The sequence below is a fragment of the Silene latifolia genome, chromosome 1 (genome assembly GCF_048544455.1).
Source record: "Silene latifolia isolate original U9 population chromosome 1, ASM4854445v1, whole genome shotgun sequence".
NCBI classification, from domain to species: Eukaryota; Viridiplantae; Streptophyta; class Magnoliopsida; order Caryophyllales; family Caryophyllaceae; genus Silene; species Silene latifolia.
This window is the reverse complement of record NC_133526.1, coordinates 45,307,596-45,379,684: the sequence shown is the minus strand read 5'-3', so window position 1 is coordinate 45,379,684 and position 72,089 is coordinate 45,307,596. Positions and strand designations below refer to the sequence as shown.

The window sequence follows — 72,089 nt, the reverse complement described above, 5'->3', positions numbered from 1 at the left end:
GCAGGAGAGAGAAGGGCTGTGTCAGTACAATTTGCTATTACCCACTGTGCACACACAAACACATGCATAATCACTCAACAACCTTCCTCAACACATTTCTTAGACATACTCCACCAAAACACAATTTGAAAAAAAAAAACTCATCAGACTGGCGAAAATTGAGAGCAAATCCTACTTTCTTCATTTCCCATCTTCCTTTATCAGCTTCCTTGATCATCTTCCATTATTATCCTTGAGCATCTTCCATTATTATCCTCGAAGCTGAGAAACAAACAACAAGACCAACATCCAACGTAAAAAATGACGGATTTGCAAATGGTTCCATTTGGCCATGGTAATTATTGCATTATTTTTTTTTTTATTTTCTTCATGTTAGTTTATATATCATATTGTTATGAAAACATTAGGTTAGATATTAACAGTTCTTTAAATATGATGAGGAAGTGTATTTTAGGTTATTTTTGAAGCTTGTTTTTTATTATGTAAAATCTGTAAATCCACTGTTTTATCATGAACTCCATCATTATGGAGTTCAATATCAACTCTGTGAATAATAAGTTAAACTTCTCCATGATGGGAGTTAAACTCTGTGAATAATAAGTTCAACATCATAGTGTCAGGCTTGAAATTTATAACAGTGAATTCGATGAAATTGTAATTTTAACTGCAAAAGGTGTGAATGTAAGCAACCAAAGTATTATTGTAATTATTATGGTAGAATTGAATTTCAAAAGTGTAATATTTGTATCTTAAATTGAAATTGTCAATATCGTAAGTATAACTTATAAAACTGTAATTATATATGATAAAAGTATAATTTTAACAGGTAAAAGTGTTATTGTAAGAGACAAAATATGTCGGTTTTCAAATGTAATTGTAATAATTACAAGTATAATTGTAACATACAAAAGTGTAATTATAACAACCAAATGGTTTATTGTAATGAAAAGCAAGTTTTGAAACGTAATTGTAATAATAAAAAGCATAATTCTAACAGATTGATTTTGTAATTTTAACAGGCAAAAGTGTGATTGCAAAAGACAATTTCTGTAAGTTTTCAAACTGTAATTCTAATAGAAACAAGTATAATTGTAACACGGAAAAGTGTAATTTTAACAACCAAAGGGTTGATTGTATGTAAAAGTCTGCAAGTTTATAAACTATAATTGTAATAGTAGAAAGTATAATTCTAACAGGCAAAAGTGTAATTATAACTACGAAAAGTGTAATTTTAAGAAATATATAATTTGAACAAATATATGGGTTACTTTAAGTTGTTATGAAAACAATTGATAATTATTACGCTATTGTCAGATAATATTGAGCACAATGGAAAACAAAAGCCGAACGAAGAAGAATTTTGCAAAGATGTTGAAGCTAAGTTCACCCCTATGTTGGTCGGAATTCTGGAAATAGAGGAAGCAAAGTGACATTTTATAGAATTTATCTTTGTTGCTTGTGGTTTTGATGCGCGTAAGTACACGACTAAGAGATGGCGTGGAGGGGAGATCAAATCTAAACTGTTGGTTTGCAACCGGGAGGGGTTCAAACAGAAGGGACAATTGGAGTGTAGTGGCGGGCGGGACTCGGCAGTAGGAGACACAAAGTCGGGCGTGTTGGTTGCAAAGCGAGGATTAGGCTGTTCTTGATGAAGGGGGAATTACGAATTGACATATTCCACAAGAGGGCACAACCATGAACTCGTATCGGCCCGAGAGATAGAGAGTTCCAAAAGTTGGCATGCAACATAACAAGGCTATCACAAAATGATAATCCTTTATAATTCAAGGGTGAGTTAATTAAAATTACACTTGTCTTGATTGAAATTACACTTGTTTATGTTATAATTTCACTTTAATTTGTTAGAATTACACTTTTGTCAACTAAAATGACACTTTTTGCGTCTACAATTACATTTTTTCTTGTTAAAAGAACACTTTTCTTTTTTTGAACTTATACATTTATATCTGTTTTCTCTATCAGCAAGAGATAGAGAGTTTCAAAAGTTGTCATGCAACATAACAGACTATCACAAAATGATAATCCTTTATAATTCAAGGCTGAGTTGATTGGAATTACACTTTTCTTGATTAAAATTACACTTGTTTATGTTATAATTTCACTTTATTTTGTTAGAATTACACTTTTGTCATCTAAAATGACACTTTTTGAGTCTACAATTACATTTTCTATTGTTAAAACAACACTTTTCTTTTTTGAACCGATATATTTGTATCTGTTTTAATTATGTTTTTGATGATTAAAATCCGTACATCTAAAAGATTGTCATTAATCAACAAATTTGAAGATAGGAGCTACGAAGACTTACAAAATTCGAAGGAACATGTTAATGGGTTTGAAAACATCGGTGCTAGTTTGAATTCTTTTAAGAACTTTCACAGGGATGTGAAATGCTACATTCATGAACGGGACGGTCAGATGTTCGTGGACCACTTTAAGGAATTGGTCACATTACTAGACCAGGGTTCTTCTTTGACTATGATGTTGATTCTGACGGTAGCCTTAGTAAAGCTATATGGGCCGACGGGATCGCTAGAAGGAACTACTCGGTTTTTGGGGATGCAGTGTCGTTCGATCCGACGTATTCCACCAATAAGTATGACATGTCATTCACACCTTTCACGGGGGTTGATAATCATAAACGGTCGGTCACTTTCGTGGAGCGCTTGTTGCTCATGAAGATGCGAGACTCGTTTAAATGGGTGTTCACCCGTTTTTCGGGTGCGATGGGTGGCAAAGAGCCTAAGTACATTATCACCGATCAAGATCTTTGGTATTCTTAAAGCGGTGCCATTGGTGTTCAAGACAGCGCGCCACCGCTATTGTATGTCGCATATCATGAACAAGGTTCCAAGCAAGTATGGAATGGCGAGAGATGATTATTCAGTGTTTCTAAAGAAATTGAATGCCATAATATGGGATGAAGACATTGAACCGGCAGAGTTCGATGCAAAATGGGAAGAAATTGGCAGGGAACACAATGTTAATAACATTGATTGGTTCCAAGAAATGTACGTTAAAAGGAGGCGGTGGGTTATGGCTCATTGTAGGGACCTAGATATGGGAGGTGTTATGAGGACAACCCAAAGATCAGAGAGCGAAAATAGTTTTTTTAAGAGATTTGAGAGTAAGTCGGGAACATTAGTTGAGTTTACGATGCGCGTTTTGACATTGCGATGGACCAAAGCAAAGACACACACAAACAGTTGACAACCGTAATGAGATACGAGTTTCCCGAAATATCAACGCATCTAGCTATTGAAGTGCACGGGCGGAAGTGTACGATCATAAAGTATTCGAGGAATTTAAAGAAGAGGCCAAGTGCTCAATTGGTACTTGTAAAAGTAGAGGATTCACTGAGTGTGGCTCTTTAGAAGTGACCACTGTAAGAGATGCAAGCAGGGAGAGAAATTATGAGGTCACATACGCCAGGTATCATTCTCAGTAGCATTTGTTTACTAAAATTATACTTTTATCCGTTAAAATTATACTTTTGTTGATTAGATTTACACCTAGGGTTGTTAGAATTATACGTTGGGTTGTTAAAATAATACGTTGGGTTGCTAAAGTTATACTTTAATCCGTTAAAATTACACTTTTATTGATTAGTATTACACTTTGGGTAGTTAAAATTACAAATTGATTAAAGTTATACTTTTATCCGTTACAATCACACTTTTATTGATTAAAATGCTACTTTTGTGTATTACAAGAACACTTTCATCGATCGATTTAACTAACATATTACTTTATAATGTTGAACTAGATACACTGAAAGCCACTTGTAGTGCGCAGAGAATGCTTGAGAGGAAAGGCATTATTTGCCGGCATGTCATATGGATTTACTCATCAAACGGAGTGAAGATTATTCCAGAACAATGTATTGTTAAAAGATGGTGTAAAGATGCAAGGTTGTCTAAAATGTTCGATTGTAATGGTGAAGCAAGCGAGGACGTTGATATAATAGATGGAAAACAGATTGCGATGTCGTAATATGGTCGGAGATTCATCGGGCAGTTGGGTTGCTCATGGGAAAATTGAAGAATGATGTCGAGAACTTCTCTTGTCTAATTAGACAGTTTAAGGAGAAACTCTCACCATTAGGATCACCATTGAATAAACGACAACAGTTGGAGAAAATTCTTGGATGTTCTCCTAGTGAGGAGATAACCATTTTGCCGCCCAAGAAATCCAAGAACAAAGGGAGCGGAAAGAGAATGTTGTCGAAGAAGGAAAAAGCGATTTGCTTTGGCAAGGAAGCCAAAACGCATGTGTAAAAATTGCAAGCGATTAGCTAACCATGACAAAAGGGCGCCTAACCCATTCGCGAGCACCCGCCGATCTCGCAATCGTCAGAAACCTCGTCGGAAGAAGAAGAAGATGGAGAAGACGAAGAAGAAGGAGAAGAAGACGAAGAAGAAGAAGAAGAAGAAGGCATCTTAGAATAATCAATTTAAGACGTAATAAGTAGTACAATTTTTTGGGATGTCTACACAAAATACGAGGTACAACATGATGTTTCGTATTGTGTTTATACATCAAACTGCCAGGAAGACAACTGGTCGCCGTTGGTATTAGAATGTATTTTGATGAAGTATTCTTTATTAGACGACACAGTTATAATGTGCAAATTCAGAACGTTGAAATTTTCACTCTTGACTATTATGACAAATTATGTTCTTCAAAGTACACATAGTTATTATTGCAACATCTTTCAGATAGGTAAAACAACATTACTATCTTTTCATAAATAAAACTACTAAAATGACACTTTTGCCTTTTAAAATTACATTTATATTTTATGTAATGTAAGGTAAATCATCACCGATATGGCCTGTTAGAATTACACTTCGACGGTTAGAATTACACTTTTGTGTATTACGGTCACACTTTCTTCTCGATCGATTTAACTAACATATTACTCTATATTGTTGAAGTAGATACATTGAAAGACAGTTGTGGCTGCATCTTGCTTGAGAGGAAAAGGCATTCTTTTATAGAATGTCGTAAGATTATTTACACAAAAACTAACTGTCTACATTAAGTTTGCTAACATCTGCAAATAATACAAAGTATGAAATAAGTGTTTACATAGCCAAGGGAATATTCCCACAAAAACAGAACTACTAAATTAAGGTTGTTATTTTTTCACATTGGCACGGGTCATCTACGCTTCGTTGTAATACCTTCCACGGTTTGTCCTTCGTGCTAACAAAAGCTTTGACCTTCTCGAGCACACCTTCGCGCAAAATGTTCATATGCGCGAGAATGAGGGTAGCTACCACTGGATCACCAAATAGCGCCGTGATTTCTTCTTCTCGAGATCTTCATCTTTGAAAAGGAAGACCCTCGTATAAGAGCATCGCCATCATGGTGAAAGGACTCGACTCGGTTGGTTGAGAGTTGGTGACATCCATTTGAAAGGTATCGGCGCAACACATAATTAGGAATTTCCGTGCCCTAGTGTTCTTCTTTTCCTTATCCCGTGATTCTAAATAATCACTCACTGCGCTAGACTGAAAATGTACATAATTACCTTATAAAAGCGATTGAACAAAAAGATAGCATTCGGAAGAAAGCGATCGACAATAACTTACAATTAAACGCTTTTGCTTTGCCAAAACCGTGACTTCTTCAAGTCGAATGTCTTTGCCCGTCCAAAGCAAGTCGATCGTATTTGATTTGTGATTGATACATACACATGCAAAATGGTCGTCAATGCGAACGGGGACAAATAGCAAGTCTGTTTTCAAGTTAACGGTGCGGTCATCGTCGACGATGAAGGTGTCCCGGATCCGTACAGTCGTCATAGTTCTTTGTCGATTGTGTGCCTGGTTGCTCAAACGTCCGAGCATACGCAACGAAGAAATCCTTGAAAAGGCAATAGTGAACATGATTAATGTGTTTACATTGTCACCCAAAAGTACACTATTGTCCCTTAAAATTACACTTCACACGGTTAGAATGACACTTTTGTGGATTAAAAGAACTAAAGTGAAACATTCACATTAAAACACTGTAATTAAGAATAGTCTAATTCTAAGTAACAAAGGTGTAATAGAAGTGGACATAAATATTATGCAATGATAAATGGAATTACCATGTGACGTATACCAAAGAATGACATCCTCATTTGGTCGCCATATTCCTCCTTCTCCAAATGGTTCATCAAAATCGACCAGCACTCGATCACATTTAACGACATAAGGTTTTCAGGCATCAAGGACATAATGTCTTTTCTCCGAAGCGTTGTGTGACGGGTGTACTGGACATTGCATTCACTTTGCACTCCGTAATATTAAAGAAGTCGTTAATTAAAGTAAAATAAATGTCAAAAATAATCTGAGTATCCTTGAATAAAGAAGTAGTTAATTAAGCCGACTTGACAGACCGTTCGTCATAAGTGTGGTCATCTAACAAGCAATAGTCGGCAACATGCTTCCTCCTGTTTTTAATATCCTTGATTAACGCTTGATTGCCCGGAGCGACTTCGACACCACATTTGTGTTGAGACCACCTCTACCACAGTCGAGAGAGCAGCCCAACCCGTCCCCCTTTCCACGGGGATGGCTCTTAACAGAGGATAGCGCTTTACGGATGGAATGCGCATGGCAACAAAGCGTCACCTCCATAACGGGCTCTTCAAATTCGATTACGCGAGCACGTTTTGTGGACTCCACCCTATGTCACCATCTGTTTTCCTCTTAACAAACATTCAACTTTCTTGTCAACGGATGTCCAGCAATCGTTTTGAAAAAACCAACCCTCGTCGGGATATCTTCTCTCGACATCGTTAATGTCACGGAGGACGAGTGTTGCAGCAATCTCAGCATGGTACAAACTCATAGCATCCTCTTTCCCAAGGTCACATTGAAAAGGGCTTCCGCGGTAGAACATCATATGTAGCATCATGAAAACACCACAGTCATTTCTCGAATACCCTTGACCTTGCCAAATTTGAACTCAATGTTGACAATCTTGAACCCACCGACCTTTGCCCCCTTAGATGACCCTTTGGACACCAAATACTTCCCCATTATATTTGCCTGGACATGAAAAAACGTCAGTGAGTTAACGTAGTACGACCCACTAAAATTCGTTGACTTTTGGATATTGGACACTTACGGAAATACGCGCTATCCCTCCGTAAGGGAGCGTTTCTATTGGGTCATCGTACTTGCGGTTGTCGAGGTAGTCAATCTGCTCGGTGAGAAAGTTGATGCACACGCAGCTGTAGTGATCACCGTCGCCAGATAAAACGGGGAGAAAGATCTCGCTTGTGTGTCGCTAAGATCGAACAAGGAAAACTTAAAAACCATGAGACAAGATTACATGTTTTGTTACCTACCATGTGTATCAATTGTCGGAATGGTGCACGACGGAGTTTCACCAATTTTGCATCCCACCACCATAAATGTCTTCGTCTTTGTTCAACACTTTCCCAAGCTTTTGAGTGTCCCAAATATACCTTGCGGGGCACTGTAATTTGAAAAGTGTTAAATGCGTGAACAGATAATTAAAAGAGCTATTTTATAAAAATAAAGTGAACCTTTAACCAAAAAAAGTGTTAGAATAAACTCAGAAGGGAGATGGTAAAAGTGTTGGGAAATGTGTCCTCAACAATAGTGCGATCACATGATTTAAATATCATTATTAAATCTCATTTTAAGAATACAATTGGGAAGTAATATTGTTACTGTCAACTGGTCAACATATATCGGTAATGATTGGCTAACTAGAGTTTGACATTACTGTCGTGTGACGGTGGTGATCAGTTGACCCCCTAGGTCATACCTAAAGGGCAATACTCTTAATTGATTATTTAATTAATCGTATAATGTTGCGAGTTAATTAAATTACTTGAAAATTGACGGACGATTTTGGAAGTAAGATTTACGTATCAAATTGAAATGTGATTAAATGAGATACGGTCTGAGTAATTAAATTGTATAATTACTCGGATGAAATAAATTGTTTAATGTAACAATTAAATTTGAATGAATTGTTATAAATACAATCTGTTGTGATTTATAAATGGTAAAATATTTTGGCACAAGTAATTATGAAATTACTAAGTCGATTTTTGTATGTGACGTATTTTTATTAATACGTTGATTTTTAATATGTTAAAAATTACATAACATATTTATGTCACATATGACATGTGACATATTGACAATTGACAAAAATAATATGGGATCCATATTATGATAAGTGCCGAAATATTGGGGAGATTAAGCTAGTTAATTGTTTTAATTAGTTGTTAAAACACAATGATGAAAAAGCATGTCTAGGCATGCAAGCCTATTGTTCCTTGTGAAGAACAAAATTTTCATGCATTGGCTCCCCAATACTCCTCCTCTTACACGGTTTGGAGAAGAACAATGCCATCATTGTTTTTCCTATATTTTTCACCTAATAACACTAAAATGTTTTAGTGGGTATTCATTCTATTCCATCATCAAATATTGAGATTACTAGTGAGATAAAATCCTCTCTTCTTCTCTCTTGAAAAACCGAAAACACATAAGAGTATTATAAAGTTTTTGGTTCAATTTTCTCTTAGATTAATATTATACTAGTATTGTAATATTAATTAGATTAAGTGAAAGCCTTGGGTATAAAGCTTGGGGAGAGATCTTATACTTAGATCTTTGTTCTTCCATAAGGATAAGCTCAAGAACAAGAGAGAAAGGTGATCTCTCTTGTGCCCTTTAATCCGAAATTTATAATGTAAGGACATGATTTCTCCTCTTTTACATTATTGTTTGCATGCATAAAATCCGTTTTAATTTTATGATAAATTAATTTCGACATATATGAGTATGTTACAATGTATATAGATCTACATTTCCTTCAATCGGTATCAAGAGCCACGGTTGTTTGCATGCAAATTGGTTAAAAGTTTTTCCGAGTTATATGAATAACAAAATAAAACTTGTAAAATTTGTGTTATTATGATATATCACGAAATAATTACATGCATGTTAATATTTCTGGTCCTAAAGTGTTTTAGGATTTTTTGGTTAATTTTTCGGATTTTTATTGTTCATATTTAATAATAATGACATTTAAATGTGATTTTATGAGTAAAAATGTCATTTTTGGTCGAAAATAAGCTATACTTCGAATTTTCACTTGGTTTTTGGATATGTTGTTACATATATAATTTTGAGATAACCTGTAAATTTTCATAATTTTTGCACTTGTTATGCTCGAAAAATGAATTTTTCATTATTAAATGTGGATTTAAGAGAAAAATAGGTTAATATGAGTTAAATTTCGAATCTGGTCATAGAAAATTAATATGTTGTCACATGTAATTTTACAAGATGTGTGTAAAATAATTGGCTATAAAGAAGTCTTTTAGCATGATTTATGAATTTTTGAAGAAAAATGGCATAAATAGTGACATTATTAGTTGAAAATTAATAAAACATAACCTATGACTAAGGAAAAACGTCAAATGTTGCATTTTATTATATTTTTCCAGATCTAAAATGAAAAGTTAATGAAAATAATTTTTCCATGTTTTTATGATTATTTTATTAAATATCGATAAACCGCAACATTGTTTTTCCGGAAAATTTTCGAAATTTTTTTAACCTAAGATTTTGAACATTATGAGTGTCATGGAATTTTTCCAGAATGTTCATGAATTTAAATTTCAAATTTTGAATTTATTTGGAATTTTTGGATTTATTTGAAGTTTAATAGCTTAATTTTGTATTTTTGGCCCATTTATGAACAATTTTGTAAATAAAAGTTAATTATGGTCAAATTATTAGTGAAGACTATATTTTGAGTCCTAAGAGGTTAGGGTAATTAACTTATGCATAAATATGAGTTTATGTATTTTTGTGATTATAAAACGTTGAAATCACGCAAATCCGTAAAAACCGAGTAATATATGATATTGGCTATTTAAAGGCGATTTAGCATAAAAATTGAGCATGTTCATACATATTATAATGCTGCATTTTTCTTTATGATTGTCATAATTTTAATTTATGTAATTTTGAATTATGTAATTTTACTTAGTATGGCCTTAGATTTTAATTGGTATTTCCCGAAATGTATGGGAATATCGATTCGGTTGTAATTTTTATTGTGATCTCGTATCACCGTTTTGTAATTTAATAGATTTATTTTTATTTTAGTTACAAATGTATAATAGGAAATTATGTAATTTATTATGTAATTTTATTCATTCCGGAGTTCCAAAAGACGGATTTCTTCAAGAATGGCGATACATAAAGACGGTGTTACCTCGAGATGCGTGCCACAACCGAAGTTCAAGGGACCAATGGAGTTGGTTTCCGAAATGTAATAGTTAAATAGTTTTTCTATTTTAGGAAGGCCATACTAGGATTTATTTATTTTTATGCTTGCATTTTATTTTATGTCACATGCATTGCTAAATCGCCATAACTAAACATGCATTGTTATTTTATCGAGTTTATCGACCGTGTCAATTAGAATTATCGTAGTTCACCGCTTTAGTTCACTTAAAACGTGATAGATAATAAATTGACATGACCTCTCGCTAAAACAATTAATTGAGATATAGCCTTACCAAATAGTAGAAACCATGAAAACCTATTTCGCGAGGGAGTGCACTCGGCCCTACCGGGGTACAAACCTTGTTACGTAGGGGAAGTGGGTGATAAATGTTAATCCACCGAATTCATGTTGATAAGGGATGTATCGGCCCTACCGTGCCCAAGTTGATATGGATTTGGATCATGGACACATTTATTCGAAATTTGGATTGAACTCAACAAAAGTTTTTCGATAAGGGATGAATCGGCCCTACCGTGCCCTTGTCGGATGTGTTTTGGGCTATAGATAATTATTAGAGTAATTTTATCGACCAAGAGTTCTAAAAGTAGAATCGATTAAAGAGTTAATCCACCAAGTTATATTGATAAGGGATGAATCGGCCCTACCGTGCCCAAGTTAATATGAATTTGGATCTTGGAATCATTTATCATAGTTGGGTAGAGGTCACTATGTAAATGCTATACTTGTTTACAAGTATTAATAAAACGATAAATGTTAAGTTTTCCACTATTCCGTTATCATGTTGTTCTATTTCTTTACCACAGTTCATATACGATATCATTTCGTTTTTGATTCAAATCTCCATTAAAATATCGTAACTAAAGACAAATATGAGTTTGCTTCTAAAACCTCAAATGAACCATTGCTAAGGATCTCTTGTAAAGAGTATAGATTAAAGTTATTCATTATCAAACAGGTTTTTGATTCTTGACTAACACATCTACTTACAATGGATTGTTATTCATATACTTAAATGAATTAAGTACCTTGAAGCGATAAATTGTTTTGGTAATTAGTTTTGTCAGAATTCGTAATTGACCAAAATAGCGCAACCACTTCAATGAAAGTTTTAAGACTAAAACGAACAAATGAAGAGTGTTCTTCATGAATTCAATTTTGCTTCTCAAAGCAAAGACTCATTGAAATGAGTGGGAGCATTCTCTTAAACCGTTAAGATGAGAACGAGGTTCAAGAAGTAAAAGATAATAATCGAATTGATACAAGGTAATGTTAAAAGTAAAGTCATTGAGGAATGACGATACTAAACCTATCAATCCCAACCGATAAAGTATCCGTTGTCTTAAATGTTAGACACGAGAAAGGAAACTACCCCAAATTATTGAAGAATCAACAAGTTAGTTGTGGGACATCTAATGGGACCTTCTTCTTTAAATGTTTATTTGATTAAACATAAATTTTGCTAGTACTACTTCGTCAATATTAGAAACCAATGGAGGTTTTCATCATTGTACTTGATACATAGGATGATTAGAATATGACGACTAGCAACAATAATGTCGAGAGATAGAGTAATTGTGTACTCAATCTAGTTTTTGGATTTAAAGTTATACTTAATTGTGACTATTAAGTGCATAAACTCTAAATAAGAATATAAACTTGTTAAGATACAAAAGAGGTTTCACTTTCGTGACCCTTTACACCACGATTTGATATATGGCAAGCCCATTATCAAGGTGATTATATTCTAAACCAAACTAGAATGATATATCATGAAGATGATGTAAGATTCAAATTGGTAACCCAAGATTAAACCTTAAATTTTGGAATGATGAATGCAAAGAATTTTCGAGTACTCTTGAAACCATTAGATTGTTAATGGTATATGCGTATCTTGTATTCAAAGCAAGATGTCTCGTGCCTTTTGGTTGAAAAGGAGATCGAGGTAGTAAATCATCGATCCAAAATAGGTTGATCATTTTCTTTTACCAACGATTTAAGTTGACGCTAATATGTTCACTTAATAAGGTAAAAGGAGAAATCTTTGAAGAATTTCAAAGAGTTCAAGGAATCACGATTTAGTCGTGATGGGATTATCAAAGTGAAGACTTTGATATAAGCCAAAGGAAATGTGATATAGTATCACAAGTTAATCTCTCTTAGCACGCATTATGGAATAATGTGTGATTAGATAAGAAATCAAACGCTATTCGATATGGTTTGGATTTCAATCAAGTTACTTTGAGTTACTTGATCCTTTTGGGGATTTTATCATTTTTGTCTAAATTATTTTTTTCCACTAAATCGAATCATATGAGATATGAAATGGTAAGGGTACCATGGTTGTAAGTTTTCACAAGAAACAAATGCTCATTTTTCCCTTTCAATTTTCACGAGTACAACGGGTTTGCGGCTCATGAAGCTGTCTTTCTAAAATACAAGTTTATTTTTAGAAGACAGAGTGGGAGAAATTATTCAAAGAGCCACAAAGATGTTATGTCGCAAGAAACTGGTCTTTCTTGGCTACATGAGACGTTTTGTGTAAGACATTGTTTCTTCAAAACCTAGGAGGTTAAAATTCGTCACTTGTTAAAAAATGATGAATTCATGTTACTTCTAAGAAAGTAAAGAGCTTATAACTTACAAAGAAATTGTTTGATTCAAGATTGATTACTTCTGGAAAGTAATGAACATATGACTTACATAAGAGTGTTTAAGTCACAACTCAATACAAGGCTTAGAGCCATGAAAATCCGAAATAAAAGGCTTGATTAGTGACAAAGGGTTTTGCACTAATAAAGAGAGATTTCAAGGTTTGATTGGTTGCAAAGGGTTTTGCACCAATTGAAATGCTTAAGTCTATTTGGATCTTCTTAGGGATTGTGTTTCATTATTATGAAATACATAGCGAGTGAATCTAGAACCCACTTCTTCAATTAGAAGGAATGTATTCAATACATGTCTTGAGTTTTGAAGATTCTTGCAATCCTAAGATAATGTGAAACTTAAGAGAGGGTCTTAAGTAGGACATCAATGAGTTGGAATCAACATTTTTGGATCATGTGATAAAACACTTCAAGATAAGTCGAGAAGTTGTGTTTATACATGGAGTTTAGTGGGAGTTACGGAAATTTTAATTAGTCCGATATGTGGATGACATATTGATCATCGAGAATGATTTAAGACTTTTGGAGTAATATAATACATCTTTAATATCTAGATTTATGCAGATAAATCCACATGATATTAGCGTCAGTAAGAAGTCTTATGTTGATAAGATTCATGACTAGTTCAATTAAATTGAACATATTTGATTGATTCCATTTGCTTCCATTTGCCGAATCAATTAAAAAGAAATGATGTGCAACACTTCATATACTTTGAGTATGATGAATTGTTTTCAAAATCGAATTTAAGTAATCTTTGCCAAGTATGCCATAAAGATTACCCTTAAATGCATGCAGAAGCATTAAGGAAGTAAAGCAAAGTGTTTATGATGCAATTTTGTGTAAGTGTGTTACACAAGTGACAATTGACAATTGAGATTGCGCATGGTTTCCGACAAAACCATAATCAAAACACATTAGGATGGTTAAGATACCATTGTGGCAATGTTTATTAAGAAGTAGATTTTCTAGAATCGTTCTAGGCAATAAAGAACAATGAGAAATATTTATAACGGAAATTGAGTACACTTGCGATCATGAGATGTGCAAGAAGGATGAGTCCCGCACACTGTGAAAACAGTGGGAGCTATTCTTAGGCTAGAGGGTCTATGTCTTGATTGGATCTCGACACGTACTCAGAAAGTTTTGTAATGCAAATGTATACATTACAAAGGAAAACGAGTATGTAGTGAGGTTGAGTAAGGTACAAGAAATTGATAAAACCTACTAACCAAAGCCTTCTCAAAGGCTAAACATGATGAGTCATGTCATTTCAATTGAATTGAAATGAACAACTACGTACAAGATCAAATTAGATTATAGAATATGAAATAGTAATCAAGCATTGACCATTCATATGTGATAATCGCATTTGTCGTTCGAGTTTTATTTTTAAAAACTCTTTTATTATACTTTGTTACATCCAAACGGGTTGTAGTGACAATTGAACCCCGTTAAAGTGAACACGGATTAACATTGTATTCGCCCATAGTCACTTGTATGAGGTGACGTCTCGAAGTGACTAGAGTGTGATGCGATTGATGGCAAGTTCAAGTGCCATACGGTCATGTGAGATGACTAGTCGATCACATAGGCAAATGTTAGGAACACCTTGTCGGGCCAAATGACCGCTTATAGAGTTCTGGCAAATTTATATAGCCTGGTCGTGGCGAGAGCTGCTATAGTATTCTAATGAGTCGATTCTTTTGACTAAAGACTATTCACCTAAGATGGCACAGTTTCAGATTAACTTTGATTTGTGTTACTACGACCTTCGTAAATGGGGTCAAATGGGCATATTTTGGGTTATGATGGCTGTGGCTAGTCGAAGGGAATGAGTGCGATAGGAATTGTCCATCCCCTTGTCAGGGTTATAACAATATCTCAGGGCCACTCGAGGAGTAATGAACTGTAAATGCGTGGCCACGCTCGGAAGGTATCCAGAGTGGATAAATCCGGTCAATCAGTTATTCTCCAGATCGAGGAAACCACTCTCGATATGATCACTTGCAAGTACGACCCGAAAGACACCTTGCATTGAGTGGGAGATAGTAATAGGACAAGAGAATTGGTGACGCACACTTGTCGAGGACAAGTGGGAGATTGTTGGGAAATGTGTCCTCAACAATAGTGCGATCACATGATTTAAATATCATTATTAAATCTCATTTTAAGAATACAATTGGGAAGTAATATTATTCTTGTCAATGGTCAACATATATCGGTAATGATTGGCTAACTAGAGTTTGACATTATTGTCGTGTGACGGTGGTGATCGATTGACCCCTAGGTCATACCTAAAGGGCAATACTCTTAATTGATTATTTAATTAATCGTATAATGTTGCGAGTTAATTAAATTACTTGAAAATTGACGGACGATTTTGGAAGTAAGATTTACGTATCAAATTGAAATGTGATTAAATGAGATACGGTCTGAGTAATTAAATTGTATAATTACTCGGATGAAATAAATTGTTTAATGTAACAATTAAATTTGAATGAATTGTTATAAATACAATCTGTTGTGATTTATAAATGGTAAAATATTTTGGCACAAGTAATTATGAAATTACTAAGTCGATTTTTGTATGTGACGTATTTTTATTAATACGTTGATTTTTAATATGTTAAAAATTACATAACATATTTATGTCACATATGACATGTGACATATTGACAATTGACAAAAATAATATGGGATCCATATTATGATAAGTGCCGAAATATTGGGGAGATTAAGCTAGTTAATTGTTTTAATTAGTTGTTAAAACACAATGATGAAAAAGCATGTCTAGGCATGCAAGCCTATTGTTCCTTGTGAAGAACAAAATTTTCATGCATTGGCTCCCCAATACTCCTCCTCTTACACGGTTTGGAGAAGAACAATGCCATCATTGTTTTTCCTATATTTTTCACCTAATAACACTAAAATGTTTTAGTGGGTATTCATTCTATTCCATCATCAAATATTGAGATTACTAGTGAGATAAAATCCTCTCTTCTTCTCTCTTGAAAAACCGAAAACACATAAGAGTATTATAAAGTTTTTGGTTCAATTTTCTCTTAGATTAATATTATACTAGTATTGTAATATTAATTAGATTAAGTGAAAGCCTTGGGTATAAAGCTTGGGGAGAGATCTTATACTTAGATCTTTGTTCTTCCATAAGGATAAGCTCAAGAACAAGAGAGAAAGGTGATCTCTCTTGTGCCCTTTAATCCGAAATTTATAATGTAAGGACATGATTTCTCCTCTTTTACATTATTGTTTGCATGCATAAAATCCGTTTTAATTTTATGATAAATTAATTTCGACATATATGAGTATGTTACAATGTATATAGATCTACATTTCCTTCAAAAAGTATAATTTAAACAATCAAAAGTGTAATTCTAACGGCAAAAAGTATCATTTTAACGGACAAATGTGCAATTTTAACATACAAAACCAACTTTTTAACTTTAAAAAGTATAATTCTAACGGACAAATGTGTCATTTTAACACACAAAGGTAACATTTTAACTTACAGTGTGACTTAGTCCAAAGAAAGAACGGGATATGTCCGAAGGTTTCATGATGTGGTTGAGTAGCAAGCACCAACCATCAATAACACTGGTCATGATTTGCTCCCGAGGGTTCAAAGTTGCAATATCTTCCCGGGTAATGAAATAAAACTCGCTGAATTGGACCAATCGTTCCCTACAACAAAAAAAATGTAATTAGCCAACAAATATATATATATATATATAATTAGCAATGTTAAGAGCCTCTTGTAAAGAATAATACACTTACAACTCGTTAAACGCGTCCGACCGATTGAACGCATAGTCAATCACATATTTCTCATCCTTTGAACATTGGCACCAGGAGCTCTGATGAATGCTAGGTTTCTCGTCGCAAAGCACAAATCAGGATTAGGTGCCCCACAATCAAGAGAACACCCAAGGTTCTCAATGACATGATCCATGCATGGTAAGGGCTCACTCGAGTGAAGTAAAAAAGGATGGTAGCTCAGATCACTGTGAGGGACGTACGGACCGGGATAGGAATGTCAGCGTTCTCTGCCTCTGGTACTACGTCAGCTGTTACCTCTCTTCTCTCGATAGTCCCTTCCGAAGACTTCCCGGCAACATCCTCAACTGCCGCATCTGTAATAAAAATAGTGTTATTTCATCATCAGTAAGTAAGTGTAACTGTGGCAGAGAAGAAAGTATAATTTAGTAGACAAAATTATAATTCAAACAAAATAGAGTGTTATTTTATCACAAATAAGTGTAATTTTAACTAAAAATAGTCTAATTCTAGAAGACAAAAGTGTAATTGTAAGCTACAAAAGTATAATTTTAACTTAAAAAAGTGTAGTTTTAGTAGAGAAAATTGTAATTCTAACTGAATAAAGTGTGATTTTAACTAACAATTGTCTAATTGCAGCAGAGAAAAGTGTCATTCTAAGCCAAAAAAGTGTTACTGTAAATAACAAAAGTGTAACTTTAAAAGAGAAAAATGTAATTCTAACTAAATAACTTCATCCACGGCATTACCTCCGTGATCCTTGATCTTGAGCCCCATCCACCACCTTCTCTACCACTGCCCGAGAACTTATATCCAAATTTGGCTCATCATTATTCCAACCCTCCTCATTTACATCGGCACGAGATATTAAGTGCTCCTCGAATAGCGCGTTTACGTCCGCAGAAGAATATACTGATGACTTGTCCATTCTACGTCCATAAATTCCTTTGCTCGCAACGCATATACATATTCCGCATTTTGCTCGTTTTTCCTTTAACAACCGCTCGTCGGTGGTTGCGCCTCCGCCGTTTCGCACCTTCTTGATAATGTTGTTCGGCTGCGCGCTCGCATCACATATCTCGAAGAGAGAACAGGAAGGCGAGTGGGGGGGGAACACGTGTTCGAACTTCCGCCAAAGCATTATCCGCCTTCTCAGTCTCCCCGGCATCAGGCCCACTAAATTCCAAAGATTTAGAGTCCACTTGTACAGCATCGTCTAGTGTTGCAGAAACCACTATTGAACTTGAACATTGGAGACCAGGTTCAGCATTACCCTTCCCAATCTTGTCATCATCCTTGTCCGCCTCGGCATTCAGAACTTCACTCACATGCACAACCGCTCCCGTAGCGTCGGAGGCCACATTCACCAATTCTCTTACCTCTCCAATTCCATGGTCTTTCTCGGCCGACATTTTCGCTTTCGGCGGTCCTTCAATAATCTCATGAGACGAAATCGGCAGATTGAGTGACGGGTGGATCGGCGTCGGTGGGCCCATCGTCCTCATTTTTATTGTCGCCTATCTCACTATCCCCGCCACATGCACGTCCCGATCCATCGTCCGCTCTTCGTCGGCCTCATTCTTATTGTCGCCTATCTCACTATCCCCGGCCACATGCACGTCCGGATCCATCGTCTGCTCTTCTTCCTTTGCAGTGCTGCAGATTCGCATAGAACTTCTTTCTCACCTCATCAAGCTCTTCTTTTGAATATATATCTTCCGAATTTCCGGTCAAATTTTGGTGGTTCTTTAACAACCACCGCTTTCTATCTACCTTCCTCCTTCGTAAATAACGGAAATCTCACGAGTACTACCAACATCCACGTCGGTGTCCTTATCGTACTCGTCTCTCGTGAGCGAGAGTCCGTAAATTCACCGAGCCGTAAAATTGCACGGCCTCCATTATCTGTTGTGTAGACACCTCCAGTGCTTTCTCACTAGCTGCTTCATCCGAAACAATTGAGGCGGCCACCGTGCCTTCACGTGCTGTACCAACATCTACAAATCACCTCTTTCTCATTATCGGATCCATCATCCTCCATATCATCACCATCCTCCTCATCGTCAACATTATCAACATCCTCGTCATCTCCCTCGTCCTCATCACCATTGCCCTCCTCTTCATCATCGTCACCAACATGCTGCTCGTACCCGTCGTCATCTACCTCATCATTTCGATCATCGATCACCTGGACTTTGTTGCGAGCAGTGCGATTTCACGGAACGATTTATTCGTTCGACTATCTCTCGCATTTCCACAAAGATAATCCTTTATCCTTTGGCTTTGAAAGAATGATTGCGTGCATTGTGTAGCGACAGGGTCACTAGGATGGTTCATCCCTCCTGTTAACCTTTTGAGCGTCATGGCTGCATCTGCATACCATGAATAGAAGACAGTAGCATTCCTTTGCATCTTCAAGTAAAGCTCATGCACATCCTACATTAAAATACAGATAATTGGACAATTGTTAAGTCAAAAGTGTTCATTAAAAAGTATAATTTTAACCTTAACAACTGTAATTCTAAGGTCAAAAAGTATAATTCTAACGGACGAAAGTGTAATTGTAAGCTACAACAGTAAAATATTAACTTTAAAAAGTATTATTTTAACGGACAAAAGTGTAATTGTAACATACAAAAGTATAATTTTAACTTTAAAAAGTATAATTTTAACTGACAACCTTGTAATTTAAGCAATTATGATTAATATCGCAATTACAATTGTAGTGTAATTGTAGTGAAAGAAAAAGTAACTTTAAAACATTAAAATAGCACTTACATCTACAGCCCGAGCTTTCAACTCCTCGTCATCATCAACACCAGAAGGGAGTTCAATCTCGATGAACTTCTTCCTGTCTGAAGTTGAAGTCACTTGTAATGCCGCATCACTAACCACATTTCCAATGGCCAACACTTGGTTGTCATTAGGCACCCCACCAATGCTTAACAGTTCTTTTTGAAGGCACCGAGGATACTTGACCACGGACCAAGTTAGCCGACCCAAACGGTTCTTGTCAAGCTCACCATGTAGTCGTCGAAAGCGTCACGGTCCCAAAGTGCTTAATGAGGGGCGGTGTGGCGACAACTCTTACCACGGAAATCGAAACGTTGAAAGTACGTAATCATTAAGAAGGGGATACACCCAAAGCAGCGTCATTTATTTTCACCGATCTCGCCGCAGCCTTCACCAAATTTTTTCCAAAGACATAAGTACACCAATCGTATCTGCGTAATCGAGTCCACATCTTCAACGGCTCTCAAAAGCTTGAAGTCAACCCCTTGTATGATGTTGGAGTTAGGAATGATGACATTGCGAGCAGAACAAACGACTGCGAGTGCGGACCTCCTTTTTTGTATTTTTTTTTAAAAATATCTTGGAAGACAATTCCTAAATTAATGCCTTCATTAACCCCTTTTATGTTGTACGCTTTTCGCCATTTATCTTTCAATTGCTTGTTCTCTGGCGCTTGAGAATCCTTTTGGCGGCCCGTAGGTACTAGATCAAGAGTTTTAGGACCAAGTGGTAACATAAAACAGTCATACACGTCATGCTTGGTGACCATGAACTCCTTATCCTTGGCCCGAAAAATATACGATTCATCATTGAATGCTTTCAGAAAATCTTTAACATAACCCATCGGATATGTTTTGAGCTTAAGCTCCAGAATACCACCGAAACCAATCCTCCGTACCGCATCTCGCTGTGCATCATTAAGCTTTTCAACGAGCTCAACCATTTTGCTTCGGTAGGCACTTGATGACCACCTTTGCTATTTTCTTCGTGTCCGGTTTATTTGGTTTGGCTGGTTTGGCAACAACAAGCTCCTTACTCAACTTAACAGCCACCTTTGCTTTTTGGACTTGCACGATTTACCCTCATTTCCACCGACATCCGTTAACATTACTCAAAATTAATTGTTACATACAAAAAAAAATAAGACAAAAAGAAAATTTAAAATTGTAGCAAAGATAAAGTGTAATTATAGCGCCACAAGTGTAATTCTAATAAAATAAATGGTTATTTTAAACAGCAAACAGAAAACTATCAAAGCAAAAGAAAAGTGTGATTGTAGCAAAGACAAAGTGTTATTTTAACAAACAAAAGTGTAATTGTAGCAGAGGAAAGTGTAATTCTAACAAAATAAAGTGTTATTTTTAACAGCAACAAAGTGACATTTTAACGAGAAAAAAGTGTGATTTTAGCGACAAAAGTCTAATTGTAGCAAAGATAAAGTGTTATTTTAGCAACAAAAGTGTGATTCTAACAAAAGGGTCAAAAGTGGGATTTGTAGCAGAATAAAGTGTTATTTTAGCTTACAAAAGTGTAATTCTAACAAAATACGGTGTTATTTTAACAGCAAATGATGACATTTTTACGAGAAAAGAGTGTGATTTTAGCTGAGAAAAGTGTAATTCTAACAAGATAAAGTGTTATTTTAATAGACTACATTGTAATTTTAGCAAAGAAAAGTGTGATTGCGAAAGCATAATAAAGTGATATTTTAGCATCAAAAGTGTAATTCTAACAAAAGGGTAATCAAAAGTGGGATTTCTCCAACAAAAAATGGATAAACTGTAATTTTAACAAAGAAAGAGTAATTGTAAGCAACAAAAGTAGGATTTTTCAAAAAATAATCTGACTAATCTTAATGAATATGAACATATATGCTCAAAACGTTAGTTGACAAAATACAGTGATAAAAAATAACTGTCCTACATGTCCTAAATGTGCTAAAAATAACTGGCTAATCAAAATGAAGAAACCAAAAACAGTGATCAAATAGAACAGTACATCAACAATGGTGACAAAGTCTTTGTGATCAAATACGATCCAATAGCATAACAATGTCCAATAAATTAAAAAAAAACGTCTAAATAAATGAAGAGAACAAATAATAAAACTCTAAAAACCCAGAAAAAAATCATAAAACTATAAAAACCCCAAAAAAATTACCTTCTGAAGTGATTGAAAGGACGACAATGGCGGTTTGCAAGTGAGCAAAGAAAATAGAGAAAAAAACGATAATAAGGTAGCAAAAAAGCGATAAATTTGGGGGATTTTTAGAGCGATTTAAATCTTGAAATGAATGGCGTTTAATTGGGGGGAATTGTTTTGGGGAAAATTAATTTTGAATAATAGAGAGATGAGAAGTGGGGGGAAGTTTGTAGGACGTGTGTGAGTGATGGCTTTGATTGACAACCTGCATGCATGCTAATACCCTATGAGTGGTAGGAGGAGAGAGGTAATTATTTTAGCCATTAGAATAATATTATTAGTTGCTTTTTACTTTTAATCTAAGCCATTCAATAACATGATCTAAGGGTAGACAATGGAACTCATGGACTCAAGTGTAAGACATGGACTTAGATGATCTTATTACTATATATATATATATATATATATATATATATATATATATATATATATATATATATATATATATATATATATATATATATATATATATATATATATATATAAGATCGTTACTAAGCAACTTTTATTTCAACAAAGTTTTATTGTGAAAACTTGTATCTTACAAGTAGACGGAATTGAGTGTATGGAAAAAGTAAAGTCACTGATTAGCTACAATGAGTGCCTTCCTTTCTTTATTTATTATTCCCCTTAATTGGGTTGGTGGTGTTCTCATTAAGCCTATAGAGTCTTTACGAGACAACTTTACAAGGCATATAGTTTTGAAATCTATTATATCGGTTCTGCGTGAGGGTGCCGTATGAGTTATGACGGTTTATGACAGTGAGTACATATTATTAAGAATTTGCTGTTGTTGTGTAGATGTTGGACAATATGCAAAGCCAATTAGAAGCTTCTAAGGAAAAAAATAGGCAAGCTTCTATTGTTGAGCTTATTGCCAAACATCAAAAGGTAAATTTGGTATAAAATTGCTTTGATACGACATATTAACTTAGGGCCTCCACGCTCTTTGTTTAGTCATTGCTCATTACATTTAAATTATATATTGATACTTTTTTTTTGTTTTTTTTTTTTGTTTTTTTTTTTTGCAGTGCCTACAATCTTTGGAAATGCAACTAGGAGAAGCTATGTCACAGCAAAACACAGCAGCGGAAACCATTTCTTCTTTGAGAGTATGAACCATGTTACACTAATATTTTTTTTTTTTTTCAACTTGCCAATTTCCATCCATATTACTAAAATGGAGCTTTAGCCTATAACACAAGTTATGCCTATCTTCATGGTGGTTTGGAATGTGGACACTTGCCAAATTTGTCATGGATTGATTTTGGTGAATGAGCGTTTTAATTTAACCTTGTAAGACATACAAACTTGTGGGTGGATCATGCAGTATCCGACATGAATAATCAAAGGAATATTAATATATGTTTTGATGTGACTAATTTCACAAGAAAATCTGATACGATCAGGAAGTTGTTTCTGTCCGAAGCAAAGTTCAGAATTACACTTGCACATGACTTGCTAACACTGTAGGTCTAATATGTTTATAATTTTTTGAAATTTTAAAAGAGTGAACAAATAGAACCTCAACCTTGTGTATTTGTAGAAACTACAAAGTAGGGGTATCAAACAATCCAGTGTTGCCGGGACACTTCATTGAGTATCAGATAATCCACTTATACTAGATTTTTGGTTAAACAATCATTACACATTACGACTGCTCTTACATCAATCTTAAGAGTTTAACTAGTCACAATTATCTCAGACATCAGACGTGTTGGATCTCCAAAATAAACATATTTTTTCGAATGGCCTTTAATTGGATTTGCCTTCAACATTAGTTCATCATAACACCAGTTCGTTATTCTGTTAGACAAAGAATAAAGATAAGGACACAAACTATTTCAGTATTGCTAGAAAATAACAAACAAACATTTCAAGCTCTCCTCTTAAATTCTCATATAGTCATACTGGTGATTAATTCAACACTCCGCTTTTCACAAGCGAGTAGACATACCTCATAGTACTGCCCCCACTATTTTAATGTAGTTCCACACAACTCTTCCTCTTGTGGTCGTTTTCTTTTGACAGTAGCACCAACACTGATCATCAATAACTCAACATAAGAAACGTACAGAAATATCCGCAATGCCATACTGATAAAAAAGAAGAAAAGGAAAATACATTTGACCATACTTATCATGTAGTTGGATCTCTTGTTTGATCCCATCACCACATCTGCTACCATGCATCACCCTCTTCTCCATGAAGCATTGAAGATATAGTTAACATTAGCCAATCATTTTCAACGTGAAAAAGCAATGGTAGCACTTTATATATATAAAGTTCTTTCATTGCCATATCAATATTTAGCAACCTAAAAATATCGAAACATTAAGAGCAATAGCAATTAGGGTTGAGCAAAAAATCCGATTATCCAAACTGATCCGATATCCGATCCATAACCGATCCAAAAAAGCGGATATCCGATCCGAAAGAAGTTTCGGATCGGATATCTGATCCGAAACTTTCGGATATCGGATCAAATATGGATATCAGTTTCAAAATTTTCGGATATCCGTATCCGATCCGAAAGTAGACGATTTTCACATTTTTACTGTTTCTTATTGGGTAATAGCAATTATTTTACTTGGGCTTAGCCCATGGTTTTAAATTACACATAATATCCCTAATAAAAACCTAAAACAATTCCACATTTCCACTTCAAACCGCTATCCATCTCCCACAAACTTATTACCCCCTTCTCTCTCATATCCCTAGCTCGTCCCCTTTCGTTCTCTACATCATTCTTCACCATTAATCATCATCAAATTTCATAATCAATTCAAGGCACCTCTAAACACTAAAGTACATACATGAACTTACAAATCTATAATTCCTTTGAGATGAATCTGGTCCATATCCAAATTCTGAAAACGTTACCGTCTTTTCGGAACGAGGCAACTCAGTTATACAAACTCTCAAGTCCTCGAGTCATCGCCTACACGAGCATATGCATTAGCCTCTCAGAGAGTTCCGATTTTAGTCTATTTTCTTGGCTAGATCCAGGATTTGGTTAGATCTAGGACTATTTGAAATTATTATTTCTAGGTTTTTATTGTATTTAGAAAGAATATATAATTGACAAGACTTAAAATTAAGGTTTAGGCAAAATAGTAGTACTGTATAAAAAAAATGAATATGAAATAAAGAGTATGTTCAGACAAACAAATCTATAAAGAAAGTTTCTGAAATCGGATCAGATATCGGATGTTTGGATATCTGATCCAATTTTTTCGGATACTAAAATCGGATATCCGAAGGCGTTCGGATCAAATATCAGATACTAAAAATATTGATTTTCGGATACGGATATCCGATCTGAAATCGGGTTCGGATCAGATATCCGTTCCATGCTCTGGCCTAATAGCAATAGAGTTTTGTAGTATGAAACGTTTTCTAAACGTTTATTTTGAACATTGAAGTGGGGAATTCATAGTCATGGTCATTTTATTAGAAAATAACTTAAAAAATGCCTCTCTATCAGGAGCTTTAGCTCATTGTTGTCTCATTTTAAAGAGCAATAATTTAGGGTGAAGAAGTAAATCAAACACAATACAACAATGTCGAATAAGTATCAGATTTGTTGTGATACCACTAAAATTTTGAGTTGCTATATTTTACTTATGTGTGTTTAAATACGATTGGTTATCTTTAGTTAATAATGATAGCATTTCCTTTGGTAGAAATGGTGTCACTTTTTGGGTAGTTTGGATGAACTTCGGGGACGAAGTTCTTTTTTAGGAGGGAAGACTGTAATACCCCATATTTTAACGTTTGGTTAGTGATTAGTCAGACGGTGGAAATATTAAAATGTGCTTTTAAAATATGTTTTATATTAGTGGTTAGTTAGACGGTGAAAATATTAAAATGTGTTTTTAAAATATGTTTTATAAACTATATTTGAGCATTTTATAAATGATATTTATGATTAATAACTAAGTTGTGAGACAGAATAAAATAATAAAATAATGGAGGGGTCGGGATGGGAGATGGACCGTGTATAGTAAGTCGTGTAAGGGTGGTAATGGACTAATAATACAATAATAATAAGAGTATATAATATAATTGGTAGATTAAGAGTATATAATATAGTTTTCTAATACCTTTCTATATGACCTAACTACTATAAATAGAAGACACAAGCCTTATATTAACCCTTATTCATTATAAAATTCATAATTAATTCAATAAAAATCCAAACGATGCAAGACCAGTGGGGTTGGAGCCCTATGACATATATCTACAGTTCTTGTGAAAAAGACTTTCCCCAAATTCTAGACTTATCAAGGTTTTCTTGAAAGATTTATAAATACCGATGAATTCTGTCGCATAAAAAGTATCGATTCATAAAACAAGTTTAACATATGATTTTTGAGAAATTCAAATACCTAGCATCATCTAGTCTCTTCAAAGTTAATGTTGTAAACCATAAAAAAATTGAACCTGCTGTAACACCCCCATACTCCGAGTGCCTTACCAGGACCACTCAGGTATGAAGACATCACCATCTCGGTTGCCCGAGGTATGATAATCAAATAGACAAAACGGAAACAATATTTATTATAAATAGTTTAATGATTACATTACAAAACCAACTATAAGCAAAATACAACTGTTCTCAAACTATAAACCAACTGAAAGGAACTGTCCTAACGAACACAGCGGAAGACTAAAGACTCTGACATGTGATGACTCCATCCCCAGCTAGATCCCACGCGTATCCAAGATATACCTGCCAAGCAACTGCTCACCACCCCCGAATGGATCACCACAGTTTTTAAAACATTTAAACGGGGTCAGTACTAATCACACAATTCAATATATCAACAATAAGATAAACAGACAGCTTAACCATCACACACACACACACATCCACACCAATCCAACAATCTCAATCACCGACTGTCCACTGGACCAGCCCTGCCAGTGGGGGACCGCAGCCGTTCCCACCTAAGCCCCGCTCATCATACGAGCGATAACCCTGTCCCATTAATGTGCACATCCCCTTTCGTGGCGGGTTCCACGAAGGGCGAAACTAGGGCGTGAGATCACTCCCGCAAGTGACCCCACTCAGCCGAGAACGCATCTCGAGAACCATCACAAACACAACCACAATCACAATCACAATTACAATTACAATCATCATATCAATCAACTAACTACAAAGACATCACCAATATCCCATTATGGGACTAATGCGAGTAGGAAATCCTACCGGATAGCACAACACGCAGACGGTATCTACAATTTGTCTCAAAACGCCTCTTCTATGAACTCTCCTCCTACCATACAACACATAGATACTACTATTCAATTACTATTCATAAAAACCCCCAATTCCTAAATTAGGGTTTCACTAATCTTAACAAAACATTATATAAATTACGTTAAAAGCTTACCCTCGACGCAAGGAATCCAACGACACAAACTACGATGCAAACCGACCGTCTGGACTCCGGGAATTGTCAAGAACGCGATTAAGAAGAAGACAAGTTGCTTTCTCTCTTAAACAGGTTTTAGGTTTTGTAAAAAGTGATTTAGAACAAAGACGAATTGGTTTAAATACCTTAATCGCGTAATTAACAAAACCCGAGAAAACTCCCCCGTAAAACCGGACACTCGATCGAGTACCCAAGGTACTCGATCGAGTACCCCCCTACTCGATCGAGTACCCCAGCTACTCGATCGAGTACCCAACAGGTCAGAAACTATTTTATTTCGCAACTTGCCCTTACTCGACAGAGTAAGGGCTACTCGATAGAGTACCCCAAGACTTATAAATACGGAGTATTACAGTCTTCCCTCCTTAAAAGGAACTTCGTCCCCGAAGTTCAACCCATACATAAAAACAACCATACTGACTCGACCAAGACACAACAACTTAGCTAAGGACTCGAGAACTCGACCGAACATAGAACATGAACTCTTAACCCCCATTCTACCAACTATGTTTGCTTCCACAACATGACTCACTATATCGTATCTACCACATATATATCTCTCACGACACCAACTCCACACATAATCAACTACCATCCTCTAATGCTGCTAGCTCCATAATATCATCAACTATCAACATCAACTATCAAACCCAATTCCAAGACACTCATAGACCTCAAACGGAATGTTACATTCCACCACCCTTAAAAGGAACTTCGTCCTCGAAGTTTACTCACACTCATAACATCATCCTCCAACTGTCAACATTATATAAAATATTCTCACACTCTGAAGCATCACACTACTACAAGCACGGCCATGGCCTTTTATAAGTATTGTCCACAAAACAAATCCCTCCTTTACGCTACGCTAACACTCTACTTCCAATTATATTACCGCATGCACCACCATGAAACTCTCTTTTATTGCATCCTACTCCTCTTAAGACAAATGTTACGTCCTCGTAACTCGCTAATACTAAACCCTTAGCTATATTATCTCATTATCCTCATCACCACCCTATGTCAAAGATAATAAGCGCCTATAACCTCATTTCCATAATCACTCCTATTTCTCAAGGCTCTCTTACTTCAACAGTTCTCATACTTCAAATCAATCTGCACACCCCTAACCTATACCATAAGGCTCGTAGCAAAATCACCATACTAACTCTCCATTATCACTGCAAACTAACATACCTCGCTATGTAAAGCACTTATCTTCCAGAAGCATAACTCCCGATCCACACTCGTTACTTATACTCACACTAGATCCTCAAGTTCTTTCCTTCATTACCGCAAAACTCATACATAACTTAATATGACACTAATTCCCCCAACACCCTACACTCACTGTCCCAACAAAAGATTATGAACTACCTGCCGCTTTCAGATCATTACAACACATGTTCCACGAATCATTTTCCATTACCATGTCTACTAAAGCCTTATCTAGAACAAGATCAAAATTACTGTAACAACCTCTCACCACCGTGTCCCATCAATAGAACGTCACTATACCATGACAACAACGAAAACATATTCAACTCTATTTCATATCATACTCTACCTCATTCTTAACTTAACCTGGTAAAGAAAACATCAATAAGCAAGACAACTGTCTACATGTTCAACCAAAACTCACAAAGAACAACAGCAAACAAAACAACAATCTATGTATAACTGGTATGCACTTTCGAAAACTCGTATCATAAACATCCCGCCTACTCCACCACAACCGGTGACGGCATCACAACACCGCCACCAACAGCCACACCGTAGTGCGAAAATACCCGCATCACAACACTAAATATCGAGCCCGGATCACCACCCGAGGCACCACAACCACATCGATAGACATCACAACTACATACGATTCCATAAATACTGACTCGGAAATAACCTTTCGGACAAGGAAACTTACTCCAATCCACTTTACTCTATCACAACTCAACATATTATATGAAATAACAGATAAGCATCTCATGAACATCATCTCTACCATTTCACGGAATACACGTGTGTTATTAATACACATAAAATTATAACTAGCCATGTCAAATTGATCAAATTATTACCTTTTTGGATGTCATTCAATTAAACTACCGTGTCCAACATATATATATTACAGAACATTCATAAAATAGCTTTATAATTATCACACCGTACCACTTCTTGTGAGGTCAGAACCTCACACAAACATTTACACATATCATAGACCCGTAATCACAACCAACTAGTCAATCCTGACCACGTAAGTTACCACTCGATAAAGGTTACCTGCTGTCCGAGCTTAACTCGCATGCCCCTCATTACATTCTTCCATTCGCATCACCAAAGACCCTTACGCCATACATAACCATACGGCTAACACTCATTATGAGAAACCACCTCCTAAGACTATGTCTTATACTTCCTGACAACCATACTTTTATCAATTCAGTCTTTACAAAATCGGCCTCTTTAGAATTGCCACTTTTCTAATATACCCTCACCCTTAACCACTAGTCAAAGACCATAACACTACCACTTTGTCCAGGACATCAAACCTCTTCACTCATCTCTAAATATCATGATTTCTTTTCTATCTTTGGTTAACATCCCAAACAACGAACATCGAATCCATGAACAAAATTATCTCAACATTCTTCCCAATATTTTCCTTAATTGAATCATCATCCATTTCTCCACCAAAATCTCATATCATGCGGATATTCTTCTAACTTCTTACTTTCCTTAATTCCTCGAAACTCATTATCATTCATGTTGTCCTGAAACTCCTATATAACCTTGACTAACATCTTCGTGATACTATCACACATTTCGATGATTCCTTACCTTTACATCACATAACTCCGGTGAACATTTTCCTCAGCTTACTTTTATCCTTCTTTTCTCTTTACACTCGATAATACCAATTTAATAGCTCAACTCCTTATTACTTCTATCTAACCCTTTTGTGCACCAATTACCTTCTCATCGCTCCAAAACTCAAATCCCATTATTTTATATCGATATCATCTCCCTCTTTCTTACCACAAATATTCTCTTATTATGTCATCAATCACCCTTGTCACTAATACATCCATAGAATCAACGTTCTTGTTCACAACAATTGCATCTCCTTCTTACATCTCTAGGAATCAAAATTCCTTTCATACCGCCAATTGCCCAAGGAAAACCCACAATAGTTTCATCTCCTAAAAAGCCAAATCTCCACCCCACGACATGTCTCCACAAAGTTCACTATATACCACTCTTCTCAACCCCTTTAAAACGAACTTTCATTATGTATATTCTTAACCCACACGGCTCTTAACTACCTCCCTTCATAATTCTTTACACATCTCAAGTTGTCACCATCCATATCCTTACTCTCAATCCTTTCATTCTCACGCTCCTTACACTCACATCATCCATTGCCCACATTCACCTACTTTTACGTTACTCAACACACACTCATATTACTCATCTCATTTCATCTCAGAAAACATGCTCTATGTCTCAATTAAGCCATAACAATCTTCCTTTTCTTCTTCCACTATCTATTACAACCACGTATAACTCATGTCCTCCCACCGAACTCATACTCACCACAGGTGCCACTCACTATACCACCAGATTGGGTAACTTACGCGTCAAGACCACATACATGTAAAATAATGCATAAAGAAGCAAAATAATAACTTTGAATTAAACATAATATGCAACGAAGTTAAAAGATAAATATATGACCCAAAACAAGGGTCACTAGATCGAGTACAGGCCACTCGATCGAGTAAGGGACTTACTCGATCGAGTAGGTCAAGATCAGAAGCACGTAAAACAAATCACCAGGGCTACTCGATCGAGTAACTAACGTACTCGATCGAGTGCCCCCTTACTCGATCGAGTACCAAGGATACTCGATCAAGTGCCCCAATTCTCAAGCCTTTGTCCGGGCCAGTAAAAAGTCATAACTCACTCATTTCTTGGTCGTTTTGGGCGTGTGACCTATCGTTAGAATCGTAAAAGAACAAGCTATCACCTCCAATTGGAATCACATCAAAATCATTTATGCATCTCAAGTTATAACAGTTTAAAGACAACTTTGCTGTAATCAGACGACATAACTATTTGATTTTTACTTCCTAACAGCTTAAACAACAACCAAGCAAAACAAAACCAGTCCAAACTCATAAAACCAGTATTCAAAATCATATGTTACTATTTTCAAAAGCCAAACAACAACATTCATCATGCACATAATTTATCTAACTTGCCAATTATGACTTACCCCCATGTTTTCATTCTATTACCTTTCGTAAACAAAGTCACAAATACATGACATCAAGTCTCCTATTCACATGTTACTAGCATAACAACATTATGAAATAACTTTCATTATATAACATGCTTAATCGGAACCATGTTACCATACCACGATGATCCATCTTTTCCCACTAATTCATCCATCATACCACATATTTACCCACCATATTCGTTCAACACATTCACCCAGCACATGTTCAATTCACACTCCCAACTTTCTGTACTTTTACTCAATACGACAACAACAACATGTATACTTACACATCGCTTTATATATATATATACAAAACGCTTTTCCTTACATAACTATAACATGCCAAATTACACGTATCAATCATTATACTTTCATGCCTTACAATCCACCAACATATAATTCACGTCATCAACATCAATTCATGCAACATACTACTACATAGATACACACAGCACACAATATGCACATAACGATCCCGACACATATCCCATGGTGACCGGTTCAAAATTGTAGGGCGAGTTCGCGACTTTAGGACGTCTCCCAAGCCTTTGCATTAGCTCCTACAACCTTTACCCCGGGTTCATTTTAATTGACTCCCTAGATTCGTTAGATTCATTGGTTACGAGTTTCGGGATCGTCGCTCGATACCATTTGTAACACCCCCATACTCCGAGTGCCTTACCAGGACCACTCAGGTATGAAGACATCACCATCTCGGTTGCCCGAGGTATGATAATCAAATAGACAAAACGGAAACAATATTTATTATAAATAGTTTAATGATTACATTACAAAACCAACTATAAGCAAAATACAACTGTTCTCAAACTATAAACCAACTGAAAGGAACTGTCCTAACGAACACAGCGGAAGACTAAAGACTCTGACATGTGATGACTCCATCCCCAGCTAGATCCCACGCGTATCCAAGATATACCTGCCAAGCAACTGCTCACCACCCCCGAATGGATCACCACAGTTTTTAAAACATTTAAACGGGGTCAGTACTAATCACACAATTCAATATATCAACAATAAGATAAAGCATGACTTAACCATCACACACACACACACATCCACACCAATCCAACAATCTCAATCACCGATCGTCCCCTTTGGACCAGCCTACGCCGATGGGGGACCGCAGCCCGTTCCCACCTAAGCCCCGCTCATCATACGAGCGATAACCCTGTCCCATTAATGTGCACATCCCCTTTCGTGGCGGGTTCCACGAAGGGCGAAACTAGGGCGTGAGATCACTCCCGCAAGTGACCCCACTCAGCCGAGAACGCATCTCGAGAACCATCACAAACACAACCACAATCACAATCACAATTACAATTACAATCATCATATCAATCAACTAACTACAGCACATCACCAATATCCCATTATGGGACTAATACTGAGTAGGAAATCCTACCTGGATAGCACAACACGCAGACGGTATCTACAAATTTGTCTCAAAACGCCTCTTCTATGAACTCTCCTCCTACCATACAACACATAGATACTACTATTCAATTACTATTCATAAAAACCCCCAATTCCTAAATTAGGGTTTCACTAATCTTAACAAAACATTATATAAATTACGTTAAAAGCTTACCCTCGACGCAAGGAATCCAACGACACAAACTACGATGCAAACCGACCGTCTGGACTCCGGGAATTGTCAAGAACGCGATTAAGAAGAAGACAAGTTGCTTTCTCTCTTAAACAGGTTTTAGGTTTTGTAAAAAGTGATTTAGAACAAAGACGAATTGGTTTAAATACCTTAATCGCGTAATTAACAAAACCCGAGAAAACTCCCCGTAAATAGGACACTCGATCGAGTACCCAAGGTACTCGATCGAGTACCCCCCTACTCGATCGAGTACCCCAGCTACTCGATCGAGTACCCAACAGGTCAGAAACTATTTTATTTCGCAACTTGCCCTTACTCGACAGAGTAAGGGCTACTCGATAGAGTACCCCAAGACTTATAAATACGGAGTATTACACCTGCAATCATAAATAAAGAGGCACAAAAATAATACGGAAAACAAGAGTTTTATTATTGAAAGATTGAAGGTTACAATTTCCGTAACTCTCTTGATTCCATTCTAAGGCTAGAGTTTGATAGTTTCTACGAGGGTCTTATCGACTTAATCTCGTAGGGAGAAAAAGATGGAGTCTTTTTGTGACTTATTCCATCCTACCTACAATTTGGTAGTAAGAAGACGAGGTCGTTTGAGATTTAATCCATCTGCTCTCCTCTAAACCCTAAAGATGGAGTTGTATTGATAGTAAATGGCTTGGAGGGCAAGACGGCATATTCTAGAATATCCTAATTTCCTAAGATATTATCACAATATTTTTTGATAATTATCTCTAAATAATTAAGATACAATAAAATAATTAGATACCAAAATATAAAATTTTGGTGTCTACAACGTGAATTGCGTTACTTCGAACCACCAAAACATCTTAGAAATTACCAAATTCTTAACTACGCACTATATATACGATAACAACTTTGTATAAATTTCTCGTAGTTGCAACTCATTTACTATTTTTCATTCCCGTGTATGGCTTATACCACTCCTAATAATTACCAGATTGGTGTTTGGTGGAGTGTTCTGTCATATTACATTCTTGGTAAATTTCAAATGAAAACTTGATAATGCTACCGTATGATACCCAATTTTAAGCTGCAAAAAGTCTTGGGAGAGCGGTCTTTTAATAAGTTATTGACAGACCAATTCTGTAGCCACTTGTACAATACTCAACTATACTCACCTGATGCCATCGCCAACCTATGAGATAAATAAGAACTTCACAAAAACTTATGCTCATCAGTTACCATATACTCCATATATGTTAAATTTGTGAGTCTCAATTCTCATCGTCACGCAACTACATGCTAGAGACAACCTTATCCAAGTGTAAACCAAAAGAAATATCTTCAAAGGCTAATTTTTCATATGAGGCGCATTTATCCTACTTTTCTACTGTAAGAGACTTAAAGACTTGTATCCGTAATTTATTTGTATAAAAACATGTCGATGTTTTCATCGTTGTGAAAAACAATATCGTTGTATAAAAACGTTAAAACCTTGTCTCTACAAATTTCATTTTTATTTACTATAATATCCATGCCCAAGCAAAAATACAAATAGCTAGAACCTTAACAGTCGCTCTACATTCCTACCTTCAAAATTGTTGTGGTCTTGATAATTGATACCGTTGTAAAATCATCCACCATCTTTCAAACTAAGCAAGTTTGATCAATCTAAACATGAGATAAATCAAAATTATAAGTAATCTGTCGAATGTTGACATTAGTTGGACACGATACTACATAAACAATCAAAAAAATAATTAAATAGACATTAAGAAAGTCAACCATGCAAGTATATAGACATTAGGGCACTAGACAACAATAAACCGTAAAAAGGAAAGCAAGCAAAAGAGACGATCTATATGATGCGAGACATAGGAAAGCATGTGAGAGACCATTTTATATAATGTGAGATATTGTCGTGTTTCCGTCCTATACAAACTCTAATACCTATAATCTTATCTTTAGATTTTTTATTTATTTATTTAGTTGGACATGAAATATATTTATTTAATGATTAATAATATTAGTGATTTGTAAAACTTGGACTCTCTATAATCACTCGAAAAAAGCTTCCTTTATTAATATAGATAGATAGATAGATAGATAGATAGATAGATAGATAGATAGATAGATAGATAGATAGATAGATATTGATATTGATTGATTCTTCAAACTTAATTTGGTCCATTTGTAATTTTGTAATTTTATAATGGGTTTTTTCCATCTGTGGCCCTGTAGTTTTCACTTTTCCCAATTGTATCCCTGTGTCTGGCATTTTCCCAATTGTACTCTTAAACTTAGTTAGTTATTCCCATCTGTAGCCAATCTACCCTAAACCGTCTATTTTACCGTTAAGTGCCAACATGACTTTTCCTTTTTTTTTTATTCCCCCCATTTTATTCAATATTTCCCTCCATAACTTTCCTCCATTACTTCCCATATATAATCTACTAATCCCTCAATTTTATTTCATTAATTTCCCTTAATCCGGACAATAATTATGAATAATTAAGGAAAAAAAAGGAGGGTGAAGGATCCGGACAACAATTATGAATAATTAAGGGAAAAAAGAGGGTGAAGGATTTTGGAGGATTAATGAAATAAAATTGAGGGATTAGTAGAATATATAGGGGAAGTAATGGAGGGAAATATTGAATAAAATGGGGGAATAAAGAAAAAAAAAGAAAAGGAAAAGTCATGTTGGCAATTCCATGTTGGCACTTAACGATAAAACAGACGATTTAGGGTAGATTGGCTACAGATGGGAATAAATAACTAAGTTTAAGGGTACAATTGGGAAAGTGTCAGACGCAGGGGTACAGTTGGAAAAAGTGAAAATCACATGAGCATAGATGAGAAAAACCCTTTATAATTGACCAATTCCTTTTTCCTTGATCTTTATTCCAAAACTAAAACCAAACAAATGACCGGTTGAATCCACCCCGAAAATCTAACTAGTATAAAAGATGGGTTTTTTCTTGGCTTCCTATTGGCCAATGATTTTTAGGAATTGAAAAAAAAGGTAGGTCACAATCTTTAATTTCTCTCTCATTTTCTTTCATTTATTTAATTACACTTTATGAAAAAAAAGTGAAATCCTCACATATTCATAAAAACACTTCACATTAACAGTAAAAAAAAAACTTAAACTTATAGTATAAATCAAATTATAAACATGCAAGTACCAATTCTCAATCTTTTCAAAAATAAAAGAGTATTCTAAAAACAAATATTACTAACCATTGAAACGGAAGGTTTTTTTTTTCATGTGCTTCAATTTGCTTGACAAAGAAATTTTTGTAAAACAAGAAAAAAAATGAAAAAGAAAATCCACACCAAAAATATACTCCGTAACATAATTAGTAAGCAATATTAAATCTGGACAAAATATTAAACCCTTTTTACGATCGGTATTATGAGAATTTTTCTAATAATGAAGTAAGTTAAATTTGGTGAAAAGAATGAAGAAGATGGACTCAGGATGATAATAGCAGTGAAATGAAAGGCAATAAGATATCAGGAGTGGTACTATTATCAAAAGAATTGAAATGAGTGTGTTTTATTGGTTATTTATTAGGTGGATCAACTAGGGTTTATAGAGGGTAAGTGCTGGCAAATTCGACCCATTGTTTAAGTGATGTTTCGATTCTAGCCCATGACTTATCCGACTTAATTAACCCATTGTTTATTTATTAGAATGGACAAGTACATGTTAGTGTGTTACTTAAACATATAACTATTGGCTTAAATGACATTATATAGGTCGGATGAAAGTATAAGTAAGATTATACGAGTTACGGGTCGAGTTAGGATTAGTGTACGGGTCGAAATGAGTTTTTGGTACCAATTTTTGGGTCGAGTTATTTTTAAAATTTTTTTGCACTAATCTAATATTAATAATTAAATCAGATTTATCGCTTACGTTTCTTTTAGTGAAACAAATATAAAAATTAGGTTTTTCTTATTTTCATTTATAAGATACATACTTATTTTGATTATCTCATAATAACTGCATTGGGTATAGGGGGTTGGGGAATTTTATTTTCGGGAATTGTTTGATTAGTCGGTACTCATATTAATTAAGAGAAATATACCGTCGAGTAATATGTGAAAAAATTATTATGTTATAGCATTGTTTGATTAATCGGCATTCTTATTAATTTGATTTTTTTGGAATTATCATAAAACTGAATTTTCAATTGTATAATTTAAAGTATTATTATTAATATTTAATTATTATATCAATTAGATTATATAAATATTAGCTTTTTAAAAATTATATTAGTGACTTATATGTTTTACATTCACATTTAAGATACATTTATCTTTGATCCAGGGAGTCGGGTGGTGTTTCAACCTAAATTAATGTATTATTTCGGCCTAATTGGGTCCTAAGTCAAGATTTGTCGGACGTGACCTACAAAATGACAAGTTGGGTCAGGTCAAACTTTAACAGGTATACACACTTCAGTGTTTACCAAATTTCAAATTTATTTTATCAACTTACTCAGTACTTATCTTTCGTACATAACGAGTATTAATGCATTAAATTTTACATTAATAGTGATAGATTTAGGGACTCGCGTAGTTAGGTGTACAGTTTTAACTGGAGCCATGACGGTGATAGGCTGCATATTGCCCGCATTACACTTATGCTTTCAGATTCCAGTGAATTTTAAGTCCACTTCAATAAAAGGCAATCCCCATTGCTATTTATTTTGCGATGACAATAAGCAAAAGTCATGGTCAACTCTTATCTAAAGTGAGGATTTATATTCCAAAGCCGGTCTTCAGTCATGGACGCTTTTATATGCCTATCTCTAGGGTTACAAACAAACAAACCCTGAAGCTATTGATCTGCGATAATAATAAGCATACATCAAGTAAAACAACCAACGTAGTTTACAATGAAATTTCTGAGTATTTAATAAAGTTTTAAATTATTTATACATTTGTAGCATAATTTGCATCGTATGGTAGTGATTAGTAAATAGTAACTGAAATTATATATACGTCGAATTTCCAATAGTGAACTATTTATATTGGCACGACATTGCACATTTGATCACCCTCATTTTTATGCTCCTGTATTTAATAATAGCAGCAGTTGCTATTACGACCCGTACATTTTTTTGCACGGGTTTAAAACTAGTATGGTGAAGGAAGGAGTTAACCCTACAACAAGGACCTGAACTTTGACAAAATTTTGCGACAAGGACCCAAACTTTCTTTTAGAGACTTTAAGGACCTCATTTTGATTATTGGACAAATCTACCCTTCTAATATGTTTGTTGAATATTATTTCTATAAACAATGAAGAAAAAATGAAAAATAAAATGAGTCCAATTACTTATGTTTTTCTTGAAAATTACTTTGAATGGGCGCAAAGAGCAACTTAATTCTTATCAAATACTTCCGTGTTTCAATTACTTTGAACGTGCGTAAAATTACTTGTCAAATGGTTCAGGACAGAATACATGTCAAAAGATAGTTTCTAAATTTATTTTAATAATTATTTTATTATTAGAGGTTTTATAATTTATATAAAAATGGAGGGCGTAATATTAATATTTTAATAAAATTCTTGAATTTTCTTCGTCTTAATGGGTCGACCCGTTCAAGTCGGGTTTCGCCTAAATTAACGAGTCATTTTGAGGATGAATGGGTCACGGGTTGAGAGTTTTGGGTCTAGAGTCTAGACCCTGAAAAAGTCGGGTCGGGTTAGATTTTGACAGGTCTATATATAGTCGTACTTGTTATCTTAACCTCATTTTTATGCAAAGTTTATACAAAAAATAATTTTACTTGTATTAACAACTAAAAAGTGCGAAAGCACTTTATACGAAAAAAAATACAAAACTATTAAGGTGTTTCTTTGGTAACATAAATAAAACAAAATATTGACATGCAAGGGTATTTTAGTCAAATAAACAAATTGAGGTCCTTAAAGTGTCTTAAACAAAGTTTGGGTCCTTATCGCAAAATTATGTTAAAGTTCGGGCCTTATTGTATGGTTAACTCGTGAAGGAAGCATATTGCAAATTTGCAAGAAGCACAACCTGTGAAATGGGCTAAACCAAAAGTGATAAATCCTGTAAACCCCAAACATAAACTCCATTATCATTACCAGAAATAAAGCTTCTTCATCTTGTTCACTATTCACGTCGTTTTCTTCCATTGATTTTCCTCAAGAATGCCATTCATATGCCAAGTTGATAGACAAGCTGATTACAGTTCAATCCCTTCTTCTACTCCCATTGTTATCGATAATGGCGGTTCCTATTTCCGTATCGGGTTTTTCCTCTTTCGTTAAACCCTAATTTCCCCTTTTTCTACCATTTTTTTTTTAATGAATTACTTGTAATGATGTTGAATTTAGGCGTAATTTATATTGTTTTGTTGTGTTGATGATTTCAGGTGGGGTGGTGAGAGTGATCCACGCGTGATTTTCCGTAACATTGTGCAAAGACCTCGTCACAAACATACAGGTCTGCTTATAATTGTACATTTGATGATTCTGTTTTTGCTTTTAAATTGTAATCTTATATTTTTGTTTGATTTTGATTGTTGAAACGTTTGATTTTGAATGCAAGTAAAACTGACTGATGGCGAAGTTATCGAAAAATCGATATCAGCTAAGAACTGGTTTTAATGTTTGAGATGCTTATATAGGTTTAGTTAATTGTATGTGCTTAGTTGATTGAGATTGAGAATCCATTTAAAAAGCGTAGGCCACACTCATAAGGAGGAGACAGAGAGAGTCTACATCATAAGCAAGCGAGAAGAGGCTCAATTGTAAAGCCAATTAATGACAGGATGCGTAACTCAATTGGTTTATAAAGTAGGATCATTTTGTTAGTGTGACACTCACATGGGTTATGAGCAAATTCCCAACAATAGAATATGGGACAATGTAGGTGCCGTGCTTTGGGTTTTGCTAAGTTGTGTGGCCCCTTTGTTCACTTGAGCTATTAACCTATGTCGGAACCTATGCCATCATGAATGTTTATGTAAGTTGGAGAGCGCCAACAAGGCTATTTGCGAAGTGTGTAATGGCATATGGCCATTCATGCCTCCATATGGAAGGCTCAGTTTTAGGTCCTTTTTATGGAATATTGTGAATATACTTTTAAATATCGGTGTGACACCGTTACACGACCGAGTTTTCAAGGTTGGTGACTCCACCGCGACCGCATTTTACATCATTTTGAGGCAACATTATGGCATCGGGCCCCTCATGCGTCCATATGGGAAGGCTCAGTTTCAGACCATTTTCATGGAATATTGCGAACATAGTTTTAAGGATCGTTTGTGACACCAATACACAACCAAGTATCAAGGTTAAAGCCTGGAGGTCACTGCGATTGCATTTTACCGCATTTTAGGCAACATTGGCCACATTTCAAATATATTAGGCCGCGACAACAAACCAAGGTTTTATACTATGATTGTGAAAAAAAGAAATTAATATGCTTAAGAGTGATACGCAACTTCTCATTATTTTGCTTCTGACCCCAACTTCTACAATAACTCTATTGGCTCAATATCTCAAAACCTCCTGTCCGTGGCGAAATAAGGTATCGGTCAGGTAGATGTACCAAACTTATTATCTGCAACACATATAGGATGTTTCGGGATAATACTTCAATGAAAATTAATCGATATTCACAGTAGAAAGAACCGTGGACAATTTAGTGACTGCTGTAGCTATAGTCCATCATATTTAGAAACTAAGAATCGTGAGTGTTTGATTCCGTTGGAAATGAAAAAACCAAAGAATAATAAGCGTTTAACCCTTCATACGTTCAGTAACATAAATTGTTTATACTTATTGACTGTGGCCTAATTTCAAAGTTTTAGCTCAAGGCCGAAAATGTTGCAGATAGTCTTGGTTTGTACAGTCGGCTGTGCTCTCAAATATATTGAAGGATATGAAATTTTTCGTTTTTAGAGAGCCTTATGTGTGTATTATTATTGTTCAATAACTGGAAGACAATGTGTTTATGAACAAGTTCCTCATTATCTTTGGAGGAAGGGGTTGTGTACTTGTGTGTCTCCTGATTGGTTGAATCGTCACACATTTCTTCGACAAGACCAAAATCATTATTTTTGTTGTGTTGTTATATCTTCATTTGAAAATCCAAATTTAGCAGGTCTCTCTATGGTTGTCGCTCAACAATTAGATTTGGCTCGTGTACAGGAGAAACAGTCACTGTTGTTGGCGATCATAATGCTGGATTGCTGAAATATTTTGATTGCACCCGTTCAGGACCTCGTTCAGCTTTTGACAGCAACGTCGTTTATCAGTTTGAAATAATGGAATATGTAAGCGACCTTCTCACTCTCATTGCCTTATATACTTGTCCTTTGTTTGGGTTGTTTCACTTTTATTTTTGTCAAACAATTGAGTGCAAGTACATGAGTATCTTTTACTATCCACTTTCAGTCTCTCTCTACTCCTAATTAAACGTACCAAAATCTCGATAATTAACCAGATGACAAAGGCATAATATTATGTGGTTCTTGATCACTCCAGTTCTGATGGGATATAATCCATTTTCTAACCCTTGAACTTACTGAATTTTGAGGCCTTCAAGTTGCTTGTACCATTATCACATGCTGGATGCTTTTACACTGTAGTAGCGTTCTGCAAAGGAAGGATAAAGGGCTCCAATGGTGACGATCTTTTAATTCACACATCAGAACATGCTTTGTGCCATGACTTTTGTTACCAGTCATCTACCTTAACTCTAGTGATAATTAAAACACAGTTGAGATCATACTTAGTTTCAGTGTGTGAAATTAGTCTTCTTGTAGTCAACAACCTTCCGTTGTAACTGGCTAGTGGCTATTGACCCCTGAATATCTCCCCACCTACCCTTTTGTCAGACTCTTGTGTGTGTGATTAGATCTTGTTCCCTTCATGCAAGTTATTGCGTAGGAGTGTCATTGGAATGATCCTTGACCTGTATTGCCATTCTAGGCCCTATTAGTACAATATGTCTGCCATATTTCTTGGATCAACCATCAAAGGGGTTTTTCTATGAGGACCATTGCTATTCATAGCTCCTACTGGTATGCTGTAGTCTTTATGTCGGGGTTCAGTTCACAGCGCTTAATGGCTAATTCACCTCACATCATAGCTAATACACCTTGCATGTTTCCTCTTTACTCCAGTACTTTTATGGTTGATACTTTTTAAGCTTCTCTGCTCTGCTCATTTTTTTTTTTTTTTTTTTCCTTCTTCGGTTTCTTGGTATTGTACAAGTTTAATCTTCTTTATGTGCTTCTTAAAACACGCGTCTTCTATGTACAATCTTATGAGTTAAGACTATCTCATTTGTGTCAAAACTAATTACATAATTTTTGGTGTTTTGCGTTCACAGATTCTTGATTTTGGGTTTGATCGATTGGGTGTTGATGGGCCTGAGGTATGATAATTATTTGCATACAAGTATGCACTCAAGATGAACTTTTTCTTGCATGAGTAACTTCTTGTCCGATTAATTGTTTTATTCCGTCCTGTGTGTTACTAAAATTAAATAGACGTATTCCTGAGATGTGAGAATGACATTCTTATGCTATGTATTTCCAGTTGCCTAGTTCATAGTACGGTCTATATGAATATGTGATACACATACACAATACGCACTTTGTACTTTGTAATACGGATATCTTATACCAAATATGAAAATAAGTCAATATGAAAATACAAACACGTAGGAATCATTTCGCGGTTTGCTGGGATTTAAGGAAATCGGGTAACCATGATAGTATGAAATGTTTGCATTAGAGTTAAATATGATTGCACAGGGGTTAAGACTTATGAGTGTATGTGTTTAGCATAATAAATCAGTTAATATGCTGACGTTGCTGGCAGCTAGGTGAAGCCCGAAGGTCTCTGTTAGTGGAGCTTTAACTGTAGAATTTCTATGCTTATCCTTTTAAAAAGTTAATAGAGAGACATTTATATTATTCTCATTGTGGATAGTTAATATCCTACCCTTTGATCTATAAAGTTGCCTTGCTAAAGACAAGGTAAGAGGGGACGACGCAACATTTCCCCTGCAATAGTAGGGACTAGGGAGGTTCTTTCCATGGGACCCCATAACTGAAAATGGGCATCCACCTACTACATCATGAAAAATGAAGTACTAAGGGTTTTACGAGACATTTTGATTTAGTCCATTATTTCTCAAAGTGAAAAATTTTATATTTTTGGCTTCATTCTTCTCATTCTAGATGTTCGTTAACTTACCAGTATTTTATGATCTATCTCATGTCAAGGTTGTGGACTTGACGCTGTTATCTCACTTTTTTATTTGTGGACAGTGCAGATTGACCATCCTATCTTGATCACTGAATGCCCATGCAATCCAGTTGCATCACGTAGTAAAATGGCAGAACTACTTTTTGAGTCTTATGGAGTTCCTTCAGTGGGTATGAGCTCCATCTTTCTGATTGTCTGTTGGTCCATCTAATCTCATCCTGTCTTTTTTTAACCAAAGTTATATGAAAAAACTGTGCTTTTAAATAATACACTCAGTTTCGTGTTTTAGCGAGATCTTGTTATAAGCAAATTTGATGTCAACTTTTGTTACTGATTGCTTCTTCAGCGTTTGGTGTTGATGCTGCGTTTAGCTATACATATAACCAAAAACTTGGTACTTGTAATAGGGAGGGGCTTGCTGTCTCCTCTGGATTTAACACCAGCCATGTAATACCAGTAAGTATTGCTCCCTGTTTATGTTCTGCTTTTTTTTTTGGTAACACATTATGTCCGCTTCTGATGATGTTAGGTTCTGTTTAATTGTGCTCTATGATTTATTCTAGAGAGTACCAGGTTACTGCTATAGAAACAGTGAAAATTTGCCCCCTCTCCCTTGAAAGAAAAGTATCCTGTAGCTTTCCTTTTCTTACAGAACGTTCCTACACTTCATGTTAGTGTTTGTTGGCTTTTGCCTTTTAAGTGTATTAATAGCAATACTGGTTTTGGTTTCTTTGATCGTGTTATTAGTTTGTTGATGGAGAACCTGTTTTCGAAGCATGTTGCCGAACTAATATTGGGGGTTATCATGTTACTGATTACTTGAAGCAGCTTCTTTCACTGAAATATCCACAGCACATGTAAGAATAACTAAAATAATTGTCTTGATGATTGATTACAAGCTAGCTTTGTCGCTGATTTTTTTTTTTGTTTGGTGCGAGTTTGTGACAGAGCTAAGCTTACATGGGAGAAAGTTGAAGACCTAAAGATGGAACACTGCTATGTTGCTCAAGATTATCCCTCAGAAGTTAAATTATTTCAAGTAACAAACATGATCAAATACTTATCTTCTTACATGCTCTTTCCATAGTATTTGTAATCTAATATGTTGCAATAACTGGACAGACTGGAACACAAGAGGCCCAAGAAAAGACCAGACTTTGGCAACTTCCATTCACTCCTCCGCCAGTTGAAGAACAACCTTCTGAACAGGAGCTTGCAAGAAAAGCAGCTATAAAAGAAAGACAAGGTCAACGTCTGCGGGAAATGGCGGAAGCTAAGAGGGCATCTCGGATAAACGAATTGGAAAATGAGCTACGTGGGTTGGATCATCTTTTGGGGCAGCTAGAAAATGTAGACGTGGAGGATCACCCTGGGTTTCTTTTAGTTACTGGTTATCTCACTGAGGAGGAAGTAAAAATGCAACACGTAAAGGTGACTGCATCTTTGAAAAAAGCTAAGGGTGAACAAGATGAGATGGAGGAGAAGGCAGATGGGACCACAGCTGAGAAGTTCCCACTTGTTGATATCCCTGACAACATGCTGACCCCAGATCAGGTTTACACTAACTGGTTTCTTGATTGTCTGTTTTTATTCATTTGTTTGGATTTGTTTGGATATCCTTCTGGTCAATATGTAAAAATTGAAAACCAAATACTTCAGATACACAAGAAGTTATATTGGGCAGTTAAGGATCTTATATGTTAAACTAACAAATTAACCCTTTGACTACATGCGTGATTGGTCACACGTAAAATTGTCTCATGTGAAACACGCCGTTGCCGGAAAAGCGTTGTGTCTTTGAATGCTAAACCTATATTGGACATAACAAAGTTATGCTGTGGTCATTACCCTTTTGGTGTCAGTGTTGCTATCTTGTAATTAGGAGTATTGTTTAATTTGACTTTTATCTGAACGAGGTTGCCACAATATGTCAATACAGTCAATTTTTTTTTTTTTTTTTTTTTTTTTTTTTTTTTTTTTTTTTTTTCTGACAGCTTATTTGTCTGGCTCCTTAAGCTGAAAGAAAAGAAGAAACAAATATTTCTGAAGACTACAACTGAAGGTCGCCAAAGAGCCAGGCAGAAACGCCTCGAAGAGGAATTATTGAAAGAGAAGCAAACTCAACAAGACGAGGAAAAACGTTTGTATGTTCTCAATCCTTTGTTACTTCATGAGTAATCTTGGAATTATTGTATTTTTAACACCTTTAATTCATCTTAAGATAGATTGATTTGCGCCATGCAGTGTACTTGCTAGGTCTGTCAGTCATTGGCTCATTGCTTGTGCATTCAAGTTTGAGACAAAAGTAGACTTTCTTTCTGCACTTGATTTAACAGAGACTAATTTTTTGAAACTTTTCAGCAATTGACAGTCAACTCCAATTTGTATCGTGCCACAGATGAAATTTCAAAAAAAAAAAATCTCTCTCTACATAGCTGGTAGCTCGTGCATTACATTCTGTAGCAGTTGTGTTTTTGTATCCGATGTATTATTATTAGTTAATCGGTTTTGTTCATATTCCAGGCAACCATCTGTGCATGTGTATGTTCGAACTGTCTAAAACTTGTCCTGAATAGTTTCTCTTTGTGAACACTTTGTGTCATCCAAATGGAGTGATAATATTAGCCATGTTAATGTTATGTATTTTTTTGGGCTCTGTTCTTCCCCTCAATAGCCATTTGTTGGAATTTTATATAATTTCACTATTTTTTCATACATGATGTAGGGAAAACCCTGAACTTTATTTAGAGCAGCTGCGAGCCAAATATAAGGAGCTGTCTGAGAAACTTGAACAAAAGAAACGACTAAAGATAAATGGTAAGAATAATAATGGAGATTCTACATCTGGTGGAGTTGGTCGTGGTGAGAGATTAAATGCTGCCCAAAAAGAAAGGATGCGACTGCTGACAACAGCTGCCTTCGATCGTGGGAAAGGCGAGGATACTTTTGGAGCTAGAGATGAAGATTGGCAACTCTATAAACTGATGAGCAAAGACCATGACGATGATGAAGAGGGACCTGATGAAGATGAGGCAGAGATTGCACGTATTTCTACTAGATTGCAGGCAAGTCAATGATTTACACTTTAGTCCGAGTTATTGGTTATTTTCACTTTGATGCCCCACACTTTCATTAATCACACTTTGGTAACCTCAGATATAATCTATATCTCACTTTTTTGACTTGGGCTCTGAACAAATTTTCACTGTGGTGAATTATGACGGGGCATTTTTTTAATCATAGTTAAGCCGCGAACATCAATATTACAGTGTGAATATACGGTGTTTCCACAGAACTTTTGCATAAAATGAGTCCTTCCAATTCCACTGAATTGGCTACCTATTCTATATGAGAAATTCTTAGGTACACCGGGTGTACCATGTCATCATACACCCTACCCAATGAAAATATTAGAATTGACTAAATTTTCCACAAATAAAAGAACATAATCTTACTAAAATAAAAACTAAGGCATCTTATTGGCTAGGGTGTACGATATTATTGTACACCCGGTGGACCTTAGAATTTTTCATTCTATATTTAGGTCTTGACCATGGTTCAAAATATCGGTGTCGGTCGCGCGGCAACGGTATAATCGGTCCTTAATCGGCCATTGTGCACGAATCTTGGGGATTTCTCGGGTGAATCTCGGTGATTTCTCGGGTGAATCTCGTATCGGTAGAGTGAAAATCCAATGCAACTTGGCCGATACGATACAACTTGGCCGAGATTCTGAACCTTGGTCTTGACCATTTGTATTTTAATGGGTACATTCACCTTTTTGTATCAGTATGTATACTTGCAGAGTTGCAGAATTCTACAATCCAATACTCATTATGGTTTTTTAGATGAAATTTTTGGTTATATTATACTTCAGTTTATCATCAAGATAAATAACTCAAACCTCATACAAGTAATTGAAATTAGCTCAAGCCTCATAGCACCATAATGGAAAATTACCTTAAATATAGAAGCACTAGTCATAGTATTACGAATGTAATGTACACAAATGTTTTGGTTGCTTCATTTATACAAGTTTCATTGGTAACAACTATGGCAGGATATCGATCCAACCTTCAAGCCAGAACCTGGTGTATCTCAACCAGCTGATGTTCCACGTGTTCGGGCTCTCACAAAAGAGGACTTCCAGATTGCAATGGAGGTTGAAAGATTCCGATGTCCTGAAATCTTATTCAACCCTAACATAGTTGGAATTGACCAGTCGGGTTTAGATGAAATGGTTGGGGTTTCGCTAAGAAGGTTATCACCAAAGAGCCAGAGTTTGGAGGAACAAATGACCAGTTCCATTCTTTTGACTGGTGGAAGTACTCAGTTTCCAGGATTGAGCGAGCGGCTGGAAGCTGGGATTCGCATGATCCGTCCCTGTGGGGCCCCTATTACGGTTTTGAAAGCCAAGGATCCTATTTTTGACGCGTGGCGAGGTGCTTCGTCTTATGCTGCTTCTCTGCATTTTCCGGAGCAAACTTTTACTAAACTGGATTATTATGAAAAGGGGGAAGATTGGCTTAGGAGGTACAAGTTCAGGTATTCACCTTGACCACCGTCTCACCAGGACCTAAGTTGTCCGCAGGAAAAGTTTGTAGGTTGTGTAAAGAGAGCGCGTTTCTAGTATGTCATTTATTTAGTTCATTTGAAATATCAGAAGCCCTAGAAAACAAAGATTTAGCTGTCAGCAGGATTTGGTTTTCGAATTTTGTATGTTTTGTACCCTTGAGTCATTATGTACAACTACGATATATTATGCCAATGCATTTTCACGTGCAAAGCGGAGCAAGAGGGTAAAATGTTGCGCAATTTTAGTTTCTCAGTGCAGCTGGTGTACCCCAACTTGTACTATTGTTAGCAGAAGGAAAACTACATGGGGAAGGCTCTGTTTGGAACTATCACATGCTCTCTATTATCAATTTGTAATTATCAAGCAATTGGTTTTAGTTGAGAACAGCGAGACCAATAACCAATTGGAAGTAGAACTAGAACCGCCTTGATCCCTCAAAATTTGTGGTTGTTAAGAACCTCTCTCTCTAAAGTATTAGAGGGAGAAATAGAAAGTTCTCAGAAAAGAAAGAAAAACCCCCAATTGTAAAAGCACAAAAGATGGGTGTTGATTTTCTTCCTGGGCTCTCTTCACCATTTAGTTCATCATCTCTTTCTTTAGAAATCTCTTCTAAGTGAATTTTCTTGATTTTTACCTTCTCTCAGATTTGACTCTTTTTACTCTCCATCTTAGCCTAGGAGAGGTCTTGAGTCATATATCTTAAGAAATGAATGTTTAAATCGAGAATCTTAAGTGAAATTTTTTGAGTTTTCTTATCATGTTTTGAATATTATAGTAAAACATGTTTACATTACCTCTTAGTTAAAAGATTTTTTTTGGAAATCTGAAAGTTTTTTCCTTCTTTGGATTTTTAAATTTGCTATTTCCTTTTCCTATGAGGGATTTCATTAGACTTCTGGAGTCTTCTTATTGCTTTCCCATTTTTCTCCGATTTTGCATAAGGAATAAGCATAATCCTTTTTTGGGGTCTTATTTCATTATTGCAATTGAGTTAGTTTTTTTTTGTAAGATGGGTTTTACACAACTAGTTGTAAAACAGATCCTAGATCAACCCTATTAATTAGTGGGTAATAGTGGTTACTAAGTGATCCCGCTTTACGATTTATTTCTGTAAAACCGCCTTACCCGAGTATTTGTGATTGCATTTTTGTTAGTATGGAATCATTGTATCTTTAGACTTTCTTTTCCGTTTCTTCAAGTTCGATTTTTTCTTGTGGGCTTTTGTAATGTAGACTTTCTTGTGATAGTTTCTTCTTTGCCCTCCCTTTTCTTGGTATTATGATCTTATGGTATTTTGAAAGTCTTTTACTTTCTTTTACCGCTCTCATCCGCGAGGATGTTATAGGTTGATCTTGATTAACCTAGTTTCTTTACCTTATCAAAAAAAAAAAAAAAAAATTGGAAGTAGAACTTGCATTTTTTTAACAATTTGAAGAAGTACAATGTTCATAGGTTTTGTGCATCTTATTGAAAGTCATACACGAACAATTAGAATATTACCTTTTCCCCAAAAGAATACAAGTGAGTATCAAACTAAATCATCCTAATATCTTGACAACATCAAACTAGATGGTGTTAATTGTGTGACAATGTACCAAGGAAAGAGGAGAAAACCAATTATTAGAGGATAAGTGGACTAAATTGAGTGTGAAAGATCTAATTGCCCATCAAAGACATTCCTATAATAGAAAGGCAAACAATTAACTCAAGAGACTCCAAAATGGAATAGGCAGACAAATGAGCGGGACTAAGGGAGTATACTCTTTGGAAAGCATTACCTGAACGCAGGGGCGGACGCAGGAATTTTTAGAAAGGGGGGCACCCAAAAAAAAAAATTAATCTGATAAATAAATATTTTCGATTTTTTCCTCTTAAACTAATGTTGTATAAAGTGAAAGTGAAAAGTAATTGATCCGGGGTTATTTTGTAATCTGATAAATAATATACAGTATTATTTTGAATTTAAAATAAATGTAGTTATAGTTAATGATAAATAAGATCTTGTATTATAAGTTATATTACTTTCTAGTACAATACAAATATAAACAATAAACACAAGTGGCTCAATGGTTAATAAGTTAATCTACTACCTTGAGGAAAAATTATTTCACAAAATAACAGGACACCAGGAATCGAACCTGGCACCTGTTCTTTGCAACTCAGAATCTTAACCAACTGAGCCATATTGTCAATATGATTATATATAGACCTGGCAAACAGATCGGGTCGTGTCGGGTTTGTGTCACATGTAAACGGGTCACAAACCCTTCAACCCAAACCCGACCCATTTAAATCTCGTGTCGTGTTCGTGTCGACTCACGTACATAATTGGATCATCAAGGTTCAACCTTAACCCGTTAATTTTGTGTCGGGTTCGTGTCGTGTTTTCGTGTCATGTCAATATTTGGAAAGTATAAATACATTTATATAAAAGATGATCAAGAAAAATTAGGATTATTTTAGTAAATAGGTCATTCGTGTCGGGTTCGTGTTTTGAGAGCTCAACCCGAACCGGACCCAATTAAATATCGTGTGGTGTTCGTGTCGACCCACTTACATAAATGGGTCATTTAACTTCAACCCAAACCCGTTAATTCCGTGTTGGGTTCGTGTTGTGTTTTCGTGTCGTGTCAATATTTGCCAGCTCTAATTATATACGCACTCATAAATATTTATTTCTCAAATTTCATGGTGGGCACGTGCCCACCCGGGCCCCCTGGATCCGCCCCTGCCTGAACGAATTATAATCACTAATTTTACGATATTAATGAATGAATGTACTTATTGACAAAATTTAAATTTAAACTTGTCTTAAAACCCAAAAATGAATTAAAATAAATGGATTAAAATGAGTGGAAAAAGGATAAAAAGAAAATAAAATTTTCTTAGGAGGTGCATAGTGACAATGTGGTAGGTAGGGGTGAGCAAAAAATATCCGATCCGATTTTTTTCCGAATCCGATACGAAATCCGAAAAAAATTCCGAATATATAGATACCATTTAAATTGGATATCCAATCCAGTTTTTTCCGAATAAACTGGATCGGATGTGGATTGTGATTTTCTTAAAACCGGATATCCGAATCCGATTCGAATTTATAAAATTTATATAAAAAAGAAAAAAAATGGAAAACATTATGTTTAGTTTATTCGGTTTTTACTTTTTAGACTAATTTTGAAATTTGTAATAAAGACTTTTAATTTATGCAATTAAGACTTATAACTTATGCTTATAATTTATGCGATCAAGACTTGTAATTTATGCAATCGAAGACGTTACATTTTCTAGTGGGTTGCAAAATGCGAAATGGACCGAAATTGCCTTTAGTTTAAGTCTGCCAATAGCCCAATACCACCAATTTCGGTGAAACTTTTACTGTACATTTAAATCCGGATTGAATCCGGTTTCCGAAATCTGGATTTCCGAATTTTCGGATTCCAGATTTTCGGATATCCGAATTATACGGATCGGATGTGAATCAAGAAAAATGATAATTTTAAATTCGGATATCCGATCCGGTTTTGAAATCTGAATCGGATATCCGGTTTTGCTCCTCCCTAGTTGCAGGATCGGAATAAGGTCCCAAGTGCAAATAACGGTCAGTATAAACCCGAGTTAAGGAAAAAGAGAAAAAGGTTGGGAGCCTGCTATCAGAAAATATGACCGTTAGAGGTTGGAGGCAAACACAGAGATAATCTTCATAAAATCAATCAAAAACACCCTTTCTTCTTCTGCATTTCCTCCTCAATAATATTCCTGCTCCATAAACCCCTTTACCTTACTTAAAACCCTTCTCACCTACCTTTCTTTATTACCGTTACAATTTATATTTATTTATATTTATTCTCTCTTTGCTGTATTCATTTTGATTTAATTTCTTTGATTGATTTTGATTTTGATTTTGAAAAAAATGGAGTTTGAACAAAGGAGGAAAAGTGGCCTAAATCTCCCATCTGGGATGTCCCCAACAAGCCTTATGCTTGATACTTTCCGGTCTCCGCCGCCAACGACCAAAATAACAAATTCATCATCATCATCATCCCCATTTAGATCAAATCTTCATTTATCATCACCAAGAACTATTTCATCTCCTAGATCAATCACTAGTTTATCAACAGCAACGTCTTCGCCAACCTCGAAAAAATCAATCTGCAGTGATAGATTTATACCTTGCAGATCATCCTCTAGACTTCATGCTTTTGGACTTATTGATAATAAACCTTCTCCTAAAAACAAAGATGGAGGAGGGACTAGTAATAATAATAATAATGAGGCTTATACACGGTTGTTAAAGCAAGAGTTATTTGGTCCTGACTTTGCCTCTCCTCTTTCTAATGCAGGTTCTGAAACTATTAGTAGTCCTAACAAGAATATACTCAGGTTTAAGGTTGAGTATTCTTCCCCTAATTCGGCTTTTTCTCCGTCTGGGTTAGGCCGGGATTATGGGGTTTCTAATGAGGTTTCTACTCCTCCTAAGGCTCCTAGAAAGGTGCCTAAGACTCCCCATAAGGTACACTATACAGTACGAGTATATTTTAAGATAGATTGTCTTTATTTGTAGTTGACATTTTTGTTAATTGTGGGGATGTTAACTGTGTAGGTATTGGATGCTCCTTCACTGCAAGATGACTTCTATCTCAACCTGGTTGATTGGTCTTCGCAAAACGTGCTCGCGGTTGGACTTGGTACCTGTGTTTACTTGTGGAATGCATCAAACAGCAAAGTATGTACTGATAGATGAACCATCTCAACCAAAACCTTAAGGTGATGGTTGAGGCCCAACTATTATAAATATTCCTATTACGCTCCCTCACTCAAATGCCCGTTGGGCTTGAAGAGTGGTTAGTTGTGCACCGGCTCACCCGTACCGTGTGCTGGTTTCCACTTCGAGTTTTTGAGGGGTTTTGAGGTTGCCAGGATTTGAACCCGTGACCTTCGGTCACACTGGCTCTGATACCATGATAGATGAACCATCTCAACCAAAACCTTAAGGTGATGGTTGAGGCCCAACTATTATAAATATTCCTATTATGTACTTCTAAATGAGTTTAAGTGACGTAGTAGCCTTAGTGAAGATGATAATATTTTGGATATGTGGTGCAGGTGACCAGATTGTGCGATCTGGGACCAAATGACAGTGTCTGTGCTGTTCAGTGGACGAGAGAGGGTTCATATGTCTCCGTTGGGACGAGTAACGGTCTAGTTCAAGTATGGGACGGAACTCAGTGCAAAAGGGTAAGAAGCATGAGCGGACATCAAACAAGAGCTGGTGTTTTGTCTTGGAATTCCCGCATTTTAGCTTCCGGTAGCAGAGACAGAAACATACTTCAGCATGATCTTCGTGTTCCAACTGACTATATCAGCAAGCTAGTCGGTCATAAATCCGAGGTAAAGACAACGCATTATATTACGAACCTCATAAGTAATCCTTGTAATTTTTGAGCCGCCTCACACTCCATTTCCCTGCAAATTCAACATATGATAGTTAACCATCTCATGTAATTCCTCAGGTTTGCGGACTAAAATGGTCGCACGATGACAGGGAACTTGCATCCGGAGGCAATGATAACCAGGTATTTAGTGTTGAAACGCAAATAGTGTGCTTTCTTAAGCAAATGTTGTTATGATTTACTTACTGATTTAAGGTTTCTGAAATGAATCAGCTATTGGTATGGAATCAGCACTCTCAACAGCCACTTCTGAAACTGACTGAGCACACAGCTGCAGTAAAGGCCATAGCCTGGTCTCCCCACCAAAGTGGCCTTCTTGCTTCAGGAGGCGGCACTGCAGATCGGTGTATTCGATTTTGGAACACTACTAATGGGAATCAATTGAACCACATTGACACTGGTAGTCAGGTATGAACCGCGATCATACACTTAGATCATAGAATCAACTCAATCAAGTTTGAAGTGTGACATTCTAATGATAAATAACATAAATGTGAAGGTATGCAATCTTGCATGGAGTAAGAATGTGAATGAACTAGTAAGCACTCATGGGTATTCCCAGAATCAAGTCATGGTGTGGAAGTATCCATCTCTGTCTAAGGTATCACCTCTCAAATTCTGCTTCTCTTATACGCAAATGGGAGCGGGGTACTGAGGGTCACATCTCAGATGTACTCAATCTTGCATCTTTCTTAGAAACACAGACAAAAATAGGTCATGCATCCAAATTTGTGGATGTACTGATAAAAATGAACCCAAGGACACAGAAATTATCCTTAATGATCCAAATTTGTGGATGCAGGTAGCAACATTGACTGGCCACAGTTTGCGAGTTCTCTATCTAGCTATGTCTCCAGATGGTCAGGTAATGCAGTCGTCATCTGCAGAATGTTCTATATATATATATTCCACAATACCATAGACCACAGTTTCGATTAGCTCACAGTAAAGTATCTAACGGTATACATTGAACCATTGTTAATGTGTAGACAATAGTGACTGGAGCAGGAGATGAGACCCTAAGGTTTTGGAATGTCTTCCCATCTATTAAAAGACAGGTATAGTAATGCTTAAGAGAAGTTGCTTCGCTTAGATTTGCATCATGTTTTAGACTGATTATAACCCGTGCCATTTACATTTTCAGGCTCCTGTCAAAGAAACGGGTTTGTGGTCGATGGGTCGAACCTATATTCGATGAGGGTTGTCTGAGAATAACAAGGTCACCGTTTGGCAGATGATGGCGTAAATTTGTATAGGAGTGACTGTGTATACCATCTAACAGTTTTAGTTTGATTTGTAACACGATTAAGTTAGCTTGTGAGTATGTCAAATAAACAGTTTAGTCCGATTTTAGTTTTAGACGGATTTTGTCGATATATATAACTAACCCGTGAAAGTCAATGGGTTTGATTCATATTTGAGCTTTACGTCAGTTCATTTGATTCGAATTGGTTCAACAAGTCTACATGCTAGAACCGAGTACAATCATCATTTACAAACACACTTATACTACATCAGAGATCTAACTTACCTTTCTTACAACCTAAAGTGGAACAACTTTCAAAGCTTCAACTGCCATAACAAACATAATTTGGAAGAGTACTGAAGCATAGGTATCTAGTTACCGTACTCTCTTACGCTTGTGAGTCTTAAGCTGCTGGATTAAGTATCCAATAACCTCCTTCAAACTCGCTTTCCTTTCTTCTCTGAAATTCCAAATTTCAGGAACAGGATACCTTCCACTTGGATTATACTCGTTCAACTCTAGCAATGCAGTTGTCACTGCCTTGCACGCTTCCTCCCCACATTCTTCTCTCAACTCTTCCAATCTCGTGTCACTTTCATCGATAATTTCCTGTAATTTTGAGATGAAATCATGTATTGCAAGTCATCAAGGTCACTTGAAACAAGTCTAACATAGATGAAAACATGTTTAAAACCACTAACTCTATTAAGTCTTGTTTACTACCTGCAGTCTCCCGTTTATGATGCTGTGCTTAAAAGGATGCCAGACTGGATCCTTGAGAATTTCTTCCCATAAAGAGCATAGTTCAGCACACTTAGCAGCACAATCTTCTCCTGTAAACTTTGAAGCACAAGCATCATGGAACGGTTTCACGTTCAGTTCTCCCATTCTTTTGATCCCTATCAATGTTCGGTTACTCACCACTGTATGTAGAGACTGGTAAAATCAATGTTGAAAATGAAAATTAGGTCAGTGAAATTGTGTAAATGAAAAACTTGTATCATGGATAGATAAAAGGGAAACAAATATGAAGACTTACACTAAATAGTTCTTGGCGAGCATCTACAAGCTCATTGTTGACCATATGCTCTTTGATTATCAGGGTTTCACTGAGGTTTTGCAAGTATTCAATGTCGTCTGCTTTGTCCACCAGTTGATTCTTTAGAGCTTCTATGTGGCTCTGTAGACTGCCTACCGAATTCTGTACAAACCCAACCAATAATTTTCAGGTTATAGTTTGCTAAACATTCTGTGCATAATCCAATATAAATGCCATGCACAGCTCCAAATCAACAGTGAAAGTATTATTAGATGAGGAGCTAAACTTGAAACACATTGACAATTTGACATTGATTGTTAAAACCTTTGTCACTTTTGAGACTTCACATTTGTTGCGTGTTGCGTACCTGGATTTTGCATGCCACCACAACACTTCTTCCGACACAACATGTTACAATTATCACCAAAATACTCAACCCTATATGATGTCAACGTGAAATAAAAATGCACTTGTGATATTCAAAAATATGACTGACCATTGCGAACATCGGCTCCTGACCATTTTTTGCTCCATCCAACCCCTGGATCAACTCCTGAAGCTCTTTCTCAACAGTTTGAATGTTTGATTTCAGCCTTTTGTTTTGAAGTTGTGTGGCCTTCATCTTTCTTGATTCTGAAAATTATATTGATGTTGGCATTATACATCAAAATCAAATAAATACTCTTTTAATTTGGCTTGTAAGCGTACTTGAGGGTGCAGTGACCAAGTAAATTGGTCATTTTCAAAGAATCACAGGACGTATGTAGATCGTAAGACAGTAGGAAATGGTAGCCAGTTGGGATCTCACCTACGAGATAAGACTTGTTCAAATTGTGTCTCTCTTCCATTAACCTTTGTATATCAAAGTGCATCTTGTTGCAATGGTGCTCTAGTCGTGCAATCTCCTCGCTTTTGTGATCGATTTCGTTTGTAAGGCTAACAACCAGTCTAGTGGCGGATGAACAAGCAGCTTCTTTCTCACGACACTTGCGCTCCAATTCATCAATCTTCTCGTTTTGGCACTCAACTTTCTGAACAAGGCTTTCAATTAGATTGGACACATTAGAGCAAGTCATATTATACTTATCTTGGTTCTCTTGTAATCTGGAGTCTCTTATTTCTATCTCCCTATACAAGCTTGCTACTCGTTCATCTTGGAAGCTATTTGTAGCTTCATTCCCTGCCAAAATTTATAATTAAGAAATGGAGATCATATAAACGTAAAACATGCCATCTATAAAGTTACGACTTATACTTGTGACATGGGTTCATTTCGAATCCATGCAACAATAAATTACCCTTGTGGCTTCCCTTACACAAACGGAACCATCTAATTAGAGTGAACTGGCTATCATCTCCTCTGATACTCTCTTACATCATAGGAACGGCCTTTTTTTCGAGAAAAACCCGTCATTGAATGGGTTTGGTTGGTCAAGACTCAAGATGCATGCAACATCATCCTATTCCACATAGTGTCATATATAAATACATGATGATGAATTTTACTTAAGCTCAACTTTTACGGTTACAACCACGGTATTAAATCCCGGCCGTGACATACTTGGATCTGAGCCATGACATTGCAGCACCACCAATTAATAAAGATGTTGACGGTCAAGATGAGTATAGGTATCCACGGATTTTACAATTAAAAAGGACAAAAATCAACTATAAAGTGTTCCTATAAAACAAATGTTCCAACTTTTTTTCTATTTTTGTGTTCAACAGGTACAAAACCATTTATTCACTACAATGTAAATGGGAGGGAATTTTAAGCTGAGAACTATAGTGGTAGTTCATACAACGTCTTAAACACTAAGCTAAGACATGTTTAACGAGTTTGTAACATAGTACGGAGTTGTGAGTCAAGCCACAATGTAGTTGAATAATGACACATTAAATTCTTAAATAAAGTTGTTGAAGCCCACATTAAATCCACAAGGAAACCCATAACATAACATGCATCTAAACACCATCTTTTTTAATTTTAATATAGTCCAAGTCCAGAAAATAAAAGGAAAATAAAGAGAGAAAGAAAATAAAGGCAGAGAGACCTGAAATCAAAGGGGAGGGTAGAAATTGAGGAGGGCAGTACAATGTTGAAGTTGTTGTCAGTAATGACTCCTTTTCAGATGATTCCTCCATCTTCTGATTTTTGTTTTTGTTATATTCAATATTATATAAACAATAACTAAGGCATTTTTTTTAGGAGACTGAAAATAGCACGAGAGAGTTTACACAGGATTCTCGCTGGCTATGTCCAAAGTCCAAAACGAGGTTCACACTTTTGTCATGGGCTTCATTACCACTATTTTATACTCATAAACGGGTCCCGCTTTTTTTTTGGTTGTATTCAACACCAATTATGCCCTTTAGTCAGCATATCCATTCATGAGGTGTCCCAAATCTTCTTTTTCTTTTTCACATCACTTTCCACTTAACTATTTTATCCACCATTCTCATTTCACAATTACTTCCTGCGTCAATAAAACTCCCCGAAACAAGCTATTTCCTTACTTTTTCATGGTCTACCATAATTTGCCTACTACAATTTTCATACTTGGGCAGTATTATAGCTTTTGTGAATCTACCCAATATATTGGGCATCTCCATTTGTTGGGACACTATGTTGAGAATCCTACCTAGTTTCCATAACTTGTGTAGATATTATCTCTAATATGTTTTCCTATTGTATTTTGTATACTTTGCTTGCCCTAGAATTCTTGTATCTTTAGGTTATTATATTGCCTCTCCTATATATGTACCCTATTGTTAATTAATGAAATTACACACAAATTACACAACTTCGACATGGTATCAAGCAATTGATCCTAACCCTAAATCTTTTTTTTTTTTTTCCGGCTGTCCACCTTCTGTTTCGATGGCCACCACCACAATTCCCAATCCGTTTGAACCATCTAAGCCTCTCCTGATGCTTAATGTTTCATCCGCTGAAAAACTAACCGGCTCCAACTATCAACAATGGCTCATTCAACTTCAATCGCTTCTTGATGGTTGTGGCGTCACTCACTTTGTTGACGACTCTCTTCCCGTCCCCCTACAACATGTCCCTGACTCCAAAGATGACAAACAAACTATTGATAATCCTGCCTACGGCACATGGTTTCGACAAGATAAGCTATTGTTCAGCGCTATTGCAGGCACTCTCGACAAGGTTATAGGTCCCTTAATCACTCGTGCAACTTCCTCTAAAGCTGCATGGGATATTCTTCCAACCACATATGCTCTCCCATCTCGAGGGCATATCAAGCAACTCAAACATAAACTTCGTAATATTACCAAAGGCTCCTCTTCCATTTCCGATTACATGAACCAAATCAAAACTGTCGCCGATGAACTTGCTCTCCTTGGCTCCATCATGTCTCCCGAAGACATCACCGATGTCGTCCTTGACGGCCTCAAAGATCCTTCCTATCAGCCTCTAATTGATGCTCTTCATGCTCAAGAATCCTCCATTAGTTTTCCTGAACTCCACGAAAAATTACTTCACCATGAACCACACAGGCAGAACACTGTGCCCACCCCCTTTCCTACCGTTGCCAATCCCACATATACCCACTCTCAACCATCCTCTTACACTGCACCTAAACCCTCCCCGGCTACCCCTACCCCTGCCTCCACTTCCCAGCCCCCTGCCTCACACTCATGGGCCTCCCCGTTAGAGGAGAGAGGCAATATTTGGGGCACCAAAAAACAAGCGATGCACACGCTCTTAGAGAATCGTTGCATTGAAGACCAATTATGTCCTTAAGAGATAGTGATGGTAGTGGCTCGTACTAGATGGTTATTTTTTTTATTTTTTTTTATTTTTTTTCGGGTGGACAAGGAACTAGATTACATACTAATGGCTCTTTTAACTAGTTTATGAGCCATTTTTGTAATACCTCGCTTTTTGGTCAAGACAAACTGGGGTCGAGTAAGGATTATCATTTATTGGTAAATAATAATAGTGATAAATAATACTAACAATAATAATAACAATAATAAAAGCTAGTAAACAAATTGGGCCATGTGGTATCGAAATATCAAGCCCATAAGCCACCATATAAAAACCAACAAACCCCCTAGCTTATGCCCTATATTTACAAGCAGAAACTCAAACACACACAAAAAAAGGGGAGAGGCAGAGAAGGAAAAACGGGGGAAGTAGAAAACACGGAAACGGTGAGAAGAACAAAGGGACGGGATTTGTGAGACAAGTATCGACCTTTATTCATTCTGCTTCATAGTAAGTTCAATCTAGCCTTCTAATTAATTTAATTATTGTAATTAGGGTAGTAGTTGAAATTAAAGCCATGAGACCTTTGTTATCGATTAAGGCAAGTTTATGACGAATTGGAAAAGGGGATCGCGGTATTAGCTTGTTTCTTTTGTTTTGTTCCGGTTTCGGTGATGCTCCGTTGAGACTGTATGTCAGGTATGAGATAAGTTGTAATACAATACTGATGATGTAGGTTAGTTGGATGGTGAGTCACATTGTACTATTGTAGTAGTGTTTTGGGGTCGATTCGTTACCGTCGTGATAACCCTGTTGACTCGCCTGTGTTGGAACCATAAGAATGGAATTGGGAGTTGGCAAACTTTGTGCGTGATGTTCATGTGCAGCATGTGAGAATGAACATTCTACTTAGATTAGTGTGGTCGGATAATTAAAATAATACTAAAAAGTGACTTGGTTTGCAGAGAATGTTGGTGGCCAATTCTTTAAAAACAAAAAAAAACATGAAAAGGGGGTGGTATTGTACTATGGATAGATACGTAAAACAATTGGAAGAGATGAATTAATTAGGTGGTGAAATATTATTTTGACCCTTAAAGTATTTGCATATGTCGTGTGGAGTGTAGTGTCGTAACTCTGATTTCATTATGGGTTTCGGGTTAGTTATTGTTGTTGACGGGACTATAAGATTGATTGTATGCTATTAATTAATGCTAGGTGACGGATTTGTAGAAGAATCATTTTAATCATTGCTTGTTGAGACGGAATATTTGCTGCAAAGGTAGGAAATTCCTACTCGACTAATTTAATTGCTTAACTGAATGTTTATTATTGGTAGGATGAATGGTTTGAAATCTTATTTAGTTCTGTAATTTGGCAAATGAAAGCGGTATAATGTATATATCATGAGTTATTGAGTTATAGAAGTTGACCGTTGAGTCAGCTGGCTGTCGTGCCGTGTTTATTGAGTTATAGAAGTTGACCGCTGAGTCAGCTGACCGTCGTGTCGTGGTTATTGAGTTATAGAGGCTGACCGCTGAGTCAGTTGGCCGTTGTGCCGTATATTGTGATTTATTATTATCGTGGCAAGAAAACCTATTTGGTACCCTGAAAGCAATTTGAATGATTCCGCTATATTTATTAATTTATTTTGTCTTATCGTTTAAGATTTTCTACTCAACATTAGTTGACGTGGTTTATTTCTTTTGTCTATCTTAAAACCACCTGTGATGATCCATATGATGTTTTCTTGTCATATTGGGGAGCAGATTAATTTACAGGTTGGTTGATTGTTGCTTGACAAGCGTGATGGGGTCGGACGGATCACTTGGAGGGCTAGGCGTCATTCACATAATTCTTTATTTATTTTAGTTTGCGAATAAACGATAGTTATCAGTTGTACTTTACATTTATTATTTTTATTTGAAAGACGGTTCTATTTGTATAATAGACTTAAACAGTTAATTCTTTTAATAAAGTACTTCAGTTGTTGCCTTATGATATGTACTACCTCGGGCAACCGAGACGGTAGCAACCTTATTTATTTGCGAAGGTCTAGTTAAGACTCTTAAATAAATGGGGTGTTAAAAAGTGGTATCAGAGCAACGATCTGGGGATGAAACAAATGAATATAATGAATATAAGAGAGTCTAATAAAATGAACTCGGGTAGAAACTGTTAGGAGCCCCTTATAATTGGTTTTGGGTGAGAAGGGCCCCTCATTCCTCAACCCAGGCCCTCTCAGTTTTGAACCGATCATCGCGGGTGAAGAAGAGTATGGGTAAGTAGAATTATGGGTGTATTGCTTGTTATATTGCTTTGTTTATTGTGAAGTAGTAAAATAAAAAAATAAAAATAGGTGGTTATATTGTGATGGAAGAATAGTAAGTATTGGGTGAATATGGTTAAGAATTTGATTTTTTTTTGTAATGACATATAATATGTGATAAGGTGTGAACTACAATGAGAAATTTCATAATAATTACATATGTGAAGTTTATTTGGTAATTCGAATGTGTCAAATATTTGTGCTCTGAATATGTGAACCACAGAACTAGGATAGAAGCCAATTTAGTAGCAAAGTACTTGTAACCAACCTCTGGCCGTGATCTAAAGGAGGACAACTGGTTGGCATATAGCCTTTGTTAGTTGTGATTGCAGGATCTCTTAACTAGTATTTATGAATTATTTATTCATTTTGAAGATATAATGGCTAAGAAGAATGTTGTTGCTACTGAAGAGACTCAAATGACCGCAGAGGAGATTGTTAAGATGAGGGAAGAGAATGAGCTATTGAGGGAGGCCTTGAGAGCCGCTAGTAGAGGTACCGAAAGAGTTGTTGATGCTCATGCCATCAACACAGCAATTGCTCGTCACCGTCCTGCAAAGTTTGAAGGAACCGGGGCACCTAATCTGATGGATGAGTGGGTAAGGGAGATGGAGAATATTTTTGATGCGGTGGGATGCCCTGAGGATATGAAGGTGGATCAGGCAGCCTTAGCAGCCTTCTACCTGCGGGGTAAGGCTGGAGTATGGTGGTCGAATAACAAAGCAAAAATGAGGGAGTTTTATGTGGAGTCTGAAGGTAGATTGCTTAACTGGGATGATTTCAAAGGAGAGCTCAGGATCGAGTATCTTCCAGAACACATACGCAGTCAACTAAGGGCTGAATTTGACCTGTTTGCTATGACAGACGGTATGACAGTAGCTGCGTATCATAATAAGTTCTGGGAGCTATCTACTCATGTGGCTGACCTGAACATGAGTGAAGAGATGATGGCAGCACGGTTCGAGAAGGGACTGTCACTAGAAATCATGAAGAAGATGCCAGTTGGAGTACCTTCTACTGTGAAGAGTGTGTATGAGAGAGCATGCAACATTGAGAGGCTGATTGCAATGACCAAGGAGAAGGAACTGAACCAGAAGGAGAAGAGGAAATCAGAAAGTGATATAGGAAGTCAAAGCAATAAGAAGGGAAATTATGGACAGTCAAGGAACCAATCATTTGGAGGGTTTGGTGGTGGTAGTTACGGGTCTGGTGCTAGTTGGAGTCGTGGGTCAGGAGTGAGAACTCATCATTATTGTAAAGGGTGTGGTAAAAATCACCCCGACAAAGATTGTAACGGTCAAACAGTTCTATGCTATAAGTGTGGGAAGCCAGGACACCGAGCCTATGAGTGTTGGCATAATTCAACTCCAGGCCCAGGAGGAGGTGGAAGTCAGGGAAGCTCTTATAGATCATTTACACCAAGTGTGGGGAGTAATCGCAATGGGGGAAGATGGAATAATGCAAGAAGCATTGGTAACTCTAATCAGAGCAACGGAGGAGGAGGCTACCAGAGGTACAACAATGGAGGTCACCAGAACTCAGCTGCAAAACAACCGGGTTCGGCCAGTACAGTCCAGGGCGCGGAAAAGAGCAGCGGCAAATTGTTTATGATGGACCAGAAGACAGCCGAAAAGGATGCACACGTGGTCACGGGTACATTTCTTGTAAACTCTAAACCATCTTTTGTCTTGTTTGATTCGGGAGCCAGTAACTCATTTATAGCTAGTACCCATGCTAAGAAGTTAGAGCTTAAAGTATTTGAAGTAATAGATGATGATGTAGTAATACCATCAGGAGAGATTGTCAAATGTAACAAACTATATAAGGATGTGTCCATAATTATAGAGGGAGTAGAATTATTGGTAAATCTCATAGACTTTCCGTTAGATGGATTTGAAATAGTCTTGGGGATGGATTGCTTGAGTAAATATGACACGTCTGTCGTGTACCTGTCAAAAATAAACTAACTAAACTAACTATATAGCTAAGGAAGTCAGGTCGATCTCCACAGGGAGGCAAGATATCTGTAGAAGTCCATCTATTTGGTCACAAATGGGGGGGTTGTTTGATTTGTTTTCTAAACTACGAAGTTTTAAGGGAAGAGAAATAAAGGGCAAGAGCAGTAAAGGCAAGAAATGAGTTTAAAACTATCAGAGAGAGAGAGGGACATGTCAGGATTTCGGTTCACTATGGTAGTAAAGTGACTCAGCTGTAAATGACTCAGACGAATTAATGTGAACGGATACGGGAAAGGTCCTTTCGGTCCACTTTATATCCTAAAATACCACTAACTTAACTTTCATTCTCGTCAGGGTAGTCTACTGTTCATAGCAGGCCTATTTAGTCCAATCTTTCGATCTAGGATTAATTTTAGCCAGATTAAAGGATGACTCAGAAGCGTGCACTCAACTAAGTCGATAAATACAATTAATTTGCTATGGTGACAGAGTCTCGTAATTAATTCATCTGTTTCATTCACTACATCGTCACAATCCTACCGCAGATCCCCTAATCCCAACATGAAAGGGGTTTAGCTTCTCATGTCGCTAATTAAACTAACAGCAGATAAAATTCCAGTAGTAAACATAATGAAATAACAAGTAAATTGCATTAAAGAGAAATTAGGGCAAGGGAATTAAATGTAACGAACGAAGAATTAAAGCAAGCAAAAGATTAATTATTAATAAAGGAAGAGAGAGGAATTACAATCCAAGCGAATCCGGCGTAAAGAACACAAAATCCGAGTGAAATAATCCCAAGAACAAAGTTACAGTGAAGGAGAATGTTTAACGCAGTAAAGTTTGATAAAAACTAAGTAGTGAATAAATCTGATGCTAATAACCTAACTAATGTAGGTTTAAATAGGAAAAGTAAATAAGTTTTGCGGAATTAAAACATAACACGGGCTAATTAAAGCCCATAACAAATAAAACCACTCGATCGAGTGGAATAAAACCACTCGATCGAGCAAATCCTCAGCAGCATCTACTCGATCGAGTAGAAAGTTACTCGATCGAGTAACTCGTATTTCAGCAACTTAAGGATCAAGTATAAATCTACTCGATCGACCATCCTGGGACGTAAAAACCACTCGATCGAGTGGTAAAACTGCTCGATCGAGTACTTTGTCTTCAAATCAGCTCAAGTCCACGCCCTAATGCCTCGTAATCCGTGCCATGATGCTTCCAAACGCAGTATCTCACTCTGGAAAATCCCGTCTCCTCTAAATGCATGCAAAAAGGACGAAAAAGAGTACGATTCCACTACTTTCGCGTTCATTTCTACAAAATGGACAAAACGAACCAAAATAGCCAATTCGGGGCAAAATACCATAAAAACAGTATAAAAATGCATAGAAATACGTGCTGAAATAGGCTAAAAAGACTATATATTATGCACGTATCAAGTCTCCCCAAACCGAACCTTTACTCGTCCTCGAGTAAACTAAAATGCAACTAATGGAACGGAATTGATAACTCAGAGCTAGCTTAACTTGTCTACTTGAACCAATTTAATGCAGCAAAAACTAACAGTTAAAGCTAAGCAGTCAATACGCAAACGAATTATAAGCTGTTCAGAAATATAGCCAACCTATCGACCTTGTAAGACCAACAAAATCGGACTCTCTCGTGGTCACTCTTCTCTCATGAAGCAAAGGGTGAATGTTTTATGTAAAAGAGAGAATAAAAGACAGTCACTCACCTAACTGCGACCTACATAGCACGCATGCAACAAAAATGAAAGACAATTCAAGTACTAATGCACACACTCCAACCAATAATGTCCGTCACAGCCGAGGGCTTACAGATAATTTGGGAATAGTGAGGTTCAGGTGAGAAAGGCAAAACGTGTTATGGAAATGTGGAGGTAAAAGCGTCAAGCTAGTTCCTAACAAGACCATAATAAAATCATCCGAATCTCAACTGACTGAAAAAAAACTAAGTACAAGTGCCCTTCATTTGGCACAAAGCTCACTAAACTCAAACACAATCTCCTCAAAAAATATGGGATAAAACGGAGGAGTCAGACGGTCACAAACTTCCCTTTTTAACACCGTCTGAATGAACTAACTGAAACAAATCAACTTTTTTTTTTTCTTTTCTCACGTTCCAGCTTCTTTTCCTTTTCATTTTTTTTTCACTTTCACGTTTTTTCTTTTTTTTTCTTTTTCAATTCTTTTTTTTTTCTTTTTCCCTCCTTCCATAATTTCCACCAACTCCATACAAACGAGATACGGGCCAAACTGCAGCCAGAAAAATCATACCACAAAAGACATACTAACTAGCTCGACTAGGCAGGCTTAGTTTGGGATGTAGCTAATGGGTCAAAAAGGAAAGTTTTGGCTTATGTGGAGCTAAATGGGCGAAAAATATAAGGAAAGGGAAATTTGCAAGCACCTCCCTGCATGTGACACCAACCACAAACCCAAATATGTGCATTTGACGAGAAATTGAATGTCATAAATGTGCAAAAATGATGAACATGCTATGCAAGGAATACTACTCTCAATTCCTAATGAACTGGTCATGAATGTCACCAGTTATGGGCTCTAATACTCAGAAATTGTAGAGTAGGTTGCCAATTTATCAGGTCAAGTCTAAACAGTCAGCTATATTTGAACAGAAACTCGTAGACTATGCGTATGACAAAGCTAAAAACTATCAATAAAGTGCAAGGCTCAAGTAAAATGACAAGTTATAGTGCATTCTCATCACGGAAATCTACCGTTCCGACTCAACCTATATGCAAAAATAAACGTGAAATTTTTGAATTTTTGAAATTTTCTAATTTTTTTGGATTTTTTGATTTTTTGAATGAAATAAACAACAACGCAAGCTGAAAAATATAAACGTGAATGCAAAACAAATGCAGACTCAAAAGGATGCAATACCCTCCCCAAACCAAAACGGACAACGCCCTCGTTGTCCTCCAGCATACACCAGCAGAAAAATACAGGGGAACGGGAATATACAACCAATAAGAAAATAAATACAATAAATAAAAGGAGACAAAATAAAAGAGTAAGAGATACATACAAAATACGAACTTCCCCAAACCAGCCAGAAAACTGGGGAAGTGAGTAGACCAGTAGCTACTCGTCGTCGTCATCACTGCTGTCACGGATCTCCTCCACCCTGAACTCCGGATATCTCTCCTCCTCTGCTCCTCAGCACGAGCTCTCTCCACTGCCACCTCTGGGTCCTCGTCCTCCTCCTCGTCAGCAGACTCCGGGTACCCCTCAGGTGAGTACCGGTAGAAGGAAGGGTGTGGCCAACTCTCTGGAATCGGACGGTGTCGCCGGAAGTGGTACTCGTACAGAGGGTGTAAAGTAAGAGCCAAATCCCTCTCCATACGAGCCTGACGCTCTGCAACCTCAAGCAACAAACCGTAAACGACGCCCCCTTGGTCCATGACCGCGGGCGCCACAAAGAGAGGAGGTGGTACGTAAGTAGCCTTTAGGGCCGGCTCAGTCTGTGTCTGGTCAGTGGGAGTGGGAGTAGGTGTGACACCCTCATTTATTGCGGAAAAGTAAACACATAATTCTAGATAAAAACTGCATGGATATGTTTGTAATAGGTTCATTTGGGTAAAAACCTGTAATTTTTAAAACTCGAACTCGTTATAAAAATATCCAAATGGGAAGGTGTCAAACATGCAAGGTCTAAATAAATCTCATAAATAAAACATCGCTAAAGTCGCGAAACAAAGTTATACAACCCAAATATGAAAAAGGGAGACATATGTCCCTAAAAAGTATATGACATAAAAAGTGTTTAAGGGTCACAATAAAATAAAGCCGATCTAGGTCCCAAGGTTACTTTGCTCGCTAGCTCGTCCATGTACCCCATATATGCATCACCTACTGCCAATCGCATTTTATACAAATACGAAAGCCACGATCAGTGGGGTGTAACTCCGAGTTCTCCCAGCCACGAAATGTCATAATTAATATAACATGTAAACATAAGAATATGAATACGAATAACACATAGCCTTAGCATATAGATGCTAGACAATCGTGCTTATCATGTGAACAACAATATAACAACACATAGTCCTAGCATGTGAATACTAGACCGACTCATACTACACTATCATGTGAATCACATAACATCCGGGAATCCAAACTCTATCAACCATAGCCGGCTTGCATCTCACCTTCTATGATTCATAGAATCATCAAACAAGAAAGGACAATATATCTAGAGACAGGCATAAGTTCTTAGGACAGTCAATAGTCACTCTGTAACTCGAATCTATACCACGAGGTAAGGTAAACACCCTAGTCCTAAACCTGCGCAGACCTAGCGACATGCGGAAAATACCGCATCCAAGAACCATGATCACACACATGAGTACCCCTAAGGAGTCCACCAAAGGGTTGGCTAGTACTTAAGCTGACCACATACTTCTAAGAGTACGTCAGGAGGTCATGCCCTAACTTGGATATAAGCCCACCAAGCTAAGACACAAAGGCTATTAAGCGGTGAACATACACTCGTCAAAGACTATAAGGGCCTATCTATGACGAAGGCCGAAATACTCACCTAGGACCTAGTCCCAGCTTGAATACTTTAGCCCACTCCACACAAGACAAGTAGGACACCCAATTAACCATAAGAGGGGCAAAGAGTCCAAACTTGTACACACACAAATGATCATACACACCCTAGCATATGAAAGACTACGCAAGAGCATATTCAGCTGACAATCCAACAATATCTCCAATATCAATAATAATCCAAATTCCAGCTAACCAACAGTACCATAATCCATGAGAACAAGCTAAAATGGCAGAGAGGCAACAAGACTCAAGCATAAGGCATCCAAAGCATCCAACAACCAACATGTGAAATGATAATTACAAATATCAAGGCATAAACATAAAACATCCAATAACAACCAATCTCACCTCAAAGACAAACCCTCGACCCTAGTCCCGCGACGGGTCATTGGTCAAATCGAGGCTGACCGGTTTAAACATAGTTTGACCAAACTCATTCGGTCAAACTGGCCCAGCTCAGAGTCTTGGCCTACTTTGGCCCAAATCACAAAATTCATCACAATATCATTCTCATGCTAGCTATTTCCAATTTCTATCATGTGAACACTATCAATCATAAAGAAAACATTCCAACTTACAAAATAACTAATCCCAAAAAATTCTCGCATAATAAAATAGCATAAATAACCGTCTCACACAAGGGTAAACTTTTCTATAAATTTTAATCGATAAAACGACGCCATTTACTCATACGGACTCCGAATTGAGTGATTCAAGTGGCTAAACCACCTAATTTTTCGATGCCGTTCAATCTGTCATATTTTTGGAAACATTGGAAACCGTCTCGGTCCGGTACTGGCGCGTTCCAGCCAAAACACGGACTTGTCACAACACATAATTCCTCATCCAAATTTGTTCCAAACAATAATATACAAATGGGTAACATAAATTAAACATAAGCATACTCATCTTACTCCATTCATTCATTTATCAACAAGATCGTCTTAAACAACAACAAACAACAACAAACAACAAATACAACTACTAATGTGACATTAATTCGTCGAGTAACTCGGAATAGTTACCTTAAGCTAGCAAAGAGACAAGTAATAACTTGAGAAAACTTCTAAAACCCAAAATTACTCTTCATCTTCAACAACATATGAGTCACGTAACTCATCTTCAAATTCTTCACCTATAAGAACAACAAAAACACAATTATTAAGCTTAAATTCGAAACCCTAAAAAAAAAGTGTCTTAAACAAAAATTGGGGGAAATGAAAATAAAGCTTACTAGTAGATGAGGATTGAAGAGAGGATTCCAAATATATAATTTTTATGAGATTTGGTGGAGAAATGAAGGATTTATGGTGGATTTAGGGATTGTAAGGAGGATTTTTAGTGGGTTTTTGGTGTCTGAGAGAAGGAGGAGATAAATTGAGTTATGGAGGAAATGAAAATTGGAAGAGGGGACAAATGGAGGGTAGGTGGCCAGCCAAAAGACATGGGGAGATGGGTCATTTGTTTACGTTTTAGTTCGTTTCGACGGATATTAGAAATATTCGTCGAACGCGATTTCCGAGAAAATTAAAGTTCTTAAACACGATTTTACTAAAACATTAAGTACTCATATGCCCAATATATAAACTCGTTTACCCAACGACCGTAAGAAATGGGAAAATCCCAATTTTACGACTTTTATCTGAAATCTATTTTATCAAAGGAAAAGATTTAAATATAGTTTAAATCACTTTTAAACATTTCTAAACTATCAAAAATGATTACATTTCTTCAAAATAAAATAAGATATTTTATCAAATAAATTTTATTTCAAATAAATTAATATTAAATTAAAATAGATTAAAATATTACTCTTAAAATATAATAAAGGTCTTCAAATTTACGGGGTGTTACAATCATCCCTCCTTTTAAGAAGTTTCGTCCCCGAAACTTAGAAGAAGGAATATTGTATATATGTAGGTCTATCTCTTTAAAATCAAGTAAACAAAATCTTCAAAATATGAACGTATGAAATATAAGTGTCTTTTCAATGGAACGGAATATCCTCGTCGGCCGTCCAAGAACATCAACATTCCAAATCAAAGACATAAAAATATATATTTTTATACCAACAAATGAGAAAACCAATTATCGGACGTCTCCAATAACGAGCTTTACCACTCATTGACGTTAAAACCAGTGGAAAACATTAAAACATTTTCAAAAATCTTTAACTCGAAACTCTATAATAAGGATAATAACTCCACTAGCTATGACTAACTCTAACTACGACTTTTAAACAACTAAGCAAGGACTACTAACGCGGAGAGTATTTAAGAGAAGGAGAGGAACATTCGAAAGGATAGCTAAAACTCACAAGAATTAGATAAAGGAAAGAGGATTACCTCACGAGAAAAGTTCGGGGTATTTAGCTAACATAGAAGATTCAGGCTCCCAAGTTTCTTCTTCGACATTTCCACAACGCCAAAGGATACGAACTAGGGGCACCACTTTGTTTCTAAGTTGCTTGTTTGCCCTTTCGAGGATTCAGATCGGCCTTTCTTCCAAAACCAAGTTAGGTTCCAAATCTGGGATTTCTTCTTGAATAACATGGCTCGGATCACTAATGTACTTCCTCAACTGAGATACGTGGAAGACATTATGAACCTTGCTCAAATTCGGGGGCAACTCCAAACGGTAAGCAACGGGACCAATCTTCTCAAGCACACGGAAAGGTCCAATGTATTTGGGACTCAGCTTTCCTTTCACACCAAACCGTTTTACCCCTTTCATAGGTGATACTTTAAGGAACACTCGATCATCAACCTCAAAGGCAAGTGGTCGACGACGAACATCGGCATACGATTTCTGTCGGTCTTGAGCGGCTTTCATACGCTCTCAAATGATCTGAACCTGATTGATGGTCTCAGTTACCAAATCGGATCCCAACACATGAGCATCTTGGACTTGATCCCAACAAACAGGACTACGGCACTTCCTACCGTACAAAGCTTCATAAGGTGACATCTTGATAGAGGAATGATAGCTATTGTTGTAGGAGAATTCGACAAGAGGTAAACATTTCTCCCAAGAAGTGTGGAAGTCTAAAGCACAAGCACGGAGGAGGTCCTCTAAAGTCTGGATAGTCCTCTCAGTCTGTCCATCTGTAGCGGCATGAAAAGCGGTACTCATCAGTAGCTTACTACCCATGGCCTCTTGCAAAGCAGTCCAGAAACGGGAACAGAATCTAGGCTCACGATCTGAAACTATATCTTTAGGCACTCCATGGTAGCGTACTATCTCCCTCACATAGGCCTCAGCTAGGACATCTAACTCCACGTCTCCTTGATGGGTATAAACCTAGCACATTTGGTCAATCGATCTACAACCACCCAAACCGCATCTTTTCCGCTAGCAGTCTTAGGTAAAGCCATCACAAAGTCCATGGAGATGGACTCCCATTTCCAAAGGGGAACATCCAAAGGTTGTAGCAAACCCCCGGGTTTCTTGATGCTCAATCTTCACTTTCTGACAGGTAAGACACTTGCTAACATACTCTAGGACATAAATCTTCATCCTAGGCCACTAAAACTGTAATCTCAAGTCTTTATACATCTTGTCACCACCAGGATGAATAGAGTAAGGAGAAAGGTGAGCTTCATCAAGGATCTTCTTCCTCAACTCGGCTACTCTCGGAACATACATCCTACCTTGGTAACGAAGGTATCCATCACTATCCACCACACAATCCTTAGCTTGCCCAAGTTGGATTTTTGCTTGAATGGACTTGAAAGTAGCATCCTCAGGTAGGCAAGTACGGATCT

The 72,089-nt window shown here is 36.5% G+C and overlaps 3 protein-coding genes across 4 annotated transcripts; 2 read left to right on the top strand and 1 right to left on the bottom strand.

The window, feature by feature from the left end:
- Positions 1 to 39,086: 39,086 nt before the first annotated feature.
- LOC141604885 (actin-related protein 5) lies at positions 39,087 to 48,206 on the top strand. 2 transcript variants are annotated; one of them, XM_074423441.1, is made up of 12 exons: positions 39,087 to 39,405; positions 39,529 to 39,599; positions 41,312 to 41,436; positions 42,498 to 42,542; positions 43,449 to 43,551; positions 43,728 to 43,837; positions 44,129 to 44,238; positions 44,330 to 44,420; positions 44,504 to 44,935; positions 45,398 to 45,525; positions 46,107 to 46,446; positions 47,442 to 48,206. In XM_074423441.1, the coding sequence occupies exons 1-12, from the start codon at positions 39,305 to 39,307 to the stop codon at positions 47,937 to 47,939; spliced, it is 2,154 nt and encodes a 717-aa protein (XP_074279542.1). In that variant the 5' UTR covers positions 39,087 to 39,304; the 3' UTR covers positions 47,940 to 48,206. The 2 variants fall into 2 exon arrangements, with proteins under 2 accessions (XP_074279542.1, XP_074279550.1); XM_074423449.1 differs by lacking the exons at positions 39,087 to 39,405; positions 39,529 to 39,599; positions 41,312 to 41,436 and having other exon boundaries at positions 43,444 to 43,551.
- A 3,410-nt stretch (positions 48,207 to 51,616) lies between these two features.
- Positions 51,617 to 54,821, top strand: LOC141604866 (protein FIZZY-RELATED 3). The gene is made up of 9 exons (XM_074423417.1): positions 51,617 to 52,467; positions 52,558 to 52,680; positions 53,061 to 53,345; positions 53,468 to 53,530; positions 53,621 to 53,815; positions 53,907 to 54,008; positions 54,210 to 54,272; positions 54,397 to 54,465; positions 54,552 to 54,821. Exons 1-9 carry the CDS (start codon positions 51,868 to 51,870, stop codon positions 54,603 to 54,605), a joined length of 1,554 nt encoding a protein of 517 aa, XP_074279518.1. The 5' UTR covers positions 51,617 to 51,867; the 3' UTR covers positions 54,606 to 54,821.
- On the bottom strand, positions 54,822 to 57,931 carry LOC141604876 (factor of DNA methylation 1-like). The gene is made up of 6 exons (XM_074423430.1): positions 57,747 to 57,931; positions 56,501 to 56,872; positions 56,189 to 56,325; positions 55,693 to 55,854; positions 55,377 to 55,589; positions 54,822 to 55,262 (listed from the first exon to the last, which is right to left on the bottom strand). Exons 1-6 carry the CDS (start codon positions 57,835 to 57,837, stop codon positions 55,029 to 55,031), a joined length of 1,209 nt encoding a protein of 402 aa, XP_074279531.1. The 5' UTR covers positions 57,838 to 57,931; the 3' UTR covers positions 54,822 to 55,028.
- Between the last annotated feature and the right edge of the window lie 14,158 nt (positions 57,932 to 72,089).

Coding starts and splice junctions, on each gene's coding strand:
- LOC141604885 (XM_074423441.1), top strand. CDS start 39,305: ATGCCATTCATATGCCAAGTTGATAGACAAGCTGATTACAGTTCAATC. Junction 43,838..44,128: donor ACACCAGCCATGTAATACCA/GTAAGTATTGCT, acceptor TCGTGTTATTAG/TTTGTTGATGGAGAACCTGT. Junction 44,936..45,397: donor ACATGCTGACCCCAGATCAG/GTTTACACTAAC, acceptor TGGCTCCTTAAG/CTGAAAGAAAAGAAGAAACA.
- LOC141604866 (XM_074423417.1), top strand. CDS start 51,868: ATGGAGTTTGAACAAAGGAGGAAAAGTGGCCTAAATCTCCCATCTGGG. Junction 53,346..53,467: donor TAGTCGGTCATAAATCCGAG/GTAAAGACAACG, acceptor GTAATTCCTCAG/GTTTGCGGACTAAAATGGTC. Junction 54,009..54,209: donor AGTATCCATCTCTGTCTAAG/GTATCACCTCTC, acceptor TTGTGGATGCAG/GTAGCAACATTGACTGGCCA.
- LOC141604876 (XM_074423430.1), bottom strand. CDS start 57,837: ATGGAGGAATCATCTGAAAAGGAGTCATTACTGACAACAACTTCAACA. Junction 56,326..56,500: donor GAACAAGTCTTATCTCGTAG/GTGAGATCCCAA, acceptor TATAATTTTCAG/AATCAAGAAAGATGAAGGCC. Junction 55,263..55,376: donor TCATAAACGGGAGACTGCAG/GTAGTAAACAAG, acceptor TCAAAATTACAG/GAAATTATCGATGAAAGTGA.